Source organism: Molothrus ater, chromosome 1, assembly GCF_012460135.2.
Source record: "Molothrus ater isolate BHLD 08-10-18 breed brown headed cowbird chromosome 1, BPBGC_Mater_1.1, whole genome shotgun sequence".
NCBI classification, from domain to species: Eukaryota; Metazoa; Chordata; class Aves; order Passeriformes; family Icteridae; genus Molothrus; species Molothrus ater.
The window spans coordinates 132,385,894-132,457,982 of NC_050478.2; the positions used below are offsets into that span (position 1 = coordinate 132,385,894).

At 39.6% G+C, this 72,089-nt stretch overlaps 2 protein-coding genes across 4 annotated transcripts; one reads left to right on the top strand and one right to left on the bottom strand.

The window, feature by feature from the left end:
• Nucleotides 1–1,421: 1,421 nt before the first annotated feature.
• Nucleotides 1,422–7,740, top strand: RBM12B (RNA binding motif protein 12B). 3 transcript variants are annotated; one of them, XM_036379106.2, is made up of 3 exons: nt 1,422–1,496; nt 4,379–4,424; nt 5,107–7,740. In XM_036379106.2, the coding sequence occupies exon 3, from the start codon at nt 5,135–5,137 to the stop codon at nt 7,232–7,234; it is 2,100 nt and encodes a 699-aa protein (XP_036234999.1). In that variant the 5' UTR covers nt 1,422–1,496; nt 4,379–4,424; nt 5,107–5,134; the 3' UTR covers nt 7,235–7,740. The 3 variants fall into 3 exon arrangements, with proteins under 3 accessions (XP_036234999.1, XP_036235001.1, XP_036235000.1); XM_036379108.2 differs by lacking the exon at nt 1,422–1,496 and adding an exon at nt 1,529–1,544; XM_036379107.2 differs by lacking the exon at nt 1,422–1,496 and adding an exon at nt 1,553–3,246.
• Nucleotides 7,741–11,447: 3,707 nt separating this feature from the next.
• CIBAR1 (CBY1 interacting BAR domain containing 1) lies at nt 11,448–31,983 on the bottom strand. Its single transcript, XM_036379109.2, has 9 exons — nt 31,858–31,983; nt 29,823–30,057; nt 27,301–27,369; nt 22,045–22,146; nt 20,116–20,121; nt 18,395–18,499; nt 17,761–17,874; nt 16,114–16,233; nt 11,448–12,262 (listed from the first exon to the last, which is right to left on the bottom strand). Exons 1-9 carry the CDS (start codon nt 31,887–31,889, stop codon nt 12,152–12,154), a joined length of 894 nt encoding a protein of 297 aa, XP_036235002.1. The 5' UTR covers nt 31,890–31,983; the 3' UTR covers nt 11,448–12,151.
• Between the last annotated feature and the right edge of the window lie 40,106 nt (nt 31,984–72,089).

The window sequence follows — 72,089 nt, forward strand, 5'->3', positions numbered from 1 at the left end:
TACCTCGTCTCTAGAACTGATGCACAATGTATCATCCCAATGGAACACGTATTTGTAATTTCTCCCCAGACAGGGAAGGGGTAACAAGGCGAAAACACAAAATGTCTAGAGCAATGGATGCTCAGCCAGTGTTACTCCCCTTTACCTTTTACACCTTTGTCACACTCTTGTTCACAACCCACAGAAGCACAGAATGAGTCCGGTTGGAAAGGACCACAGTGGGTCATCTGGTGCAACCTCCCTGCTCAAGCAGGGCCATCCCAGAGCACACGGCACAGGATTATGACCAGAGAGCTCTTGAATATCTCCAGTGAGGGAGACTCCACAACCTCTCTGAGCAGCCTGTTCCAGTGCACCCGCACAGTCAAGTTCTTCATGTTCAGGTGGAACTTTCTGTGCCTGTTTCTGCCTGTTGCCTTTTGCCTCATTCCCTTACCAAAACTTTGCAATACACCATGTCCTGGATTTTAGTTATTTCTTATTGTCACTCTCCTGTGTGCTAATTGCCTAACTATTATGATTTTCGACATTACATGCTTTATTTGTCACTAGATTTATTTTGTTGGCTCGACAACTGTTAAAAGGTTGAGTTTATGTTTTGAAGTAGAATTACCTGTCCCCAGGCTCAGGTTCATGTAAATTTGACTGTGTAAAGACATAACTGTTTTACTGGTGTGCTTGATTTGTGAAAACCTCCACCTTGTACCCCGCACAGAATAAACAATATCTTTTTTCTAAACAAGACTCTATCTGTGTTGAGAGAGCTCCTAAAGCCGGCAACATTCCGAGGTGAATCTATCATAAATAGTACAGGGGTTTTTTTCCTACGTAAAATGGAACAGACATGTACAGGATATGCACAAAAAGACGGGAGAACGTAAAGTCAGGGAAGGCAGGTAGGATAAACATTAGGATAAATATACCTCGCTTGCACAACCAAGGGACTCTGCCTCTGCCTTTCCCTTTACTTAATCTTGAACCTTTCCTCCTTCTCCTCCATTCGTGCATCCTTGTCCTCCCCTCCTCTCAGAGCCCAGGCCGGAGCCAGCCCCGAGCCGCGTTCCAAACCGGGCCAAGGGGTCGGACCCGCGACCCTGAGCGGCGTCTGATCTCGGCACGGGCCGGCACCGACGGGAACGAGCCTGAGCGCAGCGCACAGAGCGGCAGCGGCGCTCGGTCACCGTGTGACGGATCTCTACATACAGATCTGTCACGGTGAAGGTCTATCTCTACGCATAGCTACAATCTAACCGCTCTGTTATTACACAGCTCCCTCAGATCTACTGAGGCAGGGAGCGCATGCGCACTGCCTGCGGCGCGGCTCGCGCCCGCGCACTGCAGCGGAGGGGGCGGGGTCGCCCCGCCCGGAGGGTGCGCGCGCAGGTCCGCGCTCGCGCTCGCGCAGCTTCCCCTCAGCGTTGGGGGGGGCAGTGGAGGCGGCGCCATCTTGGCGGAGCCGTGCCGGGAGCTGCGGCGCTCGCTGAGCGGCGTGTCCGGTGGGTGCGTGGATGGATGGCGTGAGGGACAGAGCACGTCTCCCCTGGGTGCGGAGTGTGGCCGAGGGCGGCGCGAAGTTTGCCGGTTCTCGGTTACCCGACCCTCGCGGAACCGCTGCGCGGCCGCTCCGTGTGCCCCGGCCCCGTGTGCCCCGGCCTTCTGGTGTCCCTGGGCTTCCCACCCCACTTCCCTGCTCCCGGTGCTTCCCCCAGCCCTGTCCCGGTGTCGGGAAGCAGATGGGCCTCTCCGCGGGGGAGCAACAGCGGTGGCTCTGGCGGTCCGCAGCGCGTGTGGCGCGGGGCGCCCTCCCCTCGCCCCGTGCCCCCCGGCCGTGCCCGGCCCTGCCGCCCGCCGCGGGTCTCTCCAGCAGCGCCGGGGCCGGCGGGCGGACTTGCTGGGAAGCGGTTCCGTGCTACCTTCCACTGTGTAGCGGAGCCAGCTGCAGAGCTCACTCATGTTTTCCTTCCGCACTGTGCAAACTGCTATTCGCAGCAGCCTGCTTCCTCTATTGAGGCTTATTTTGAAGAACAAAATAAGAAACCTTCCCCTGTTCCGCTGATTATTATGTACTGGTCCAGTTTCGTAGACGAGGTGTTTCTGGGGGTGTTCTTTCTAGCTTGCAGTCTGTGTGTAATCTTTCAGTGTTATGATAAAAATCCTAGTCTAGTGCAGACTTAGTTTCCTACCGCGTTTATAAATTGTGGATTACTTTAATGGCTTTAATGTTTGGAATTTCCTGAGACTGTGGAAGAATAGGTATTGTACTGTTTTCTAGCCAATTTTGCTCATATATAAAATTTCATAAAACTGTACACTTCTGTGCTTTTAAGCTGTGGCATGAAGTTATTTATTCTCCAAATCCTTGCTTTCTGAAGTCCTTGTTCAGTTAATGAATTGCTCTTACTTTCATGACAAGTCAAATCTTTTTGGTTATGCACTTTAAATTTGGATGGCTTGTCTGTGCTTTCTATCCATGTGTGATGATTTACTAGACAGTCAGTAAGAGCTATTATCTGAACTTGCATTTGTTTATGGACTTGTTAGAGATCCCATTGTGATCTGGAACCACTGGTCTGGTTTTCACCACTGAAGGTTGTGTATTGTATCCCTGGTTCATCGTGGAGAACTTGCTGTCTATCACCGAAGAATTATGGAGGAGAGCTGTTGTGAATGATGTTTAAAAATTGGGATAAGAAAACGGGAGTTGTGAATCCAGAAGTACTACAGATTAAATACATCATGAAGTAGCAGGGCAGCGGATTTGCTTTTTCAAGACATGAAGGTGCTGTATGAAAATTCTGCCCTTGAATTCTCCATGCTTTTTTGGCACTGTCATTGCATCTGTTGAGAAGACACGTTGTAAAGTGTTCTGGGTCTGGCTGGGACGGAGTTAACGTTCTTCACAGCAGCCCATACAGTTGTTTGGATTTGTGGCTAAAGGAATGTTGACAACACATCCGTGTTTTGGCTGTGGCTGAACAGCGCTTGCACAGTCTCAAGGCTTTATCGATGTTCCCTACTCTGTTCCTGCAGTGAGTGTGCTCAGAGTAGGTGAGAAGCTGGGAGGGAACATGGCTGGGACAGCTGACCCAAACTCACCAAAGGGATATCTGTGACATGTAACATCATGCCGGGCAACAAAAATGGAGGTAGAGGAAGAAGTATTTTAATGGTTTTGGTTTCTATCTTGGCTCTCAAGGCAGTTGTTATTTGGAGGAAGGCTGGACATCAGTCAGACTGTGGGAGGTGGTGAGTGATTTTCTTTGTTTTGTGTTTTTCTTTCCACCAATGAAACTGTCTTTACCTTGACCCACAAGTTTTCTCGACTTTGTTCTTTCCCATCCCACTGATGGGAGGAGGAGTGAACAATCAGCTGTGTGGGTGCTTGGCTGCTGGGGTCGACTCACCGCAAAAGCGCACAGAACAGATGGTCATCAGCGAAGTTTGTAAATGGGCAGTTGTTGTCGGTTTGTTGTGCTTATGGAGTATTGGTGCAGAAGTGACATGGAGTCTGTTAGTGACAGAATTTGGGCTTTGCTCTTGTTTTGCTATGTTCAGGTGGAGTGGCAGTAATGGTTATTGGTAGGTAACTCGTCATCAGGATCTAGTGCTTTATAGAGCAAGCTTTGTAGGAGTGTTTGCAAATGCTCAGAGCATTGAGCTGTTGTGTTTGTTTTAAAGGGATGCAGTCATTTGCTACAGAGACTTGTGTTTGTTCTGAGAATATTGTCCTATTTATTGCGTGATGTTGGAAAATGTTGAAAATCAGGGTATGTTAAGTCAGTGTATTCAAGGTTTTCTTGTTCTTATGTTTGAAAGGCAGTAGAGTAAGGATTTAGGGAAAATACTGAAGTTGGCTTTGTAAATTCAGGTACATTCTGAAGTTTCTCCTTGTTGGATATTTTTGCTTTCATTTGATGGGCTTCACTGCGTATGTTAAGTGCAGTGCTGGACTGGTGAGTAGCATACTCTTGTGAAGTTTGAATCCAGGTGGATTTCAGAAGAATGGACATGTCATGTAATCCTGAGATGGACCTAAGCACCTTCCAAGAACTCAGTTGAGAACTGTTCCCTCGATACACTGTCAGTCTGTTTCATTGCAACAGTTCAGTGTGGCACAATTGATGACCAAGTAATCTCATCGTATTTTCATCGTTTCCTGAAGTCAACTTAACTTATGAATTTCTTTTGCTTCTAAAATGGAAACAGAAAGATATGGTGCATGGCATCTTGGAACATGGAAGGAGTTCTTCACATGGGTTCATAACATGCTTGGCTTTAGTATTAGCCACTGCTATGGATGGGCTGCAGCAGTGTAGCACAGTGTGTAAAGCAAAGTACAGGTATCAGCCATTAATTATGTTTCGTTTTCTTTCCACAGTTAAGTTGATTTTACAGAATTTATCAGGTCTCCAAAGCAGAAACAGGTAAGCTGTCAAAAGCTTAACACTTCTCACTGAGTATTGTGACAAGATCATACACAGCCTTTTTTCCTCACAGACTTGTGGCTGGCAACTAGGATACGCTTGTGGCCACTGCAGTTAATACTCTGACTACACCAAAGAGACAACATTTTTGAATGCTGAGAAAACATACATTATTGAACAGAACTGATCACTGGGTAGAGCAACTTGTCAAAGCAGTAAAGTCATCACTGTTTGTGAGTTACTTCATTTTCCAGTGACATAGTTATTCTTTTTCTTTTCTCCTTTTATCAGTTAGTGTCCTGTTCAAAAGTAAACCGGATTTTTTTTTTGTTCCTTAGGAGTAGGCAGAGATCTCTGGCATATAGTAACCATGCCGTGAAAGACTTGAGGTGTTCTTTAGGTATTATGGATGGTGAGGAGTGGCTTAGGTGGATTTTGTTGCCCTCAGGGTAGGGAATATTGATAGATTTGTGCACGAGTGCCGGTGGAGTAGCTAATTGTTCTGACTAATCAACATTCAGTGAATTGTTTTAATCTTGTTCCAGTGAACTTGTGGGTTTTTTCATACCTTCTCTCTTGATGAGACAAGGGCATTCATTAAAAAGGCTCTAGCTTAAGTGATAAGATACTGTAATAGCTGAGTACTAAAGACGTGCTATCATGTGTACCTTTTTGTCTGCAGGTGATTTTTGCTGTGGGTTGAGCTCAGCATGGCTGTAGTCATCCGTTTACAGGGGCTTCCTGTTGTTGCGGGTCCTCCAGATATTCGTCGTTTCTTCTTGGGATTGAATATTCCCGATGGAGGTGTGCATATTATTGGAGGAGAGATTGGGGAGGCTTTTATTATATTTGCCACAGATGAAGATGCACGGCGTGCCATGAGCTGTTCGGGAGGGTTTATCAAGGACTCGCGCATAGAGCTCTTTCTCAGCAGCAAGGCAGAGATGCAGAGTACCATAGAAATGAGCCGGAAACGATTTGACCGTGGGGGACGCGAAACTATGTCTGGCTCTAGAAGAACAGGTACTAATGGTTCTAGTGCATCAAGTATTGGAGATATACCACACTTAGTTACAGCTTCCCCAAAAGGAATAAGAAAACCTAGTTACGGGCCACCAAATCGCCTGGAGGCTGGTTTCCATACCAACGGTACAAGATACGGTGATATGGGTATACCTAAGTCAAACTATCAGTTAAGAAAGGATTGCCACCCGTTTAACCCAGATGATCGTTACCTCTTTCTACGTGGTATACCTTACTCTGCAACAGAAGTGGAAGTACGTGCTTTCCTTTCGGGGATTCGTGTGGATGGAGTGATTCTGATAAAGCACCGCAATGGTTTAAACAATGGTGATTGCTTGGTAAGATGTGCTACACCCGGTGATGCCTTAGAAGGACTTAAACGTCACAGACAATACATGGGTCAGAGGTTTATAGAAATCAGTCCAACAACAGAGGAACGGTGGATGGAATGCGGTGGGCGGATAGACGTGCCAGATGAAATGGATGACTTTTTGTGTGAAGACCATTCTCCGAGAAGTTCGGGCTACATGCATTCAAGGAAGCATTCTCGTTCAAGATCACCAAGGAGACAAAGAACACATTCTCGTTCATCTCCTAGCCAGGAATATTACATACACTTAAGAAATCTATCTTTTAATGTGGAAAAGAGAGATTTGAGAGATTTTTTTCCTGAACTGGATATACACAGCAAACAGATTAAGATTCTAACAGATAAGCATCAGAAAAGGACTAGAGATGCCTTTGTGGTGTTCAGGAGTGAGAGAGAATATCAGGCTGCTTTGGAATGTCATAGAAAGGTTCTTCTCAATCGTCCTGTGTACATTTTTCCAATTTCAAGAAAGTCAATGTTGAAAATAATTGACTCTTGTGAGAGGAAAAGATCACCGGACAGAGATCATCTTGGACAGGCCATATCAGAAAAAAGTTACCGGGAAGGTCATTCCAGCCCTAAGAATTGTGTTTATGTAAGGAATTTTCCATTTGATGTGTCAAAAATTGAAGTGCAGAAGTTCTTTTCAAGATTTGATATTGACGAAGATGATATTTACTTGCTTTATGATGAAAAAGGAGTTGGACTGGGAGAAGCACTAGTGAAGTTTAAATCTGAAGAACAAGCTATGAAAGCAGAAAATTTAAACCGTCAAACATTTTTGGGAACAGAAGTGTTAATAAGACTTATATCTCAAGATCAGATGCAGAAGTTTGGTGTCGCTGCATCATTATCTGCACCAAATGAAATGCATGGTCATTCACATCTGTATGACAGAGGTGACCTCTCCCGTCCAGTTGGTTCACCATCTGGGCCACCACAAGGGCCACCCATGCATTCTTTTGGTCCCCCTGGGAACTTCAGGCATCATTCTGAATTTAGACATCCCCCTGAGGACTTCATGTGCCCTCCTAAGGATTTTAGGGGTCCACCACCCCTCATGGATTTTGGTGGTGACAGTGAACCTTTTGGCAGAATGGAGTTTGGGAATAATAAAATGGGAAATTTTCCTGAAGGAAGATTTATGCCAGATCCAAATTTCAGTGGTGGTTCTGAACGTGTTGTTCCTATTCTGTTGAAAAATTTACCTTTTAAGGCTACTCCTAATGAGATTCTGGATTTTTTCTATGGCTATAGAGTGATACCGGAGTCAGTTTCTGTGCAGTACAATGAACAAGGATTACCTTCTGGTGATGCCATTGTTGCTATGACAAACTATGAGGAAGCTATGGCTGCTATTAATGAACTGAATGATAGGCCCATTGGTCCACGGAAAGTTAAGTTGAGTTTGCTGTAAAGGAGGAAAAGATGCTCTAATAACACATTCTCGGTTTGACAGTATTGACAGTTATTTTAACTTTTAATTACTGGAAGATGCAAAACAGTTTCCATCAACGGTTGTAAATAATACCCAGTTCAGTTGTTTAGCTCTTGGTTGAAATACCTGTAGGACATTGAATGTCTTACATCAAGGTATAAAAGGATGGAGTTGTAATGCTTTGGGTTTTTTTTTTTAGATTAATTCCAGTCTTATGTCTTTGCATCAAATAAAAACGTAAGTGCTGGTTGACTGACCACACAAACGGTTCAAATAGAAGATTTTCAGTGCTACCTGCATTAGTAAATGACACTTCCTACTGAGGTTAGCATAATAAAATTAATTTTTTTTTTGTTTCTTTTTGTGTAAACTTTTCAGGTTTTATTTGGTTTCATATGTTTGCAGGCATTCCTGTTTAAGAGCTTGCTGTTCTCATTAGCTGGCTTTGCAGTTTTTTTTAAATAAAAAAGAAATTGCCATTTAAATGTGTGTCTTATATTTAAAACTTGTATAGTTAATGATCTCAGTTATTATGCTCAGCAGATCTGGGTCTTGGTGAGAATGGAGAACGATGCTGGCTGCTTTGTCTGGAAAGAGTGAACTGGTAGTTTGTCAACATAGCAAAGGATGGGTAGTTGACAGAGCTTGCAGAGGCTGTATTCATCAGTTAGGCTTTTTTCTCACTCACTGTAGTACCTTGAGGCAGAAAATGAGTGTTGGAATTAGATCAAGAATTCTGACTTGAGTGGTTTTGTTTTATCTTCACATGCTGCGTAATATGAATACTAACTGGCTAATGATGTCTGGATGCATTCCAGGTCAATCTGTGATTAGTTTTAACTAACATCTCTCACTGGCAACCTAGCTGACAAGCATTATTTTCTTATGTAATAAAATAAATGCTTATGTCAGCATTTAGAACGTGTTGTTTCCATTGGTTTGTTACCAGCAGGTTTAAATTTTAGGAAGAAATAAAAGCTTGGAAAAGCTGTGTCTTCAAAATTAAGGCTCAGTAGGAAACTTTGATTGCGTGGGCAAGGACTTTCATTGACATTAAAACTGTGCAAGATAGTATCTGTAGTACTAAAGGATTAAGTCTCAGTCCCCTCAAATTGAGACAACAAAGTTGCAACTTGGCAGTGAAAACTTCTAACCTTTGCTCGTTCAATAACCAGAATTCCTAAATTCCTGAGGTAGGGAGGTCTCTATTCCAATTCACTCCTCCGAGCAAGTTTTGGCTCAAATGGGCTACTCAAGGCCTTGTCTATTGCATTTTTAATAGCTTTAAAGACAGAGCTGTCCAGGCAGCCTTTCTAGTCAATGACCCCCCCCTCACTGGTGGTCAAACCTTTATTACTTTATGTGAAGTCATCCTTGTGATTGCAGTACTTCCATGCCAATTGTTTGGTACAAGAGAAGAAAAAGAATGGGATTTTTTGTTCTGTAATATTTAAAAGGTTAATGTAGCTTTATTTCTTCTGCATATTATTTATTCTGTGTTTTAAGTGCCAAGAAAAAAACTCTTAGAATGATAATGCAAGGTCTGTATATGTAGATTCCTCTGAGCAAAGAAACATAATGGCCAAGTTTTCAACTTCGAACACATACTGATTTTTGCTTTCTGCTAGGAATTAGCTTCAGAATCATACAGTTTTGAATCCTCCTCTGAACTTAAAAGGAATTAAAACTCAACAATTTTGTGCTTTATTTAATAGCTACTTTAAAAGAGATCAAGGAGCCAGAACATGTTGCAGGAAAAATAAAGACATGAGAATTCTCAAAATAAACTTCCCTGACCATCATGTTGAAAACTTCATTGTGACTATTTTTGTAAACTAGCATCTTTATGACTAAGCTCTGTTGAAAATGTGAATACAACTAACTTCTCCAGTTAATCAGTTTTAAATGATTTGTTGATTTTAAAGTGCTTCTAGTTACTACACAATAGGAGATTTTGAACTTGGAGGTTCGAAAGGTAAGAGTTTAGGAGATTGCTTTGCCAGTGAAGTGTGAGATTATCTTTTAGGAAAATACTGTCTGTTTTCAGAAAAGGTTAAGAGTAATTGCTGATAAGATACCATTAGTTTTTCAGATGGTAAACCTTTCTCCCCCCAGTGAACATATAACAAGTGTCATAAAGCTTGTAATGGCAGAGGTCATAATTAAGGCCTTACAAAATGGTCTTTTGTTTGCCCTGTGGCTGATTTGTATTTAATTTAAAGCCAGATTAGAGTTTATGACTACTTTAGGTTAATATGAAATGTCTGATTGATAGACCAAAAAAAATTACTTTCTCATAGTCTGTAAAGAGCTGCATCTCAAAGTACGTACAGATGCACCGAAGGAGAGGAAACTTGGGAAGGGATGCCAGTATATCAGCTAAATAACAAGGTTAGTCAGGGACGAGGACAGCTGGTGCTTAGTTTATAGCTGTTGTCTAGTTGGTGTTTTGGGTATGTGTGTGTCCATCTGCCTCTGTTCCCCCGCCTCTCCAGACTGGGCATTACATTCTGATTCTGCTGGAATAGATGGTTCAGGTGCATGGTGTGATGACAGCATTTCCTGATAACAGGGTTCTGTGACATCACACCTTTAGTGGTTTGGAGGCACTGTATTTCCAGTACAAAGGACAAATCAGAGACTGCCTATAATTACATGGCTTGGAATCCTCTGCTTCCTTTTTAAGTACCATCGATACAGTAAGGAGTAATAAATGAAATGCTACATTTGGTGGTGCTTATATAAAACATGGGAAGTTTCCTTACTTATGTCTTCTCTGAAGTTGCTTTTGCTACCATTGTCCAAAAATTCTGATGTAAAAGAGAACAGTTTCTGTTGTCAAAAACTAGAAATAGTGATCACCTACAAAAGCAGCTTGAGGCATTTAGGGAAGGTCTAACAGGACAGTCTGATGAGCACCCTTAATCCCTAAGGAATGTGCCAGTGTGTTCAACAGAGAGGCAAAACAGTCTAGGCAAGAATGGATACAAGTCTGCATCATCTAGGGCCAGTAATAAAAAATACAAATGAGGGAATGGAGTAACTGCAAGTCAGTCTTGCAGCATGCACTCGTACCATGAGAAAATTCTTTGCAGAAGGATCTTTAGGTAATATTTAATTCTTTACTAACATCCTAAATTGTTACTCTGGCTTCTACTTCTGGTGAAGTATTTTAGTCAGGGACTTTTCATCTGTAGTTTTGAGGTCTGTGCAACATGCCAAGTTAAGACATTACGCATGCAGGATAAAGTTGCCCAACACTGTACTTTTCTGGAAGTTTTTCTGGGATTCCTGGAGTTGACTTTTTTGTGATGTAGGGAGAATGAATTTTATGCTTGTGAACTGCATAATCTTTTAGAGGGCAATTTATCTAAACAAAACTGCCTTTTTTTCAGAATTGCTTTCTCAAGGCATAGTACATACAAATACTTGCTATTTGTATCTATGTATATTTTACAAAAACCTGAAACTGTTATGAAGATAGCTATCTGTTTTGGAGATGGACTACTTCATTGTGTATGAAATGGTAAAGCGGTGATCACCAGAATTCTGATGTGATACTACTATTTATTGAAGTGTCTTAGTTGCTGAAATAGATGGGAATTAATTACACCGATACTTTTAAAAATTTTGCTCATTGGTATTTACTCCTTGCCAGCAGTAGTTCAATATCAATGGTATGTAATGCTGGTGTAAAATTATTTTTTGGGTTTAAAATAATCCTATATTGTGAACTTCTCATTTATTTTCATCTCATTAATTTTTGGCAAAACCTGTTTTTTCACATGTCAAAACAGGTATGCATTGCATACATATGCATCAGTGGACAAAAAGTAGCAATATTATAAATGCACTTCCTGTTTTTTTTCTGTAACTGAAAGGAAGATTTTGTTATAATTTAAAATTGTTTTCCCAGTCACAAATTTAAATTCTTCTGCATTTGTTCTTTAGCAGATACTAAAGCTGGAGGTGAACAGTGTGGTAAACTTTCTGGCAGACAACCATGCACTATTAAAAAATGAACACATGTAACCTCTATCCCCAAACAGGATAAGAAATTACACTCAAAATGTGTAATTTCTTGTCTGTTTGATGGAACCAATAACGAAATCGCATAGCTAAACACATGAAATTTGAACTATGTATAGCGTGTCAACTAATATAACAAACATCAACTACATAAAACATCCACTAGTTTTATCATGAAGGCACTTTTATTTAAAAGCAAAGCAGCATTGAACATAAGATACTGGGCCAGGTCCTTATTTGTGACTGTTCATTCTGTATATGTAAAGGAATCAAAAGTCATCTGTACCTGATGAAAGCCTGAGAAAAATGAAAATAAGAAAAAAAGTACACCTCACCATGCCTTCTGCCATCCAGGGTGGATAGCAAAATGAAATCTTAACAGGTGGTTGCTGCAAACAGTTTCATAATTACCACGGTTACTTCAGGATGTATAAACCCAATTATAACAGTTACAGCTAGAGTACTTAAAAAATTCAAGAGGTGTATAGCTAGAGAGGTAATATATTGGCAAAATAAGGACAAAACAATGTTCATAACTGCTTGAAAGCTTAGTGCAGTTTTTGGACACTGTTCATCACGTACGTTTAAGCACATGTGATTACAATATAACATCTATGCAAATATAATACAGGCATCTATTTAAATATTTAATTTTCTATCTACTGAAATTGCCCACTTTCAGTGGATTTTTTTCCATTCTTTGAAACCAGTCATTTGTTGTCTGGCACTCTAGAATCAGCACTGATTCTTGCTCCTGCTGGAATTCTAAATATATAGCCCCAGTGAAATTTTAGATCCAACATACAAAAAAAAACCTTTTGGGGTTTTTTTCCCCCTTAATAAAAAACCCCTCTTAGAACAGCTTTGTTATCTCACTTCCTTAGTAGCATCAAATTCATCCTCCTCATCATCCTCTTCATCATCTTCATCCTCCTCCTCCTCCTCTTCTTCATCTTTTCTTAGCATTCTGCGGGAAATCTGATAAAAATCCAACAAAAGGATATCAACTGTTTGTTTTCTGCAAACAAAAAATAATCCTCCATTGGCATTTTCAGCCTAAATGTTTGCATGGTTTTCATCTGGGGGAGGGGGTAAGTTGTTTATTTATTAACTGTTCATAATATGCACACCAATGGAAAGACACATGACACAGAATAAAAATACTGTAATGGTTTTAAAAAGCTAAAAATATCCATGTAGTCCTTCAGAACTATTATAGGTCAGGGAAAATGATATTTTTTACCAAATTAATGCTAAAAATCAAATTAACAAGATGCAAATCAGTTTTTTCCTGGGTTGGCTGCTGAAGCAGCAGGCTGAAGAGGAGTATTAGGGCCTAATCTTATCTTGAAGACATCAGACCTCGTCAGTTAAAAGCTCAAAAGGATGCTGCTCTAAGCTTTTTACCTTTTTTCCCAAGAATTAATTAGACAAACTTAAAGAGTCTTGATTCATAGATGAACTTCTTTCACTGCCCATCAGTGCTTGCCTTTAGAGTGACTCCTCCTTTTGGTTCATCAAACATTAAAAACAAGTGCCAGCTGCCACACTTTCATCTCATTTGACAGATTCTGCAGTCTGTACTTTTTTTTAATGAGGGCTCAATCTAATTCCTATTGAAGATAGATTCTTCACAGACAATGCAAAATTTAAAATTTAAAGAAGGATACATGTTTTTTTTCCTTTCCCCATAAGAAAGAGCATTGAAGACAGTTATCCAAGTCATCTGGAATGCTTTTGAAAAATTTCAGGTTCAGTAGTTCTCTAAGGGAATCTGCAACTCTAATTTTGGTTATATTTTCTGTGTCTTCTCACATACAGTGATATAATAAAAACTTCTGCACTGAAGACAGAGCTTGTCTTTTCTTTTAAGCAGCCCCCTATTTTAAAGGTCCTTAAATGCTCATTATTAAATTGACTTCTGACGTGCTATAATTCATTCACCCATGTATGTAATGTAAGTTTTTTGTGTGTGCATAAAGCAAACTGTAGTCATTGAACTTTTGAAAGAAGAAAAATACTTAAGTCTTGTTCATGCTCACCAAGTATGTAATTTAGCTCGAAGCAAATAGTTGCTTACAAATTCCTGAACACAACAGAAAATGGAGTTAATCATTGGGTGAAGCTGGGTTAACTTGAACTGAATTGTCTAAAGCAACAGTTTCTCATTCCATGAAAAAAGAAAAAGACAATGGCAGTGATTTGTAATTGGAGTTTAAGGAATGCTGCAGATTGAGCCTGTTAAGGTGAAATGAATTTCACTGGGACAGACTGATTTTTTAAGTTATTTTCCTAGTTCAGAGCATCTGAAATTCTTCAGCAGAACTTGCATCATATTTCTGAATAAAAGCTCCCCCCTTTCCTGAAACTGTTTCAGCTTTATGGCTTTTTTCTGCTCACTACTCAAATACCTCTGACCATGCAGCAATTAACTAAATAGTATATTAAATATTATCATTGGTGGTGGTAAGATGGCTATCCCTAAGAACCAAACTGTATCAGGGAAGGAAGTTGAGAAAAGAAATTATGCAGTTTAAATCCAAGTTATTGTGCCAAAGAACTAAAACATACCAGTATTGAAATTTAATTTTTCAGAACTTAATGCAAAAAAAGAATATGATAATTTTTTGACCATAAATAATTTTAAGTTAAAATTAATTCTATGAGTTGCATGCAGGTGATGATAGTCCTTGCTCAAGCAGTTCAGCTCCATCTTTCACTGCAGATGCTACTGCAGAAACATGGCAATTCTGTCCATGTCTTGGTGCTGGAACATTTGGATGCAGACATTTTCAATAATGGTTAAAATGATACTTTGCTGTCCTACAGAGTGTCAGTGCAAAAGTTTGTTATATTTAATGCATGTAGATAAAACTTGTGTAGTTAAATTTGATTTAAAATACCTGGAAAACGTCCTTCTGTTTTGCTACAGTTCTAAAATATAAGCTATACCAAGCTGTATTGGTAAACCAAAATGTTGAGGATGAATTGCCACGTGAAGCGTTGTAAAATGAAGGACATAGCTCTTTGTGAGAAAATGAATCAAGCTCAAGGAGTACTTTAGATTTTTAACATACTGATAATACAGAAAGTTAGTCCACAGAGGCAGAAATAAATTCAAGGATGGTATGTGTTAAATCCTCTGAAAAGACCTGAATTGTGTTACTGGCACACTTAATTCCATCTGGTATGCAGTGACTTCCTACACTGTCCCCCACCTACAGGTTAGTGTTTGTGTGTGTGTCTGTCCTCCCCTGCCCCACAGACTTGGGCCGTGTGTTTCTGTGAACTGCTTCCTACATCATTTATACTGCTTTACACTGGAAATTGCAAAGTACTACATTACAGACAGTGAAGGATTACTGTGCAGCAGGAAACTAGATGTGTCAAAAATTTCAGAGTGAAAGATCCACAGAAAAGATAAAACAAGTCACCTGCAGGTTTTTCTGAATACAGTTGGTTTGTTTTTTTTTTCTCAAGACTTGTTTGGTGGTTCCAAAGATTAGCCCTTAGTGTAATTCAGCGCCATGCTATTTACAGAATCAGAAGGGGCTGCCCTTTCTTCACTGACCTATGGTGACTGCATTAGTTGGGTGTTCCACCCCTTTTTTCTGCCATATGATCCTCTTTTGCAGACACACTGCACAGCCTATAAGGTAAGATGACCTTATTTTGAATTGCATTCAGTTTCCTCTAGGTGTAGATGACTTCCTGTTGTTTTCAGGTAAGTTAGAAGTTATGAGAACACTAACACCCAAAGTTATAATTAAGAGCAGTCTAGGAAATGAGAAAAGTTAACCTGCAAGTTAGAATGGAATTCCACTCCACCTCTGGGAGAAATCACAGTGTACATACTCAGTTTTCTTGTGTTTTTTCTCATATTTTCTGAAGTAGCTTGAATTTGAAATTTGCTTGAGTGATAGAGAGGACTGGCAAGTTACTCAGTCAAGGTAGTACTTCATGCACTGAATCACGAGGTTGTATCTCTTCAGATGACAAAATTCATACTTTGAACAGAACAGCTCAACTGTAATAATTGCTCTGATCTGTGTTGAGAGCAGAGAAGGGGTAAAGTGTGTACGAAGTCAAGAGAAGTTTTCCTTACTACAGTATCAATGCATGAGTCTATTCAAAGAAGAAAGGTAAGATACATGCATTTTAAACGTGGCTTTGTCTGTAACTGAAACACTGGTAAGAATCATTGCAGTTTCAGAATTACAGTTGCAATGAATTAAAAATAATTTAGCCATTTTGCAGTGTCTGCAAGTTGACTGCTGTAAACAAGTGGCAAAGATATTTGCAAGGTAGCTGGTGCAAAAACTGTCTTCAACTGTTTCACTTATTTTTACCATCCTTTTCCTCACCTGCTGTGAATTTTCAAGAGTATAAAAGGAGAGGACTGTAGGTCATGAGTTTGCTCTGCTGCTAGAAGGTATCACTAGTCTGGATTAGGATCTGGTAGAGAGGCCACACTCTAGAATCTGAATACTAGAAGTATGCAAATATTTAAAGAATGTCACTACTCTTTCACATAAACTCCTAGATCTCTTCTCTGCAAGATGCCACAGTTTGTTGATGGAAGACCAAGTATTTCTGGAAATAGCATTTGTCCAAATTAAGCAACGCAACTTTAAAAGCTGAGGGGTTTTTCCCTTCAATGATAAAGCTGCATTATCAAGAGTCTATTATGATATTTATGCCATCAAAAGTTTCTTTACATTTCCAATGGTCCTGAACTGAGGGAAGACAGTGGATCGATGTACATTAACTAAAACATTATTTAAAGTAGGTCTTTAATATACTGATTTAGTATGTAATTTTTTTCTTACCTGTGCTGTTCTCAGTGAAGATTTTGAGGAGCCAGTTCTTTGCAAGGGGGACTTGGAATTTGCACGAACTATGTCTAAGCGAGACTGATAGTCTGGTGGATAAAGTGAGCTCCGAAAAACCTAATTAAATGGAAAAAGCTGTGACTTAGGTGCTTGCAAGCCAAGAATTACCAAGATTGAAGCTTGCAGAAATGCAGCATTGGAGAATGAAACTTGATCTAGAGATGTGCATCGACTGTAGTTTGGACTGATCAGTTTTAGGTGAAAAAATGGCCTTGCTTAACCTGAGACACATCAACATACTGATGTGGTCAAGGTAAACATTCTTCAGAGCTTTGGGGGCATTTATACAGGGAAAACTGCAATGGTTTCCCACCAACATATGTAGCTGAGTTTCAGGCTAAGCCAGAAGTGTGAACCCCAGCAACTCCTTCAGGCACAAAGATGAACTCAATCCCTACTGTCAGACACAACTGCATCAAAAAATGTTATTGAATTGTACAGAAGATGTACAACTTAAGAAAAATTTGGGAAATCTCTTAGAATATAGGGGAGACCATGACATCCATTATATTTTGAAGTTATTTCAATAACCAATACAGCTATTTGTGCAAGACTTTAAGTCAAGAAGACAGTATATTATGGTCAGTATTTTTATGAAAAGTAAATAATTGTCCAATTAACAGAAAATTTAAAATGAAATTAAAAATTTGGTTGTGAAAGACAAAGTACTGACTGAAAGCAGATTTTGAATTGGTCTCATGTGACATTATAATTGTGAAACTAAAATAGTACAAAACTGCCATGGCATAGTTTAAATGAAGTAAAATTACCAAGTTGTCTCAAATATGACTGTCACTGAAGACTCATGGTTTTTTAAGTCTTGTCCTAACTTGGTTCTGAGCTATGTCATAGACAGAATAAAATTATGACTGGTAGGATTTACAAAAAAAGACTGAAAATGATCCAACTTTTTTGACAAACCAAACATACACAACACATACTTCCAAGGTATTAAGTTTAAAGACCCAACATCCAGAAGAACTGCAAGAATGAATAAAGGACTGTAAAGCCTATCTTGGGAAAGAGAGACTTTTCAGAAAGAAAGGAAAGGGTGACTTAAAGCTGTTTACCACCACAAGGCAAAAAACCCACTGTAGTAAGTAACAAATGTCTCTTAATTCTAGAACAGCCTAATAAAAATGATTAAAAGATGAAAACAAACAAACAAAGTTCAGGTTAGATGGAGATCTTTAATATAGTAGTTAGTCTTTACATCATCTTATCACATCAGTATAAGATTTTTTTCTATGTGCATCTTTAGAGCAAGACTCACTGCAGAAGTGTTCTTTAAAAACTGTTTTATGTTTACCTGAGGTTGAAGTGGCAGGTAATTTTGTGAGTCTCTTTTCTGTGTTTTGTGGGAAAGATTAGATTGCTACTGCAGTTGCTCTCTGTGTTCTCTGAGATTACAAACCTGCATGTTCTTGCTGAAGAAGTGCAAAAAAAAAATCTTGATATACATGAGTTTCTTCTGGGATCCTGAAATATTTGTTGGATTTTTCTGTGTGGGACATGTCTAGCCCGATTGTGAAAACTGTTTTTATATAGGAAGTAAACAGAATAGCAAATCTCAATCACTCTTACCTCCAAATCTTCATTTTCATCAATATTTTGGATATTTTGATAGGCAGCAGTATATATCTCTAAAGCTTTCCCATGGAACAACATTTCAATAGTTATAAATTCAGAAAATATGTTCTGAAAGCAAATGAAAAGAAAGGTTTTCTTAATGCAGTATATTTGCACTTCAAAAAATTACTGTATTCTGTGTTTGGTATTTATATAAATAACTGCATGATACTTAGCACATTTAAATAGTCAGATTTAATGAATCTAAATGAACTTTAGACATTAAACATAAATTCTGGCTGGGCTATCACTTATGCAGTTATTATTTAATAATAAATTCTGAATAAGTACTTCAAAAGTAAAGAGGAAGTGTATTAGGATAACATGTCTTACTGAAAAGCCACTTGATAATCTCCAATATGTATTCCCAAGATACTGTCAGTCAGAAGTTTTGCTGTTTTGAAGACTGTCTCTTATAGCAGGTTGAGGATAAGTTATCTGTAGATCCTATATCTATAATTTACAAATCTGTGAAATATTCATGAATACCACAAGATTTGCATTTCAGTGAATACTAGAATGTTGCTAATTTTGCCCCCAACTAACTATAGTGATTTTATTATGCAAGATGAAATGTGAGCACACATACTTTGATGTCCCTTATCTTCTGTTTCTCAAAATTATCAATGGTTTCCTCTAAGTGCCGAGTTGTTCGAGTAGCATCCATTGTTGCTCTCTGCAGTTCATTTTCAGCCTGGTAAAGTAAGAAAAAGGTGAAATTAGTCGTGCATTTGATACAAGGCTATTTGCTGTAATTGCCTTTATTTAAGTCTAAGTTTGCAAAACAATACATATCTGTGTTACAGTATTTAAATCTGTAGCTTAATGAACATATAAAGATGCCTTCTACACTGTTGTGACTTGGATGTGAAACATGAAGAATGACCAGCTGCAGCCAGTCAGGGAAGTCCCTCTGCCTTGATTCATTTTCTGTAATAATCATGGGACAGTTTTATTGAGCCAGTCCTGACATCCCACTGACAACAGAGTGACTGGGTTTAGGTACTTAACCCAGAGTGGTGGGAGAGCAGGAAAGATCACCCCTTGTTTTCTACTGAAGATCAACCTGGAGGGTCCAGAAAGATTCTTTTCCAGTATAGTGTGCTGAACCTCATCTTAGTACATTTTTACAAATTATTTAAATACACAATTATAGCTGCAGCTGGAACTAATGTACTTACCCTGTAAATATCTCAATCTTGCAGGCTAGAGTTGTTGTAGTTTTTAGATTCAAATGCATTTCAGGTATTTTATGCTTTTAATATTTTTGTATTATTAAAATATCTGATAAAAAACATCTTCAATGGGGCACTGGGAAGGGGACACATCAACCATTTTTTAATACATAAATACACAGTTTTTCTTATTTTGTTACTACAAAAAACATTTTAAATAGCTATTTTAATTACATATAATTAAAAATTTTATAGAAAGTTCACTACCATTTAATGAAAGATACTGAAACTATTCTGATTAAGTCAAGTCTGAGAACTGTGTAGTATTACAAATTAACAATGTAAGATCTTGCACTTGAAATCTATAAGATTTGGCTCTAAACTTCTGTTATTTTCCATACATGACTGGTCAAACATCATACACTAGTGATACTTACAGGCCCAGTTGGTAAGTATCATCACAAATCTATTTTGTCATGAGTTTTGAAAGTAGTATATGGATCAAGTACTGTATCCTGTGATCAAGTTGTAAGGTTCTTCCCATTTCTACAAAACTGCAACTTGAGACGATTTTTTTTTTTAATGGAAAAAGACATCACAGGTCCAGTTCCTGTGATCTAGCTTTTAGTGTTACATATATGGAAACCTAATGAATAAGGCATGCTCTATTCACTTATTTGATTGTAATCTGCTAACCTTATTTTACAGGATTAGCAATTTGAAACAATCTCCTTTCAAAAACAGCCTAAAATCATAGACACAATTCTACCATTATGGGGCAAACAAAATTGATAATCATCTTTAGTAGTACATAAGGTCACATGTTCATCTCTCTTTCTTGATTTTGCCCAAACCACAGGAGGGAAGAAAAGACATTTTGTGTATTTTCAATTACTTCAATCAGTCAGTCGGTAAGTGATGGCAGCTATTATGCATATGCAGTCTTTACACATACAAATACAGTCTATTATTTCTATGGTAATCAAATACACCTCCTCAATAAATCTTAGATTGGACATAATTTGTGCACATATGCTTTGGCAGAGGAATTCTGGTTGTTTTAGAGTGAAGTGTCCGAAGTCGCAGAGCCTGCATAGTTTGGACAACAGCAGTTTGGTATTTTCTGAACACTCACCTGTGACTGGAAATATTAGTAAAGGAAAAAATGGCAATGTAACAATCAATATTCATGGACATGTTCATTTTCACTTCTACTTTTAATATACTGTGAACTATTTATCTTAGTTATTTCAAAACATCTGTATATTTAGTACTATTATTATGTTGTCTGAAGCCTCTGGCTGTAAGATGTAAAATTTGTTAGAGCTTTGCTAGAATTCAAAACATTTCAGGACAGCTGTCTGTTTTGGACTGAGAGCTTGGTTATTTATTTTTAAAAGAATAAAATAAAAAGCAGACAATCTATAGTTTAGCAGACTTCTTCAGGAAAAAAAAAAAATTTGATTTACGGAAGTGTATTTTTAAAAATCTGGTAATGATTTCCTTTCACAGCTGTGCTAACACACCATTTGTAAGATGGGAGTACAGATTCTTTGCTCTCTGTGGCCAAAGTTGTTCACTGCTGCAACATCACAGTTGCTCAAGAATAAGAGAACCCCTGCAGGAGCCCAGCTGCTTTGTCCTAATGTGGTAAAGCCTCTCTCAGACCTGAAAGCTGACCTGCACACATCCTCAAAAGCAAATGAACACATTCCTGCTCCTAATACGTTTTAATGTGTTTTAAGTGTCAATCTGACCTTTTTAAATGTCAATCACTTTAATATGCTAATAGGCAGCATTTGGTGCTTTTGCCATGTGCAGAATCAGACTGTACTGAGATTTCGTAACTCTTCAGGCAAAGCCTTAAGTGCAGAAAACAGGTGTTACAAGAAGCTAAGTCACAGAAGAGTATTTGGGAGAAGCTTAGAAAAGAAACTAGAAGAGATTAACTAGGTGCCAGTGACATACCCATGAAATGAAATGAAATGGGAATTAGCTCGAGAGAGAAAAATGGGACCAGTCTCCCTTTGGGAAAAAAACAGCTTATTGTTATAAGTTACTCCCTTAATTCCAACAGAAGATAACTTTGCAACACAACTCAATTCTAACCCTGTGGCTGACAAATGTCTGTCGTTATTACAGGAGGAATTCTAATTAGTCATGACTTAGTTTAACTGATTTGATTAATATTAAATGAAAATTCTCTGGCAAAGACAAAAATAAAATGTAGTTCTCCTGTGTTCAGTTTGACCAACACTGTCATTTTCACTCTTTCTACAGTCTCATGCCCCAGTCACTACAAAGATCCTGAACATTCTGAAATACAGTTGATAAAATCCAACAATGAATAGGAATCCTTAACTCCCAAATCCAACACTCAGATGTAATAAAAAGTAAACAGCACATCATGAACCTAGATCCTGTATCATAATATGTAAGCATAAAGGGACTGAAGTAGGATTGCCTTGATCCCATTTATTTTGGCATTCCCTAGATTCTGATTGCTTCAAAATTTAAAACTTCAGTGAGATTTTAATGGAAATTCTAATTCAGTTTGACAGAGGCTTAATTTTTCTCATTGTGATATAGAATAGTATACTGGGGAGGGTGACTGATCTTTGGAAAGGAAGAGTAGTCTAGATGAGTATTCTACTAGCAGAATAACAACTTATCCTTTCATGCAGCTGGAGGAAACTCATATCCCATCTAGATACCAGGAAGCACAATAACCAAAATGGCAGGGAGAAAAACAGTAAATCCACAGAAATAAAAAATAAATTGTCTGATTACACTTACTTTCAAAAGCTTCCAAATTCCTGGATGTAATCTATGCCTACCTCTCTTGCATAAACATATCAAATAATTTATAGTTTCTTTTCAATTCAAAAGTGAGTAACTACTGCTCTGTAGCAGCTGTAACTCTTCATTAAGTTTAAGAAAAGATTCAACATTGGAAACAGTTTCTCTAAGCAGCATTAGTGTTATTACTACTTCCCAAGCATAACAGTTTAATTCCAAAGAAATTCTAAAAATATTTCTCATAGTGACTAGAAACGCAGGATACAATAATGTGTAGATCTGATGGATTCCGCTGACGTGTCTTTTCCAGTTGAGATAATTGCTTGGCTTCTCGGCTCTTTGCTGTTAAAGTTGCTCTAAGATCATCCTGGAAATAAAATGTTTTAGACATGTTTGAAATACATCTAGGATAATACAAAATATGCTTTCCTTCATACATGCATTGCCTAGAAAACATGGACAAAACTTTTGCTTCAAATAAAACTAGATTTTAGTGACCTGTTAATTGATCCTATGAAAGAGAAGTTTAGTGGGGATTGAGAGAGTTTAGCACCTTGTGCAACTCCCTATAGCACATGTTATGATTGAAAATGTGGGGAAGGAAAGAAAGATTTTCACAGCTTTACATGAAAAGTATAGCAGATGGTCACAAGCTGAGATCCCCAGAGCGTTAAGAAGGCAGACTCATTCCTGACTTAGCAATAGAATAAATGTGGTACTTAGAAATAAAAAGAAGCATCAAATAAAGTGGCATCATAAAAAAAAAAAAAAAACAAAACAACAAAGCAGGCAGTAGTCAGTACCAAGGATAAGTTATCAAGAAAATATAACTGCTGTCACTGCTGACAGTGGAGCTGCTGAAGGGGCTGGAGCAGAAGTCTGATGAGGAGTGGCTGAGGGAGCTGGGAGTGTTTAGCCTGGAGGAGGCTCAGTGGGAACCTGAGCTCTCTACAGCTCTCTGAAAGGAGGCTGTAGCCAGGTGCAGGTCAGTCTCTTCTTCCACGCAACCAGTGACAGGATGAGGACATATAAGCTACACCATTTATTTTTAAATGAAATATTAGGAATTTTTTTTCCACGGGAGGGGTGGTCAGGCATTGGAATAGGCTGCCCAGGGAACCGATAGAATCACCATTCTGGAAGTGTTAGAAAAGGTGTCCCTGGCACTCAGGGACATAGTTTACCGGTGAACATGGGGGTGCCGGGCTAATGGTTGGACTCAATGATTACAGAAGTCCTTTTCAACCTAAACAATTCTGTGCTACAAGGTACCATAGGAATTCTATGACTGAAAGGGTTAAACTGCGTATTTATATATATGCATTTACTAAAGTGTTTAAAACCATTTGAAACAAAATACATCCAAGTAATGGTGGAGCTGGAGAAGATAAAACTTAACCAATACAGAAAAGGCAGAAACTGTTGACAAACTGGTTTTGCTCCATTTCCAAAGGAGAAGTAGTATGTACTTCTAGGAAGACCTGTGACAATTTAAGAATGTTCATCTACCAGTTTTCTCAATTTTTCATGCTATAAAACTGTTTTGCAAACTGTTTGACATTCATGGAATGTAAGATTATCAGTCAAGTATTTATCACTCCACTGATGCTGGTACGGAAAAGCTCATTAATTTTGATGGTTCCAGTTTAAAGGAGCAGTAGTTTAGAACAAGCAGAAATATAGTCTAAAGTCTAACAAAATCTGATGTAGGATTTGGCATGCATTTCAAATGACCTTTTACTCTAAAATACCACTTCCACTCTTATTTACTACTCTAAAATGGAGTTAGAGCTATAAGAAACTATCATATTGGGAAGTTGTCTGTGCTCCTTCCTTGGATTTCAATTTTAATGCTTGTATATGTCACCATGACAGAAGGATATGCAACTAAGAATATGTCTTTCAGTAAGTTTTGTGATCCTGTGACCAGATCACTACTCAGTGACAAGCACAAGATTGCCAAGTTTCACAGTGCCGTGTGTTCCTTCAATAATGAGGCTGTACATGAGGACAGGGTCAAAACATGCAGTTTCTTACTTGTTTCTATCCTTACTGTCTGTATGTCCTTGTATATAACTGTCATTTTGCTTCATCTCCAGGGACACAGAGCTGGCTTCTGATAATAAAAACTACTTCATCTTCAGCCCATGAATGCTGGTTTTACTGCTGTTCTTTCAGAAGGGAATTTACACAACTTCTAAGGTCAAAGACTACTGAAAAGGCCTATTGCTTTTATGAGAGCAATGTGGCTACAAGAAAAGCAATAATAGAAATTTTTAAATTGTTTTTTCCAGTTTTAAATTTTAAAGATAGAGAAAGAGAAAAGAATGTATTTATTTTTGAAAAAACAAAGTTTTCCACCTAATGGTCACAGCTGCATGTTTAATGCTATTTAATGACTGAGCCCCATTAATAGCACTGACTTTCTAGGCACATTTAAAACAGTCAATCAGATTTAACACTGTGGCTTGAAAGGGTGCTGACTTTCACACAAAGTGTACTTGAGGATGCAAAGTTCTAGAGTTACCATTATTAAATTCAGTGTTTTCTTTCTAGCATGTAGTGACTTTGGAAATACGTACAGAGACTGAACTGTTCCCTCCTCTACCTCTGCTTTCTGTAGCAACAGCCACCATGAAACATACTTCTCTTCTAGCCAAAATGTGACAAAGAATTAGTGCTACTATGGCCACAATGGTGAAGCTGTGTACAAGCTCTGGATGTACAAAAGTAGGCGCAGTCACATACATATTTTGTCCAAGAAAAGGGTGCAGAAAAAAACCCAATAAAAATATTAAAAAGCTGGGGAAAATGTAATTTATGGTGAAAGAATCAAGTTATACATTACCTAACAGAAAAAAAAAAGGAAAATTTGTTTTACTAGCATCTAAATACCTTCATCCAGAAAAAAACCCAGAACATTACAGAGCTCTTTCATCTCAGTGGAGCATGTAACAAGAACCAAAGATTAGGTGAAGTCTTTCATTTAAAACAAAGCACCACAAACATCAACTAACCACAAAGCACCACTACCACCAACAGTCCTACATTCACAGTGTCTTTAGACCAAGCTTTGACATGTTTTTGGAAAATATGCTTTAGTTATACTCAAGGAAAAGTGGAATGGAATAGGCAATGAGATAAAAGGTACAAAGAATATAAAATTATTCATAGTCCCTCTAGGTTTTCACTATGAATTCAAGTCACACACAGGAACTCTGGTCACCCATCTATTTTCAAATCATACAAGGTACAGCTATAGTTCATCCACCAGACAATGAGCTGGCAGAGCCTCATCACTGTACTGTTACCTGCTTTAGTCACTGAAGTTATTAAAGAAAATCAATCCTTTCTTCTGCATGTGGATCACCTTGGTTTTATGATGTCCTGTTTTACAGGAAGAAAAGGAACCAGGAACAGAGTTGCCAAAAAGCAGAAAAGTGAAGATTGGTAAATAGAACAATGAAACAGAAAGAAATCCTCATAGCCACATTTAAGCTGTGTTACAGGACAAGAAGATTGTTTTAGCTTCCACTGAAGCTATTCAGCATCGTAAACCAGAACAAGTGAATGAAACAATTTTACTGCATTAGCAGATTAAGGACAACACTACTCTGATTGACCCAGGCCTCTTTAAAGCATTTAGTAGCACAGGACATTGATGTCTTACACCACAGACAAAGCAATAGTTATTTTTAGATAAAGCACAGAAAAACTGCTGTGTACTTATAGGAACAGATCCAGTAAGTAAGCAGCAGTGAGAACATCCTCTTTATAGAAAGTAGCTATAATGACATACTCTGCCTGATTTTACTTAGCTAATGTAGTTACAGCTAAAGCAGTCCTAGAACTAGCAGCTTGTGCTAGATTTATGTGAGTGACAAAATTTCCTTTGTCACTAAATATGTCCCAGTGATTACAGATGATAACTGAAGACCAGGTAGTTGAAGTTTTAACCAAGGTTTATGGTCAACGTGCAAAGGGAAAAAATAACCATTTTTGGCCTACATCTTTAGTGAACTCTGTCTTAGTTCAAAGGTAAACTGGTAAAATTAATGATCTCATCTATGGTTTAAAAATGCTTTTGCACTCCTCACTGTAGCCAAAATCAACATTATGCAATGCTTTCTGACATCCTGAAAGGCAAAGACCACAGGAAATGCAATTCCCTGCGGCAAGCAGTGACTTGATTTCAGCTGCTTCTGTCCTCAGCATTACTGGCTATCAGTGGCAGTGCACCTCAAGACAGTCTCTTCAATGCTTTGGCAGCCCCAGGCATTGCTGTAATGTTTTGTGTTTCCACAGCAACCCTACTGCCACAAACACATGAAACTTGTCTTGCACCCCCAGCACTTATACCCTACAAAGCACCCAGTTCTAGATCTCACAAACTGGTGACCATTAAGAAAACAGGTTTTAGGCACTACAGCCTACAGCTCAGGTTTTAGGCACTACAGTCTTAGCTCTCAGCTAAGGACTACTGGGGGTAGTCCCACTCAAGTGTAGAATGCTTTTCCTTGACAATCGTTTCTCTAACCACCAAGTGAGGTAACTGTGCACTAAGTCCCAAACACTGCTTGGTTCTTCACCATATGGAAAAAAAACAAAACAAAAAAACCATAGGAAAACTGCTTGCTTCAGATGCACTGCCACCATCTACTCAAATTAATCCTGATGAACACATTGCAAGGTTTTTGTTTTGGTATTTTTGTCAAATACCATCAGAAAATAATAATAATAATTTAAGCTTTTGATTTATATAGATTATGATACAGACATCTACATCAATTACAGATTTGAGTTTGCAGGATTGAGGTATTCTCTGTATAAGATACAAGTATTATGAAGATCTACTTTTAGTATCTGCTTATTAAATTCCTTGCTCAAGCTTATCTTTCCTGGAGGAAAGAAACTTACAGGTATTTTAAGGGACTATTTCAAACCCCTAAAAACATTATTTCAAAAATACAGTGAATGAAGAGACCTCAGATTTTTGTCTATCTTCAGGTCAACGTGAGGATTTAATGGAGAGGGATCTAAGCACTACCTACTTATCAGCTTCAACTGTGTTTTCTAAGTTATGAACTTTAATGTAGAACATAATTCTGAGTTAGAAAAGCTGTTAAAGGCAGCATATTGATGACTAAGAGCCAAAGCAGTAATAGAAATAATAATAGTAATAATAATAATATCATCACCATCATAATCAAAATCACACAATAATAAGTGATATTATTTATAAACAAAAAGTCCTGAATTTACATTATCCAGGGAATTTCATACTAATGCCTTTTCTGAGCATTTGTTTGTGCTCGAAGAGCCTGAATATCCTTGTCTTCACATCAAAGCTCTTTCCTCTAACATATATACAACTTCAGTTAAGATGTCTAATTATATAATTAAGTTAAACTGATTACTGAAATATGAAAAATCAGAACCATTTTCCCCATAAACAAAAAGTTTTCAACTGAGTGGCCAGGACACTGAAATGTACCTTGTGAGAAACACATGTTTAACCTACCCTTTTAAGTTTCACTATGGTCCCATAACATTTCAGAGGTTCAACAACCTTGGCTTCCAGCCTGTCAACCTACAAAAAGAAATCACAAGTTGCTAAAATCATCCATATCCATGGGGTACAAAAATGGGAAACAATTACTTTAATAGTGACTCATCTTATTATGAATTAAATCCATATATGCTGAAAAAATATTAGGCTAAGGGTTTTTAAAAATTTTGTAAAAACTACAGTCAAGTATATTAACCAAAAAGGAATTTATTTTCTGAAGAGCTCAAGCTGATTTCTTGTGGAGTTCCTTTTTTCTTAATTAGATCAGGATAAATGAAACATGGAAAATTATGAATACATCAAACTGACTACTTAATACATCCAGCATTGCATCTTGGAGTTCTGTAGCTTTCTATCTAAAGATCAGTGTATTTGCTCTACACTTACTAATAAGGTTACAGACTAAGCAACCTTTGCTATCAAATACACTGTACAAAATGGAACACCTCTTAAAAACAATGGAAACAGCAACACTGGTGCTGAGAGCACTAAAAAAAACAATAAAAGGCTATCTAAAATGCATAAATGCTCTCACAGATGAGTGGTTCTGAATTTTTGTTTCAGTTCTCCTAGTCAGAAAAACAGCTACATATGGTCAGACAGGCAGTAGGATAAGACCCGCTTGTCAAATCTGACAAAACTGTCTGAGTGGCCCCAGCGTAATCTGCCAATGACTTATGGACCATGACTGAGTCCTGTGGCCCTTTGCTGCTACATCCAGATTAGGACAAGGTGCATACCTCTACTGGGAAGGGACAGCTCCCCCTATACTGGTAGCCACCAGTCAGCCAAAATCTAGGCCAGCTGAGCAAACACTTCTCCTTGATCCATCTACCACTGCACTGTCAAACAATTTCACTTGAATTGCCCATAGAATAGAAAGGAATAGGCCAGTAAGGCTCTAAACAACACACTTATTAGAGACAAACCAAATAACCTGCCCATCTTACTTACCCTACCATGTGCTGTGGTACCTCACACCTCAGTATTTATATATCTAGCACTGCACCTAAAGACCAGAAATTGTTAATAACCCTTGCAAGCTAGTTTTCTCTTGCCCACTTTGCCAGCATACAGGAAAACTGTTAAGTGACTTGACGCCCAGGAGAAATAAAGAAATATTTTGTTTTCAGGAGGAAAGGAGAACTTGATTTAAAGACTAAAAGCTTCTCTTTTCCTTTGCTGCTTCTGCCTTTTTTCTTTCACAGGGCAATGTTGGTTTACAGACAGGCATGGCAGGAGGATGAAGCCGAATGTCAGTTTTTAAAAACACATTTAAAATCAACAGAAGCAAAACTCAAGTTGTTATATATGTATCTCAAAATTACAGGTTCAAAGTTTAATGATGAAAACAGAGAGATCATGCAGTCTGAGTTTACATTCACCTTTGGCCACAATATAAATATAATAGCAGAGGATAATTTGCTATTACATCAATTGAAGCATAAAGACCTACATGTGGCTCAGCTGGAGCCAGACATATAAGAACCTATGGAAAAATAAAAATTGCACACACTCTAAGGTTTCTTATTACTTCTTAAAAATCCCTTCCTCAATAGACTGTTAAAGATACACAATATTCCTTGTATTTCAAACTCCCTGCTTCCCATATTAACTACTTTTCAAAGGTTTTCTTTTTCCACTTTGTTATTATGAAGAGGTCACTTGCAGTGCTCTCCAAAATAAAAAAGTCCTATCTGAAGACATAAAGAATGCCAACTACTTCAGTCTCTTTTTTGAATTATAGTGGATCTTAACTGTTCAAAACTATAAATGGGAATTTTCTATGTTCTACTTAAAGAATAGATACTACTCCAAAAACTAGTTTGAGTACATGTGAATGAATTTTTTTAAATCTCAGTATTTGGAATTCTGCATCGTAAGTTACAGTTTGACTGGCACTACACATAAACATGTAAGTGGAATAAACACCTTTCTTTGCACCCTCACTCATCTAGCAAAAGTGTGACTATATAGTCACATATGGTCCAAATTAACTTTGTACTTTTAATGTTGAACTACAAACTTACGAAATCTACAGTGGTGCCTGACAGTACCTCTTCAATACTATTTCTGATAATGCTCAGCCAAAGGAAAATGACTGATTTTGCCTCAGCTGTTGCTAGACAATTCAAGTCACACAACTAAAAAAGAACACTTTATTAACCATAAATCATTATCTAAAGTCTAACACCAATTAAAAAAAACTTGCTCTTTCCCAAATACATCAAGTGTTCATATGGATAGTCTTCCTGACTTCAACAGTACTAATTTTAGGCAGTTTTCCCTGAAGTGATTAGGAGTGTAAATGATGAATGCTTTGGCAGCCTACCCTGCTCAGACATTAATATATTTAGACGTGTTTTCTTCTGTTTCTCTTCTGATTGCAGAGTATATGATTTCCCTTTTAATCACAGATAAGTAACTGAAAAGTTCAGATGGCAAACACAACATGTACAGCTTTAATTTTGTACCTCTGCCTGGCGATAATCTTGAAGTCTGGAGAATTCATCTGCAAAGTTTTTCAGTCCAACTTTTAAGTTCGGTGTCTCTGTAGCTGCATATGCATATATTTCATTTACTAGAAGATCTGCTTTGTCTCGTAGTCTGGCAGTTTTACGTACATATCCAGCAAATATTTGGCACAATTCACCAAAATGTTTTTCCACATTTGAAACAGCATCTTGCATTTGTCTTGTCTGATTGTCCCTGGATACCAAAGAAAAATAAGAAAGGCAGAAATGTTTACAACACATACAGAAGAAAAACTATATAATAATACTTCTAATAATTTGGATATCTCATTTCAGTGCAGAAATTTTTTCTGAAAAAAAAGAATGTTGTAACTGATGTAATATGTGCTTATTTATGAATGAATAACAAATAAACAAAAAAGCAGATTTACACTTAAAGATCCAATAGATGAAAATCCAAATCACAGAAATCTGCTTGGAAGTTTTTCTCCTGAATTTAAACAAAAGCTCACTATTACTAATGTTATTAGTTACTAACACAGTGGTAACACCTGCTGTCTCAAACAAGACTTCTGCAGGACCACCCGCCTTCCTGCTATGGCCTGCAATCTAAACAAGCAAGGCAATGGCTGGAGAAATTAGGTAGTAGAAGACAAACTGCTAAAGGTATTAAATGTTCTTTAAATTGCAAACAATTACCAAGCGGCACTACAGAAGATTAAAACCACTGAGAATTAAAGAAGAAAGGTGAATGGACACAAGAGGTGAAAACTGTACTACCACTGAAAGCACATTCGTGACACTAGTAAATTACTTTTTAAATGACCTAAATCTAATTACTTTATTTGATCCAATGCCTGTATGTTTCATTATTAAGGATTTAGATAAGTCATTCCAGTAACTCACAGATTTCACTTTGTATTTTGCTTTCATATTCCTATATTATTTGATGATCATGTGAACTCATGCCCATTGTTGATCTGAGTGAATGGCTGTAAGACAATTAGCTAACAGTACCTGCCAGATACTGGGTCCTAAGGAGTCTCTACGGTCCAACACAAGGTTATTGATGTGAAGTGATAGAATTCTCTGCAAGAGAATTCACTCCTACCACTATCTCGGCAAGGGACAGAAACAAAACCTTCCCTCATATCTGTAAGGTATCCCAATACTGCTGACCAACATTTAAACACTGACTTTGTATCAGGATACATGATGATTAGAAAAATTTGAAGAAATGTGGTACTTTGAGACTAAACAACAATACAATCAATTCAAATGAGCAACACCTTTCCTTCAGGAAAAGTATTTAATGCCAAATTTCTGCCTTAGGCAAAAACCTAGTTGGGTTGATTCATGGCAATCTGTCTGGAAGACTGTTCAAAAGAGATTCCGTTAAGGTTAAAAAACCCCAAGGAAGTAATTCAGTCCTCCAGGACATGCTGGAGCACAGAACCGCTTGCATAAGGACGGTTTCACCTGGTGAGAAGGCAAGTAAACATTTCATTATGTACTAATAAAGCTGTTTTTCAAATTTATATTACCTGACCAGATCTTCAGTAAAAGGTTTTTAAAAAAATATTTCCTATTTTCTTGAAAGATCTTCATGTCAGGAAGTTTCCCTCCAGGAGAAAGATTTAATCACCCTTTACAATTCAGATCTTACAGTACACCCATGCAACTAGTATTTAATTGTGGGACGCGAAACACTACGGTTTCTTATGTGGGGATGTATGAGTTTTTATTCCCCCCTCATTATGGCGACCGCTTAGAACTATCCACAGAATTATTCGCGAGAGGTCCAAATAAATATCGGCAGCACAGCTTTACTTCATCTCTGCATAGCACGCTAGGCCTGGAAAAGTTTTGCGGCCTTTACCGGAGGAAGGCAGAGGCGGCCCCATCTCCTAGGGAGGCAGATGCGCTAAGAAGGACCGGGCCCGCATCGCTCCCCGACCCCGCGCCTCCCCCGGGCACGCTGCTGGAAGCGGGGCCTCTCCCCGGCAGCAGCCCGGGGCTCCCCGCGCCCCCGTACCTGGCGTCCAGCCCGCGGCCCAGCAGCATCATGGTGGCGATGGGGCCGGCGGGAAGCAGGGAAGGGGGGCGGCGCTCCGCGTGCGCTCCGTTTCCATGGACACCCGGCCTGGCCCCGCCCCTCGGCCTGCGGGACGGGCCGGGCCGGGAGGCGCCGCGGGGAGAGCGCAGTGCCCGAGAGGCGGAATCGGTGCGGTTGGAAAGGAGCGCTGAGGTTATCGAGCCCAACCTCTGACCGAACACCGCCGTGTCAGCCGGAACATGGCACTGAGTGCCGCGTCCGGCCTTTCCTTAAACACCTCCAGGGACGGTGACCCTACCACCTCCCTGGGCAGCCCGTTCCAGGGTATAATCACCCTTTATGTGAAGAAATTCCTCCTTATGTCCAACATAAACCTCCTCTGGCGCAGCTTAAGGCTATGCCTTCTTGTCCTATCACTTGTTACCCGGTATAAGAGGCCGAGCCTTGCCTGGCTACAGCCTCCTGTCAGGGAGCTGTCCAGAGCCGTAAGGTCCCCGTGAGCTCCTGTTCTCCGGGCCAAACGCCTCCGGCTCCCTCTGCCGCCCCTCACAGGACTTGTGCTCCAGCCCCTCCACCAGCTCCGCTGCCCTTCTCTGGACACGCTCCAGCCCCTCAATGTCCTTCTTGTGGTATGGGGCCCAGAACTGGACACAGCACTCGAGGTGTGGCCTCAGCAGTGCCGAGTACAGAGGGACAATCCCCGCCCTGGTCCTGCTGGCCGCACTATTGCTGATAAAGGCCAGGATGCTATTGGCCTTCTTGGCCACCTGGGCACACGCTTGCTCATGTTCAGCCACTGGCAACCAGCCCCCAGGTCCATTGCCACGGGGCAGCTTTTCAGCCCCTCTTCCCCCAGCCTGTAGCACTGCAGGGCATTGTTGTGACCCAATGCAGGACCTGGCATTTCACCTTCTTGAACCTCACACAGTCAGTCTTGCCCCATTGATCCAGCCTGTCTAGGTCCCTCTGCAGATCCTTTTGACACTCCTGCTCAACTTGGTGTCACCCACAAATTTATTAAGGGTGCATTTGATTCCCCCATCAATAATCAATATGGATTCTGACTAGGATCAGGATCAATACTGATCCCTGGGGGACACAAGCAGTGACTGGTGCTCCCTACACATGAGCCCATCCAAAGGCAGGGGCAGGGTCTGTTCAAGGACAAGTGCAGTGTCAAGGCCTGTAGAAAGCCAGAAAGCTCAAGCCTCTCCCATTAAAAAAAAAACCAAAAACAAAAAAACAAAAGCCAACTTGTCTTCACCTAAGGGAGAGTTGTTGAGGTTAGGCAGCCCTGGGAAAAATCCCATGGAGCACCAGAAAAGATCCTAAAAAAAAAAGAAGAACAAAACAAAACCAAATGGAAAACATAAAAAAAAAACCCTAACCCCCTCTCTGTAGTGGTAATGTATTGGGAATGTGGCTTCAGGATTGTGTGGCCATGATCCTATCAGAGTCCCTGCACATGCTGTATGAGACTAATGCAGAAAAGACTCATAAAGGAGGAGAGTGGGAATTGTGCTGTGTCCAGCACAAACCCATCTGATATTACAGTGGTCCATGAGAGCTAAGGACTCGGACAACTGGCAGCATGCTGGCACAGAGGTACATGGCAACAACTTCATGCAGATAAACTTCAATTTCCAACTAAAACCAATGGCCAAAAGTAATGAACAAGGTGGGTAACGGTGATGCTCCCAGGCATTTAGCAGGTTACAGGTTTGTTGTACCCCTTGGGACTATGTTACTACACAAAATTGTATATGTGCACACACATACACACACACACAAAGAGGCCTCTCGCTCAAGGGTACCCAGAAGATCTAAGGGTCAAAGGATCACTCAGGGATATCCAGTATGAAAATAGTCACGGCTGTGGGAGAGAGTGGTGAGGGGCACTCAGACCAGGGAAGTCTCTTTGGATGGAGGTCATGGTGCAGAAATGGCTTGCCCTGTTGGCTGGGGACCCTGTTCATGGACCAAGGGGTTCTGCCTCTTCCTATTCCCACCTTGGGTCGTGCAAGGCTGGTAGTCCCAATGTATCAGCCAGGGAGAAGGTGAGTGCTACTACCACACATGTATGAAAAAAACTTTATAGGCTTGCATGAGCATGTGAATAGAAATTGATTTACTTAAAATTTGGTTTTTAACTTTTCATATTGGTTTCTCTTGAAAGCAGATAATTCAGATCACTTCAATGAAAACTTCAATTCTATACAGCAAAATAGTCTTCAAATAATGAGTCACTAATTAGTGGTTTGGACCAACTTAAGCTAAAACAAAATGTTGCCAATTTTTCTTAAGGCAAGTTTGTGAAACCAGTGGTAAAACTCACTCCAAAGGTTTGCAGCCTTTAAGGACTTGGTAGGCTAATATGTCTAAATGGAAGATGTCTTTCAGAGGATGCAAGGGTGAGAGGGCAGCTATTACCTGGAAGTCTTAATTTCTCAACTGCAGGCCTGAGAGGAGAGGCTTCAATGTTTATTGTTGAATCTACCCCCTGTTGATCTAATAGTAATAAAAATCTAATAAATCAGCTAAATGACCTAGCAAATGATGATGTCACTATTATTACTGTGCAATCCTGTAGTTCCCCACACTGTAGCAAGATCCAAGTTTATTGCTCTTGATAAATGAATAACCTATCCAAGTTTATCTTGTTCATTACACACAACTACCACTGAATTACAAATCTGTCACCCCTCTCTTGACTGTGCCACACTTGTTATCAAGGTGCAGTACAATTTGTCTCTGGATGGATTCCCAAATTCTCCTTCAGTTATGTAGTTTTTACTGTCTGTGTGCTGTTTATGTGGCACACTTTCTGAGACATACCATTCCATTTTATTCCTTCTTTCACTTAACTCCATTTACATCTAAGCACTTTATCCTATATGCAGACAATTGACATACCAGAACAAGGCTTATCCTCTTAATTTATTTTTTTCCTCACTATTTTTGTCCTCAGAAAGCATCCTGCTCTCAAGTGCCTAATTACAAGTCATTGCCCTTGTCTTTGGACAATCTCCTGGTCTCCTGAGGTATTCCTGTCTCTTCACAAGGACCTGTTCTCCAGCAGAACCTCCCACTCACAAATTTGAAGAGCTCTGAAAGTTGAAAACATCTATTCTACTACTGAGCGCATGTTTGGACTTCATCACCCAGGAGTGGTCATGCAAAGCAAGTTCCAGAATACCCAGAAATTCTTAATAAACAGCAGAATGGTGCTAAATGAGGTACTGTACAAACGGTAAAAAGAAGTACAAGTCTATTTGCTTCAAATTATGGGTCAATGAGAAACAGAAACTGCCACTTAATGAGAGGCTAAAAGATTGAAAATAAGGAAAAGTTACTTGTGATTGAAGTTCAAGAAGTACTTGTCATTGGAGTGAGACATGAAAGAGGAATCGCAGCTCATCTTCAGTTATTGCAAACAAATTCTGCTTCAGTCCTGAAGTATGGTACTTGGCATAGACATTAAAAAAATTAATTTATATATGCTGATTTCACACATGGTTTGAGTTAATAGTTCTTAATACTATGCTGTAGATAGTCCTGGAATATATGGCCCACCAGCTCCAGCTGCACATAGAAAGTTGAAAATAATGTCATGAGGGCCTGTTGAAATTTTGAGTCATCAGAGTGTACAAGAGCACAAGCTGCATAAATCATGGAGTGGAAAAATATTTTTGTACGATGATTTAGAAATAATTACAGAGAATTATGTTGAAAGTAATGCCAAATTTCCTGCTCATTACCTCTAAGTAAGTTTCCAGAATAACATACTAAAGATGATGACATCTTATAAATGACAAATTCTGCAGATAAGAAAGCTCTGAAATATCCAGTTGACAGTGTTTTCCAATATTTCTCCAGAGGATAAGCAATAGACTCCTCCTGACTTAAATCAGCTTGAGTAAATTCTCTGTACTGGTTTATTGAACAACAATATGTAACTCCAGCAGTGTTCAGCAGCAGTGAAGAATTGCCTGTCATTACTGCGTAGAAAAAACAGGATATGCGTAAGTCTGTGGAAACTTCAGAAACATTAATTGGGATAGAATTTCTTCCATCATATTTAGGGAATGCCTTAACCATTAGTAAGGTAAAGCCATATTTCTGGTTTGGAATTTAATCAATGAATGTGTACTAGGTATATGTAAAATACCTACAGAATGCTCAGTCAACTTTTGTTTCTGCTAACTGATGTTAATTTCTATGGTGTAGTAATTACAGAGGGATCCATAGAGGTCTGGAGGTTCATCTGTGCACTGTGGTTGATTAAGTCTGTATGTATTGATGAGCTGCCTGTATATTCATGTTACTACTTCTTTTCTCACAGTGTGTTCATAACTTTAGAATATTTTTTTGCAATCTTTAAACTCTTTATATAATGTTCCATTTTCCTGTTCACCTATGATATCAATTTGCGTTATATGTATGGAAAGGCAATCACTGTAGACCTTAAATGTCAAACAACATTATTTTAGCAGAGAAGTTTAGCTTCTGGTGGATTTGGCATTATATAGATTTAATAATTTCAAGTGTTTTCTCCTTCTGAAACTGTTTTCCTCTTCGTGCTATTTCACTTCTTTGAACCTGCAGCTCCCTTACTTGATGCAGGAACTGGACCACCTCTTATTCCTAGCTCTGTGTTTTCTCAGGAACAAGAGGCAGCTTCTGCGAAACATCCTTCTCTGATGCACAAGCTTCCAATACCAAGTTTCAGATATCTTAATTAAAAATCAGTTAGTTTGTTAGAGAAAAAGTTGTCAACATAATTAGAAAAGCAGTAAAACATTGTTTCCTCAGGCTAATACCCGCAGGCCGGTGTAACCTTCTGTCATCCATTTTGTCAGTGTTGGTGAAAGCATAGCAACCTCTTGATGATTTATGCATTTGCCTGTTGTTTTCTTACTTCTGCAATAGAGCTTTAGCTGCTGTCAGAGGCAGGATGCTGGGCTAGCAGGGTCTTTGTTCAGCACAGGCACATGTTTTGAAGGTGCTATTTTTTATAAACAAAGAGGAGTCCTTTTGTTTGCTTGAGTTCCTTGTTTACTTCTGTGTAAGTATTTCTGCTCCTGTGCTTCTCTTTATGCAAACTAAGTTCAAAGGTGAAATGCAAAATATGTCTGGAACATGCTGCTGTACAAGTTTTTGTTTGTGTCTCCCTTTCAGTGATTTGTCAGGCAGTAAGGTTTTGTTCAGTGCTACTGACACTTTTTTCTACCATGTAAACTTTCAAACTTGCTTCTCCCAAACTCTTATTCATGTAGTAGGATCCTGAGTCCTTGGCTTGCTTCCCCAGCCTGACTAATCCATGTTGTTTCTGGTTTATCATAAAACCTACTGCTCAAATATGGACAGATGAAGATGTTTTTGTTGACATGGGTTTATGATGTTTGATATCTATTTCAGCTAATTATATTTGTTATGATGCAGACCATGATCTCAGTAATGTTTGGTGAGTGCTGATTCATATTCCAGGGAAGGAATTGGAAAACATCTGTTTCTTGGATGCAGTGTCTCTGTGATTCTGAGTGTTCTAATTCATTAGTATCAGTAAATGGTGCTCTGATTTTTGTTAGTTGCACTGTAGAAATCCAAGATTAGGCTGTCAGATACTTCACCTGAAGCCTGCTCATGGTTCCTGAGCTGTGTGGGCACATTGTGAACATTGCCGAGGACAAAGGGCCTGTGCCAATCTACTTCTGTTCTTGGAAAGACAGGGCAGAGGGGATTTTTGGAAAGAAACTCTTACTACACAACTCCATGGAAATCTTTAGTAAAAAGCAAAGTATTTATTTGAACTTAGTGTATAGATGGTGAGGAGAAGCAGTTTTGGATAGCAGGTCTGTTAGTCTTTCTGCAGTAGTGTCTCTCCTTTCTTCAGTGGCAGGAGCACTGTCACAGCCTGCTCAGCTTTCCAGGGCTCTGATTGATGAAGGTGGGCAGTGGAGCCAGGCTGCTTTGCCATTCCCCTCAGTCTAGTGCCAGAAGCAATCTAATGTGCCTTTTGTTTTCAGATAACTGTGTTAATAAACACAATAATTAAATAGACACTGTTATTATTAACATAGTACATAATTTTAATTAGTAAATAGGTTTTTTTCCAGACATACTTTATTATTGAAATGAGTATGAGTCATCAAGAACAAGCAAGTCAGAGTTATTCACTTTCAATTTGGTATTTATTAAACTATTAAACTGGTGGCAAGTCACTTGGCTGCCTGAAAAGTAAAGCAGAGAGTACAGAGTTCTTTGATTGCCCCATTCAGCAGCAAGTAATTTCTCCTAGGTCCTTTACAACTGAAGTGAGTGAGATTGGAAGAGTGATGATATGGATGGAGCTCGTGTATTTGAACCAGGAATCTCCAACATGTACCAGGTGCAATGGCTTTGATGGAAGGTTCTTCATGTCTTCTATGCAGACTTATGCTGGTACTCATGGCAGAATTCCTGAAGGATGTCTATAATGCTCTTCAAGAATGAGATCATAGACAGAGCATGTTTCTAAATTGCTTCTCACATAAGAAACTTCTTCCCAGAAATTCCAACAAGTGGCAGGGGTTGTCTTACACTCTTGCTGTAATTCCTGGCTCAGTAGGGGTAGAGGCTGCCCACCTCTGTGCTGTGTGCCTGGATGGATCTTGTGTGCCTTTAGCTGAGCCACTGTGGCTGAAATAATGCAAAGGAAAGAAATGGCCCTCATGAGTGCTCTTATGGCATGGAATTGAGGCTATATATGTCCTGAGATGTGGTTTATGAGATATTTGCAAACTTTGCTGCAATTATGTTGAAGGATGGTAGAGAATGCAGGGGGTTAATTGCAGAGCAAATGGGCATGGCAAACCCAGAGCAGTTTCAGCCAACTGGCTTTTGTGATCATTCCCTGGAGGAAATTATTCCCAGCACTATGCTTATACTTTGTCTGAGAGAGAACAATTTGCAACTGACCAAAATAGAGTAGTGATAAGACAATTAAGCAGCACTAGGATTTGTCTCATGGTGCTATGACATTTAACAGTACCAAAGAACCATACACCCAAAGAATCAGTTGCACACAGGGTCTCTTCAAGATACACCTGGGATCTCTCTCCAGGTCTGAACTGCAGATCTGGTCTTTTGATCAACCTTGAATTTGCTGTCAGAAGATTATAAGTATTTTATAAGATGTCAAAAGGAAGTTGGTACTGGTTTCATTTCAGTCCGAGACAGTTCTGTCATTAGTAGTAGGAATCAATTTTTTTCTTAGAGAATTATTTTCCTCTTTTTGCAGTAGCAATATTCCATTCCTGGCAAATGCCTGTACCAGGAATATTTTCTGCAACAGAAGTGTTAGCCTAGAGTGAGGCCATGCTGAAGACACTGGCATGTGATAACAGCTACCACTTGGTGGCATCCACACCATACTTTGTTTAGCTGAAAACTCCACAGCCAGCAATCTGAGAAAACTTTGGGAGTACCTGGCTTGACATTCACTTCTTAAAGGTGTTTAAAATAGTTAACCTTACACTGGTCTGGATTGATCAGGGCCTGGCATGCATGACCCAGTTTCTGTTTTTATTTTAGTGTGGGAGTATACACATTTATTAACTTTGCAGTTGACTCAAATAATTAAAGTGATTAAACTCTATCTCGCCGCCCTTCTTTGGAAGACTGTTCAACTATTTTTTATTCACAGGAAACATGCTTTAGCTCTTGGATCCTTGGTCTTGACCTTGCTGCTTACCTTGCCTGAGTTTAAAATAATGTTTGATTTTAGACAAGTCATTTAGAAGCAAAAATTGCATTAATTGGTTAAGGGAAGAGTGTACTTAGAAAGCCTTCTTGAATCTTTGATTTACACTTCAAAGGAAAAATGTTCAGACTCATTCTGGAAAGCATGAAACATTGGCATTGCTAAAGAATGTTTATTAGCAGATATAAGCAACTACAGAGTCACTTTACCTAAATTTTGACATTTAAATGAGACATCGGAAATGTATTTCACCTGCCAAAATCTTAATTTGAAGCTCTTTGTCTGTTTCTGAAAGGGCATATAGCACAACAGTCACATTCAGTTTGAATCTTACAAGTACCTAACTTCAGATTTAACGTTGCAAGCCTGTCCTGCTTGTATTTGTTGTCTGAGAAGAGAAGCAAACACAGGGTAAAAGGTTGGACTTGACAGGTTGGAAAAGTCTTTTCCAATCTAAACAGTTTGGTGATTCTAAGATAATTTTTTTTAAATGGCTGTTAATTATAAATTGATTTTTGGTTAGATAGTGCATATATCCTTACATGGGCAATTTTTCTGATAGTCAGGTGTAAGGAGAATCAAGAAGTTTTCAGCTACTCAAGACTTGGTCTGCAAGTCCTTTGTCACTTCAGGGAATACAGTATAGCAATGAGCAAGGTGTGAGATGTAACTTAATGGCATTTGGCTGTTTGTGAACTGGTACTAGAACAATATTTCTACTTTTACAGTTTTCACACGTAAAATCCACTTGTGATGGAAATGAAGTAATAAATAAAAATCTAAGAAAACCATCTATTTGTAACTTGTAATCTAATTGCATTACACAATTATAATTGAATGGTATCTTGACATTTGAGTGCTATTCATTAATTGCTTTCATGCTTAGGTTCTTTAACCTCTTGGAGCTGAAGTTAGAAGGTTTGGGGGTTATCTCTCTTTTTTTTTTTAATTTAAAATTAATTTAATTCCTAATTGTCATTCATTGGGGAATTTGTGGAAATCAGGCACTTCCGAGTGGTTTTTAGCCTTTTTTCCCCTCCACTAATAAAACCAAAATAAAATTGAAAAAAAAATTATAAACACTTGATAAGTAATCATTATTAATAGATTAGATTGCTACTACTTTTGGAGGCAATAAAAGATTTAGCTATCAATTGAAACTCACTGAATTATTTTGTAGTTCTCCCATCCTAACCTGATGAAGCTCCCATTTCTCTCAGTGTCCTGTGTTAGTGTGGTGAGGGTTGGGCTTTAAATAAAGCACTAATGATTCTATTCTGTTAATTTTCAGTTTTATTAAGCAGAATAAAGCAATAATCTGAATTAATTTCTTCTTGAAAGTTTGATAATCCAGGAGGAATACATGACACTGTTCCATGTTTCAAGCAGAATAACCGGTGATGTTATCAAATGACTGAATTTAGAGAACACTTCAAAATCTCAATACCTTCTAGTTCCTCACATCCCTCTAGTCTTTTGCTCTTCATTGTTGTTAGGTGCATTTTTAAAATTACAGCAAGAAGGCCTGTATGGAAGTAAACTAAAGTGTATGTGTCAGTCTGCTTCTAGAGGGCAGCAAATGACTGTGTTTTAGCCACAAGAGAAACAAAAAGTCACACACAGTTCTGCCAGCAAAATCAAAGGCAGAATCCAGCATCTTGTAGTCAATAGGAAAACTTCCCACTGTCTTTGATGGGAGTAGGGTCAGGCCCCTGGAGCTTTCCTTGCTTTCTTCCCACCCCCACTTTTTCAGTGGATAAATAGTGTGCTTAAAATGCATAGGACCCCTGTTATCAATTGTAAGTTTTTTAAACTATGAACTATGGATGCAAACATTATGGTTTTTATTAACATTCTGAAGCTACAGATCATGGGGTATAAAAAGTACATGACAAAAATGTAATAGTATTTATATAAATATGAGCTCACTGGGGTTTTTTATCTGTTTTGTTTTGTGGTATTTAAAGGAATGTGAATGAATTCTTTGCTCTGTCCACACATGGTAGAGAACAGTGGGGGAGTGCCCCTTCTTTTGGAAAAGACTCACCACTGGTAAATTCACAAGTATTGCTTAATACAATCAAAAGAAAGAAAGAAATATTGTAAGTAAAAGATTTATTTTAAATGCATTTCACTTTTATTTACATAGGTCTACATGGTATAGGTTTTTCTATAGCCCTCCTTATCACTGCCCTGGTATGTTCACAAAAGCTTATACCAGTGTACTGTAATCTAAATGGTGATGAATTGACTAAACATCTCATAACTACTATATTTTTCTCAGTTGGTGATCTATCTGCACAGAAGCTGTTCTAACTTTGTAGCCCCCAGGATCTCTTCCTCTTCCTTTTTTTTTTTTTTCCCCAGAAAAAATATACAGTTCCTTTTCAAAGTTTCATTAGTTGAATTTGTGTAGAGCTAGAAGAATGGGAACAGGTCAGATAGCAACTTCTTTAGAGAGCCTGTTTTGGCTCTTTGGCTCTTTGCTTAGAATGAGCTGAAGTTTTGTGCTCCCCATACCTAGGGGACAACCTGGCTCCAGATATAAGCTGATGAAATTGCTGAGCTTCTCTAAGGTGTGGTTTATTCCTCATGGATACCTATGATTGTAGAAGACTGAAGGCAGCCCCAGTTCAGTACATTCTGCTAATGCAAACTCTGTGTTGTTGGCTGGGAACATGGGTTGTATATCCTCTAGCCTAGAGGGCATTTTTACCAAGTATCAAATATCAGAAAGAGCAGTGGAGAAGCTCTCTTTCAGGTGTGCAACATCCTAGAGCATTAGATCGGATGACTCTGGTTGAGGGAGAGCCACTGTGGATTGTGCTTGCTCCACTCCTGCCACTGGTGACCTTTCTGGGGAGAGCTGGTTCCCTTGAGGGTGCTCAGAGTCCAGTGCTGTGGCAGGAGGATGAGTGTGGTAAAACACTTTTTTCTGGAGTCCAGTGAAGCCTGCAGCTATTATTTTTTGTCTCAGAGATAGCCCTAACTTCTTTCACTAGTGAATGATTCTGGTGGCAATCCTGGTGCAAATCAGGTCTCTTTTCAGTTGCATTTTAAAACATTGCACTGGAACTGCCTTTTCCAGGTCTGCATTAGTTTTTGCTCTGTTTCTGTACTGGTCCTGGGTATCTGTGTCTGAAACCATTTACAGTTCTGATTCAATTTTCTAATAGAAAAATCTAAAGAGTGACTCACAACAGAGTTTCGATTTTTCTTTTCAATGGTTATGAATAAAACATAGCATAAAGGAAAAAAAAGCTTTTGTTGTCTACCTCTGAGGGTACAAAGGAAACATAGAATATTCTGTGTGACTTAGTGCCTGAAAAAATCACAGCAAGGCTTCTAGAAGAGTCAAGAGGTGAAATACTTTAGCTAGATATGATATCTTTGAGATGCCTCAAACAGGGCACTATAGAATTTTGCACCCATAAAAAGAGAGGGTTTTTTTCTCCAAAGTTTGGGTTTAGTTTTTGGCAGTTTGCATATCTAGAAATGATGATGTTATCAGTCACATACTTGTTTCTCAGAATAGAATAGTTATTCATTACTCATTTCTGAAATATTTGCACAGATACTGGCCCACAGCATCCTGTAGTCAAGGCTACTAAGTGTATTACTTCTTGCTTGCTGACTTCTCCAGCATATGGTACTTTATTTTGCTGGCCACAGAAATGCTCTATAGCCTTGCAGTAGCTTTGAGTGTGGTTCGTGGCTTTCAACTTTAATTATGCTTAATAACATAATACATATACAGCAAATAACATTTCCCGTATTTAAAGTGTGGTTCTACTCTGAAATGTGATGATTTAAAGATAATTCAACAAATAAGTTCCTTGTGCTAGTCAAATCATAACTTACTACTAAACCCAATAAATTTCCATATCTGCCTTTCCCTTATGTAGTGGGTTGATGCTGGCCAGACTCCAGACACCCACCAAAGCCTCTCTATCCCTCCTCTCCACAGATGGACAGGGGAGAGAAAATATAATGAAGGATTCATGAGCTGAGATAAGGACTGGAAGAGATCACACACCAAATACCAACATAGGCAAAACAGGCTTGAATTAGAGATATTAATTGAATTTATTACTAAAAAAATCAGAAAAGTATAATGGGAAGTAAAATAAGACCTTAAAAACACCTTCCCCTCTTCTCCTCCCTCTTTACCAGCTCTGTTTCCTCCCCACAGCAGTGCATGGAGGCAGGGAATGAGGCTTATGGTCAGTTCATCATGGTTTCTCCTGCTGCTCAGGTAAAGGAGCCCTTCCCCTGCTCTACTGTGGGGTCCTTCCCATGGGAGACAGTTCTCCATGAACTTCTCTGATGTGGCTCCATCTCAGGAACAACAGGTCTCTGCAAGCTGCTGCAATGTGAGTCCATCCCATGGGGAACAGTCCCCCTCAAACTTCTGCAGTGTGGGTCCCTCTCCTACAGGGTGCAGTCCTTCAAGGAGAGGCTGCTCCAGTGTAGGGCTTCTCTCTCCACACACCCACAGGGTCACAGCCTCCTCCAGGCATCCACCCTCTCTGGCATGGGTCTTCTCCATGGATTGCAGGTGGATGTCTGCACCCCCATAGACCTCCATGGGCTGCAGGGGCACAGTTTCACCATGGTCTTCCCCATGGTCTGCAGGGGAACCCCAGCTCCAGTGCCTGGAGCATCTCCTCCCCCTCCTTCTTCACTGACCTTGGTGTCTGCAGAGTTGTTCCTGTCACGTTCTCATTCCACTCTTCTCTGGCCTCAATTACAACTGTGCAATAATTTTGGGGTGTTTTCTCTTCTTAAACATGTTATTGCAGAGGTGTTACCCCCATTTCTAATTGGCCCAGCCTTGGCCAGTGGCACGTGAGCCTTTGGAGCTACCAGGGCTTGGCTCTGATGGACGAAGAGGAAGCATTTAGGAGCTTCTCATAGAAGCTGCCCCTGTAGGTCCCTGGCTACCAAAGCTTGGCAAACCAAATACACTGTAGCAGGGCAGAACCAGGAGAGTCGATGCCCGTGCTGGTACTCCACCCTTCAACCTCTGTGCAGAAATGCATCTGGTGCATTCAAGGGTGAGTCTACTGCCCTGTGGCAGCTCTGTGAACTCTTCCCTTATTATAAAGATACCCTTTAGGATCTCTGCCTCCACCCAGCTGAGTTTTTTATACAGTTATTATTGGTTAAGCTATCAGAAAAATCTTGACTAGACCTCAGTAAATGACTCAATCTTTTGTTCACATTTCAGCGAGGACATCAATGAGAATCAATAAAAATAATTTAAAAATCTGTGGATTGCTGTCACTTTTTTCTTTCTCATGTTGTAGAGAGATGATTATGCTGAGGTAGGGTTTTTGTTTTGTTTTGCTTTCTTTCATTTAGACTAGAGGATTTTGTTGTCAGCCCTTTTAACTAGCCATGCTTTCATTTTGATACAGAAGATGACAAGTAAGCCAGCTTGACAGGCACAAGTTCAAACACAAAGCGATCAGGAAGTTAAGGACTGAGATAATAAAAGAAAAATTGAGACTTAGCTTAGGGCTGTCAATACCTTCTTAGTATATATCTTACCTTATATCAGGGCATAACTATGCTGTGAGCACAAGAGGCAGCAGGGCTGTGTGCTGCCCGTGTTGCTGGAGGTGCAGCAAGGGATGGGGAGGTTGGTGCTGGCTCTGAAAGCCATGCAGGCGCAGCGTGTGCTGGCTGAGGGCTGATGGATGTGAGCTGCTGCCTCCGCACAACAGTGAGCTGTGCACAGGGCAGCTCACCTGGAGCTCCAGCAACAGGCTCCCTTCTTTGCACATGAGATGGCTTAATTTTCCTACAGAGAAATGGTTATGAACAGTTCCCAGCTTTTTGCACAAAACTGACAAAAAGCAGGAATTTGGTTCTTTTACTTTAATAAGCATGACCACCTTTACAAGCCAATAAAAAACTCCAAACCACCTCAGACTGACAGCAGTGAAATAAGCAAAATAAGCCTTTGTTGCTGCTTTGAATTTCCTAAAAAATCCATCCAATATCTCACTGTGGAGGCAGTCTGTACAGTAACATGAACTGTAATAAACTCATCCCAGTACATGCTGAAGGTTCACATACACACACACACACACACATACACACACATAAAAGTAAACCCTTTAACTTAATCAGAAAGTAATTGAAAATGGAGATTTTTTTTGCTTAACTACATTGAAAATAACTTTATTTTAAATGGCCTATCAGTTTTCATTTCAAATTCTCCTAGAGATGGTGATATTGGATGAAGTATTCATGCTATGCTTTTTTCTACATCTTCCTCAGTATAACAGTCTCTGGTCTGTTATATGAGTAAGGTAAAAGTTGTTTTGAAAAGTAGCACTAAGCAAGGCAACTGTTGCTTAGACTTTGTTTCAGAGATCAAGGCAGGCCTAAGAAAACAAAATCTTTTGGCAAAACTTAAACTCAAAGCTAAGAAGAAAATGCCATACCCTAAAAATAATTTCATAAAAGATTTTCCTTGTGTCTCTAGCCAAGGTTGCAGTAAAGTTCACACAGAAAAAAAGATAAATCATTGTCCTTTAAAAAATTGCATTAACCCTGGCCTCTCTGAAGTTTTAAACTTAGATCAGGCACTGGCACTCAAGAATACCCCTGGAAAGCTGTGCTAATGGCTTTGTGAATAGGGATGTTCTCTGCAGAGGTTCAGCTAGTGCTTGCCACAATGCTTGGAAATGTAGTGCCAAGGGCTGTTTTGACTGGGACTGGCCACCCCGAGGCCATGTTCTTCCCATGGAGTTTGTCATCCTGGCTGCACAGCTGCCAGCTAGGGAGCACTTTGGCAAGTCACCTTCTTGCTGTGACACCGAATGTTCAACCCTTAACACGTTCCAGGTGGAGAGGAGAAATGGGAGGCTTGGTTCAGTGAAGACAATAATGGAATGTGCCTCTTCAGACTAGCTGTAGCTTATGCAGAAATTTTGCAGTTAATCATAGTGGATTGCCAGCTACAAGGCAAAAGCAGATCTGAAAAGTTTCAGCTTTCAGGCTGCAAATAAAACGCACGGAAATTTTTTCTAACATCTATAAAAATAAAATTCCTTAATAGTGAACAAAAAAAGCACAATAGAATTTATGCTCACCTCCAAAACTTGAGAAATGACAATGACAAATTAGTGCTGGTTTCTAAGGTTCTCTTTGATAAAATGACAGAAGACATTATGTCAATATAATAATATATTATATCCTTTTTTCGTTTGAGAAAATGACGACTTTTGAAATGGGCATGTGTTTATTTTGGACTCAAATAATGGAAATATTAAAATGTTTCCCATAATTGTTTTTAGCTATGCAGTTTAAAGCAGAATCATCTCCACCATATGCATGATTATTTTCAAGACATTAATAATAGCCCATTACAAGTGTCTCCAGCTCTAAGAGACTCCAGCTTTGAACTTTGATAATGCATCATCATGATATTCTATCATTTGTAACAGATAATGCTGAAGGAGAGTGTATACAGCTTAATGAAAAATGGAAAAGTTATTTGTTTTCAACTAATTGTATAGTTCCTCTACTACATAATACATGAATAAGTGTAACAGCTATGTTATTATTTCTTCTTGAGGTTGTGTGTAGACACTGCATCCTGTCTGTCAAAGAGTTTAAAAATTACAAGGGAGATTTAATGTTGTCAGCGTTGAAGATGAGAAAATAATGAAGCATGTCCCCACAAGGTGGTTAATTCTATATTATTCATTTGAAAGAACCTTAAAATGTTCTTTATCTCATATAAATTACTGTTAGGTATGAATTGCACAACTGCAATTTTATATTCTACCAGGAAAATGAAAATATAGAAAACACAGAAATATTTCCAGTGACAGTTTACAATGTGCTACAAGATTTCTATGGATACACTTTTAAAATGAAAACAGTTTGGGTTTGTGTGTACTGAAGCTTAAAACATAATTTGTTAATTGAATGGTGAATTACCACAAAAAGCTTGTGACAAATTTTGGCCATAGGCATTTGTACATAAAGCATGCTTCATGGAAAAAGAGGAGAAAAATGGAAAGTGATGGTGAAAAAAATGCTGGTAATTTAGAAAATTAGAAGCATGGTTGGACAACTAGCATATCTGAGGGATTCAGTTGAGTGTTTGGTCTTGTTTTGGAAGTTAGAAAGTCCCTTCTTATCTCTAGTATGGCAGCAGGAGGATACATTCTTGGTGCAAATATTCTTGGGAGAGTTTGCAGAAATTTGCTGAAGACTGATTGTGCTAAAGGTGAACTTCAATTAAATTTATTTTGGTTTTATATGCAAAGAGGTCTAAGAAATGATTAGAAAACCAAAACAGAGTGAACAGTATTACAAATGATAATATAATTTAAATAATGACATTTTATAATTTATTGTTAATTTAACCTTTTATTTCATAGTAATAGGAATGCATACTTAACAAGAAAGTGAATGATGTGCTAAAAATAACTGTATTTTTATAATATTTTCTTAAAAGTGAAGTATTATTCCTTATATTTTAAAAGAGCTAATGCTGGTTTAATCGGTTGGGTGGGGTTTTTTTACGCATCTCTGTTCACAAGTTCTTGTTTTTCCTTCTAAAAATTCAATATCTTATTTCAGGGTAACAGCCAATAAAATTAGAGAGGACACTTACCTGAACAATTAAATTATACTAAATTACACTTGTTGCACTGGTTCTACAGTTCTGCTGGAGAAAATGCAAACAGAACTAAACAGGATTTTCTCTTCTGTCAATCTTGTGCTCTCTGAGTAGGCACTTGATATTTTTGCTCTGGTTTTACGTTAAACTAACTGCCTGTTTCATCACCTCACTTGGTTTGTTGAGGCACATTTTTTTAAATTTTATTTTGAAATTGCAGCTGTATGACCACTTACAGATATCTGTCCTTGTGGATGGAAAGTAACTTCAATGAGAAGGTTCAGTGAAGTGCTTGTGAGTTGGGCTGTAATGGAGCAAGGGGCTTGGATAGGAAAGAGAGGTTAAAGTCTTAGCTGGACGTAGAGGTCTGGAGGCATTGGAGAGTTCCAGTAAGCAGCTTGGTCCTTGGTGAGCCGTGTACTGTGCAAGGCTGGGAAACTTCTACCAGTTCCATTCAGTCAAGGAGTCACCTTTTTGTCTTCTGCTCCATACACAATCAGTCGCCACCTTCCTGAGAAGGTTCATTAAGTTCTTAGGCTGCAGCCCCAGCTGGCCAGGGATGCAGCAGGAGACTGTGTCCAGCTGTGTCCAGCTGTGTCCAGCTGTGTCCAGCTGTGTCCGGCAGCTTGTGGGGGTTCTCTTGGTTCCTTCAAGGCCCCTGGCTCAGCCAAGTTTTGCACCTCCTGGGCACTGGCTTTGTGCACAGATGACCTTCCAGAGGAGTGGCACAGCTGTGAATGTCCTTCTCACTGGTTACAAGTTGCCTCTGCTGGCACAAATTGAAGTCAAGACCTCATGGGCAGCTGCTGGCTTTGCATCACCTGAGTGAAGTACAGGGCAGGCATGCTCGGTAGCAAAAGAGGGCTGTTGGTTGAAATTAAGTGGAAAGCATGCAGGGAAATACATCCAGCTCCTGGGAACTCCTTTGGAGGCAACAGGGTGAAGGATAATTTCGAAATTGAAAGTTGACGTTTTGCTTTTCGTTGAGTTTCTGGTGTATCACTGGTGTCGGTCACAGTTTTGCAGCAGTGAGAAGGTGTGACCAGAGACCCCACTCCTGAGCTTGTCTCCCTGGAGACTGGGCATCCTACTGAGGCACACAGGTCCTGTGAGATGTGGTGTCTGTAGCAGGCTTTCAAGTTTGCAGGAAACCCCCACGGCTTTTATGAGATGCAGGTAGAGCAGCAAGCCTGGTTGCTACTAGTGACAGAATCAGGCCTTTATGTGGTTAATAATATGCTCTGTGCAGCTTTAGTAATCAGTTGAGAGAAATTTTGGCTTCTTTTGAAAAATCAAAGTGATCATTAACTTACACTGAGCTGACACCAGAAATGAGTCAGAAAGGATCTTGATCTGAAAGCTTCCCTGTAGGGCACGTACATGCATCCTCAAGCTTTTCTCTACTTTCCCTGGGAGGGCTTGCCCTCATCCAGTTCATAACTCTTTGACTTTCTGCCTGATATTGGTAACTTTTGAAAAGTTGCCAAGGGGCAGAATTATCTGATTCACAGGAACATTTGCACGGTCTCCAAAAACCCATTTTATTTCTCAATAAGAAAGAGTTTTGTGAAATCTCATAGGAGAATGATCATCATTTCCTGCTCAGACCATGGGGAAAGAGGCAATTGAAGCACTTAGCCTGTCTATAATCATGATTTGTCATACTGTCTGGAATCTTTTGTTGAAGTGGATGAATGGAGCAATACTGAATAAACAAAAATTTGAGGATAGGGCTATCGAATCTGGATTGATCTATTTATGTTCACACTTCATAGGCTTTAACTAGTATGCTAGGCTAATATTTGCTTCCCCACATTTCTGTAGGATTGCTGTGTCTAGTAATAACCCAGGCTGAGTGCCGAAAAAATTATGAGGCCTTTTTGCAGTGGAAATTATTTTGCTGCAATGATTGTTAACAAGAAGGAGAGCAAAATGGATCAAATTAATTACTGGTTTCTCCCATAAATGCCAGAGTGTTACTTCTTCTAACATCGTCAGGAGCTGTAAGGAACAAAAGTTACATTTGAAGACCCTCCTTGGTTCCCAGAAAAAGCTCTGGGGCAAGAGGGGAGGGATAGTTCATGCTTTGTGCTCCTCTCCATATTTGACCTGTGAAATATTTGAGTGAAAAATGAACTTTGCAGGCAATATGAAAATAAATCACAGGAAGGCAGGACTTCACCTTTTATTTTAGTTTGTGAGCTGCCAGAACCAGATCTTCAATTCTTCCTGTGTAAATGGCCTCTCAACTTCCTGAGAAGGGAGAGTCTACAGTTCACTGTCTCATTTCCTTGGAAGGAAGAGCCTGAGTCGTGTCACCACGTGAGAGCTTCTCTCTTCATGGCCTCCTGGCTGTCAGCATCTGTGAGCAGATGTCAGAGGCTCTCCCCAGGGTGGGCAGGCTTAGTGCTCCTGTCCTTTCACAAGAGGATACTTCCTGACACTGTGTTTCTGCATGTGTGTGCACATGCCTTCTCTCTAAACCCTCTCAAGAGCTATTAAAAAGCAGTTAAACAAAGTTCTCCAGCTGAGACCAAATGGATCTGTTGCTGAATAGAATTCCATTGCATTGCTTTCACAGACAGAAAGAGAGGAACAAGTTCAGGGCAGATACAGACAACAGCAACTTTGCAGATTGAATAGCTCTATAGCCCTAAAGCTAAAAATGTCCATCTTGTTTTGAATCTTTTGTATCTTTGTGTAATCTTTTATGGGAGTGATTTTCTACTCACTATCTAGTTTCTGGGATTTTAGAGGTTTATTAAAATAAACCAGTTGAGAGCAGTTCCTCCAGCAGAAACCTGTTTGGCTGCTAAAGAGTGTAAAGTTTTGGTTATGATAAAGGGACAAGGTGCTAGGCTGTCCCCAGCTGGAAAAGGTGGTTGCTCTTGGGAACCATTCAAGTAAGTCTGCATGATCTAGGAGAGATTGAGCAATTTTTAATAACTGACTGAACATTAAATCCTCCTGTAGCAACCCACTGCCCTCATTCTTCTGGTTCTGGTCTTCAATTTCTGATGTAAATTTATTCATGGCCATTTGTGTTGGTGTTTTGCTTTGATTTATACAGCTCTTTCCAGCCCTGATGTTGCTCCTTTTATATTCCTAGAAAGAAATTGTATCTCATCTGAGACTTTCTTTTGCTGGGTTAATAACCTGAGCTCTTTGACTCTGCCTTCTCCCCCCAGCCCCACCACCCCCTGCAATAGTTCTTTTAGATCATTCCAGCATTCCCCCCCGCCTTTTTTTTTTTTTTTTTTTGTGGAAATTGGTCACCAGGCAGACGAACAGCATTCCAAATTAGAATTTACTGTTGACAGTAATGGCAGTAATGACAATCCTCTTTTTGCATTACCCAGTTAATCCTAAATTGCATGATTTGTCATGCCAAAATCACCTCCAGTGTTGATACCTTTGCTTGGGATCAACCATATAATCAGTTAAAAATTTTTTTTTTAAATCTCTGGGTATTAGTAAACCAACTGGTAACAAAATTTGTTGATATTAGCCCCAAAGTACAGCAATTCAGATTTAGTACTATACCTGCTATTCTTATTCCTGCCTATCAGGCCTGCAGGATGCTCAAGAGTATTATGGGCACATCATAATAAAATAGACATCCTCATTGTTATGAGAAACCTGTAAACTTATTCAAAACGTGACACTATGTAATGGTATCAAAATTGAAAGAGAGTAGTCTTATAGTAGATATTAGGAAGAAATTCTTTACTGTGAGGGTGGCCAGGCACTGGAACAAGTTGCCCAGAAAAGTTGTGGATGCCCCATCCCTGGAGGTCCAAGGCCAGGCTGGATGGAGCTCTGAGCAACCTGGTCTAGTGGAAGGTGTCCCTGCCTGTGGCAGAAGGGTTGGAACTAGGAGACCTTTAAGGTCCTTTCCAATCCAAACCATCCTATGAATTTGTGACTGAGGCTGAGGTAAATAAATGAGCTCGCAGTGTAGCTCAGAAAGACTAATGCATGGCATGATGGGATTAATAATTTTTAATTTCATCACTAAACCAAACATAATTTTTATTGATGTGAAGCAGCAAACATAGCTGACAGAATGTTGGAAATCATCAGAAGGGGTATCCAGAACAAGGCAGGGGATCCTGAATGCCATTTTGGTCTCTGCATATCAGTGTGGAGAAGGTACAAAGACAGCTAAGATAGTTAAGAGGGTGGAGCAGTTTCCTTATGAGGAGAAACTATAAAGGTTGATACACTTCAAACAGGAGACAAGAAGGTTGGGGTTGCAGTTGATTAAACTTTTGGAAATTGTGGAGATATTGGATAAGCTGAACACAGAATGGCTTTTTAACAAATTTCTTGATATTAGTTATAGAAGGAGCTTGGTGAAGCCAGAGGGGACTGGTTTAAAACATGAAACAATATTTTTTTACTTCAAAGACAGGGAATTGCTGGATTTAGCTACTACAGAAGTCTGTACACAGTGTACACAGTGTCAGCAGGCTCAAAATATATCAGTTTGTGGACATCAGGTCCAATTAGATCAAATTACTTAGAGCCATATACACTCAAATTGTGAACAGCTCCAAATACAGAGGATCCATAAATTCTCAGGGCTCCCTGGTCCACTGCTTGACCACCCTTGCAGTGAAAGAGATTTTTCTAATCTTTAATGGAAATTTTGCACGTTTCAGCCTGTGTCTGTTGCCTCTGCTTGCATCGCTGTGCACTTCTGAGAAGAGAGTGATTCCATCTTCTCAGTACTCTTCCATCAGGTAGCTGAAGACAGCAGTATGATTCTCCACTGAGCCTTCTTCCTGCAGGTAGAACAAATTCAGGTTTCTCATCCTGTCTTTGTACCAGCTCCCAATCATACTGGTGGCTCTTCACTGGTCTTGCTGCAGCGTGTCCATGTTTTTCCATTGTTTATTTCAAGGAAATGTGTTAATTTGAAGCAATAGCATTTTGAACTGATAACTTCCTTTTTAAATCTTTTATAAAACTCATCTCAAGGAGTTTTTAAATCTGGAGAGACACTAATATCATACTCAGCCCCAGCACTGAAGTATATGACATCTGGTCACTGATATTGCTGATCCTACAATTTGGGTTTTCAACTTGAGAGTGCTATAAACCTCCAAATATTCAAAGTGACATTTACAAAAATATTCTTCTTCCACCTTCTAGAAATAATATCATAAACATTGTCAAAATTCATTAAGTTTAAAGGGCAGGAAGGTCTAATCTCTGCATAAGGGACAGGATGAAAGCCACATACTCCAGAATTTCGATGAGAATTCCTTAGTTGACTTAAGCTGGATGTTCCAGTAATGGTAAAGTTCCAGGTATTATCTGCATCTCCTGTAGAGACTTTTCTCCTTTTACTTCTGAGGTAGAAATCCATTTTGTAACTTGAACAATGAAGTGAGTGATACCTCTGGCATTAAGGCTGCAATAATGATGGTGCAGTCATTCCACTGAAGAAGAAAACATTTAATTGTCCTATGAAATCTAAGGGCCAAATGTTGTTCCTAAGGTGCATATCTGTATTGTACATACCTTAAAGAATGTAGCAACTTACAGGTCTCCCTCCCTGCAAACCAGCAATAGAAGTCAGATATCTGCTATGTGTTGATTTACTCCACTGCTCCTGGACTGAATTGGGTAATAGCTTGCCATTAGCTCGCAGTTCATCATCTTGTGGCATCTAATCAATAGATCAAGTAGTAGCTGCAGTTAATCTTATTTCTACATATCAATGTACAGATCAGCACAGACTTTTGTTTGTTTCTCTTCAAGACTGATCCGGGAATTCCCATTCTTGATGGCAGGATGGATCAAAAAACCTACTGCATTCCCACCTTCCCCTTTGTAATTTCCCCATAACCAGACTTGAGCAATTCACACTTGAGCAATCTAAATTCAAATTAAATCTTAATCTAAATTTAGACACTCAATCTTCCTTTTCTTCCATCCTTTCCATCTTTACACATTTCAGGCATATCATCAGCTCTTTCTGTACGTGACTGGCGGTTGGTTTCCTCTGCCCAGCTCTTTCCTGGAGCCCACTTTGCAGTACTCTCTTTTACAGTTTCCCACAAATGTTTACTTGGGCACTTTGTTTGTCCTTTCTTTCATGAAAACAGCAGGCTTTCTCTTATAATAATTTTTGTTCTGTACTGATTTTTGATGTTCCTTTCTGGTTGAGATACCTGTACTAGACTTAATCCACAGAATCACAGAATCATTGAATGGCTTGGGTTAGAAGGGACCTTAAAAATCATCTAGTTGCAACCCTCCTGACATGGGCAGGGCCACCTTCCTCTAGACCAGGTTGCTCAGAGCTCCCAAACATAGCCTTCAAAACTTTCAGGGATAGCACATCCGCAGCTTCTCTGGTCAGTCTTACCACACTCACAGTAATGAATTTTCATGGAACAGATCCTCCTAGAAGCTGTGCTAAGGCACACGGAGAAGAAGGAGGTGACTTGAGGCATCCAGCAAAGCTTCACCAAGGGCAAGTCCTGCCCAAGCAAACTACTGGCCTTCTATGATGGGATGGCTACATCAGTGCACAGGGGGAGGGTTACAGATGTCATTTATCTGGACTTCTGTAAAATCATTGACACAGCATCCCACAACATCCTTCTCTCTAAATTGCAGAGGGGTGGCTTTGGTGGGTGGACTGTATGGTGAATGAGGGAGTGGTCAAAGAGTCACGTACAAAGGGTAGTGATCAACAGCTCAAAGTCCAGTGGATATCAGTGACAAGTGGTGATCCTCAGGAGACCATAGTAGGAAAAGTGTTATTTAATATCATTAATAATGACATAGACAAAGGGATTGACTGATTGTAGCTTCAGCAAATTTGCAGATGACACCAAGCTGAGAAGTGCAGTTGACACACCTGAAGGAGGGGATACTGTCCAGACATGGAAGCCTCAGTGGAAAGCACTGACCCTCCTCTAGAGGAGGAACCGATTTACCAACCATGGTTTGGCAAGCACTCTGCACCACAAACCCAGTCCTCTTCTTTTTAAACAAAACCAGGGGGAGATGTTGCAGTGTGATGCCATTTCCTGTTTCACCTATCCCAGTCCCCCAGGTGTGCCAACCTCTCCTTTCCCCTCCCCCTTGCCCCCTTGCTAAGTGCTGTCAGTCAGTCTTATCATTCCAGCAGGGGTGTTGTGTGATTGGCAAAAGTTCAAAAGATGCCCCTCAGCCCTGGGGTCATTGGCTCATCCAAGTGTCATTGTCCCCTGGGACTCCACCCCTCCCACCTGGTTGGTGGCTCACCTGTCCCTTCCCTCCCCCTGCCCCGGAGCTTAAAAGAAACGGAGGCCATGCGGTCGGGATTCTGTTGGGAGCTGTTACAAGATTCAGACATACGTGACTCTGGAATAAACTCTGGATTAAACCCTCTGCAGAATCCGTCTTGTTTTCCTCTTCACCTAGCCTGGAGCCTTTCCATCAGAGGTAAACTGAGTTTCTACCATGCCTGGACTTGTTCTGAGTGCCCAACTACAACTTCTAGCCAGCCAAAGGTGTCTCTGAGGTGGAATACCACAGCTGCTGCCTTTGGTCCAGCAGCAAGGGTCAGATGGGCCTTGCTGCTGGACCAGGCACGTTCCACCTGGTAATATTGGGATAATATTCCTATAGACTTGGACAAGCTCTAGAAAGGAGCCTATGGGAATCTCATGAAAGTTTAACAAGACTAGGAGCAAGGTTCTGGGGAAGAACAGATGGAGAGCAGCCCTGCTGAGAAGGATTTGGAGTTGCTGGTGGGTGAGAGGCTGTTTGAACTTGGCAATGTGCTCTTGCAGCCTAGAAAGGCAAATGTGTCCTGGGCTGCAGCAGAAGAGGTGGGTGTGTGAGGCCACTGAGGGAGGGGATGATGCCCCTCTTCCCTCTGCTGTGAGACCTCACCTGGAGTGCTGCATCCACCTCTGGGTCCCAGCACAGGAAAGACATTGATTTGTTGGAGCAAGTCCAGAGGAGGCCACCGAGATGATTGGAGGGATGGAGCACCTCTCCTATGAGGAAAGGTTGATAGAATTTGGATATTTCAGCCTGGATAAGTGACAGCTTCAAGTTGACCTAATCCCAGCCTTCTAGTACTTGAAAGTAGCCTACGAGAAAGACAGAGAGGGATTTCTAACAAGAGCATGTAGTGTAGGACAAGGGGGAATATCTCATATGGTCCAATAATTTTGTTTATTTTTCTAATGTCGTGTGTAAATGAGTTGGTGCGTGTGGTACAGCAGCATCCCTGCAGTCACAGTAGCCTGAAGGTTCAGGTCGTGGGTAGCTCTGACTCATGTGGTCTGGCTTTCACTCCAGGGAAAACAGACTCCTTCAGGGTGAAGGAGCTGGTATGTCTGCCTGCATTTTGCCCAAGTCCAAATTTCTGGAGTGCATATTACAGCTCAAGGAGATTGGATGTGCTCCAAGGTGCCCCAGCTTGGACACAGCCTAAAAGACAAGAACAGTCAGAGATTTTGTTATTTTATTTTCATTACTTATCTATATTTGGACCTATTCATACAAAAATAGAATGAAAACACAAGCCTGCATTTGTGTTACCTGCTTTACAAGTCACTGCTTTTAGTAAAAATACATTCAGATGTCTTACACAAAGCAAAGAAATAATGTTCCTAGAAATAACTGTAAGGCCTTTTTTTTGAGGATATCAATAAAAATAGAAACAAATCAAAATTAAAACAAAGACATATCTGATCTAAATTTGACATTTCTGAGCCATTGGCTTTAGATGCGCATTTGACAGGTCTGTATGTATCCATCAGAAAAAAAAAAGCTCCTTTACTCTAGATGAATAGAGATGAAAAAGTATTATAAGAGAGTGGTGAGTCACATGAAATGGCACTTGGACCCACAAATGAGTAGTGTAGGCAAATTAATTGAGGACGTGTGGCACAAGGTATGAAATGACAGCAACAAAAAAAGGATGAGATGAGAGGGATGCGGTGAAAAGAAGGAACTGAACAGCAATGGTTGTGCTTGCTTTGGATGGGCTGCTAGCTGGTGGGAAAAATAATGGATACAGCTGGATAAATTATTGAGTTTTGGATGAATTTTGCAGCTGGGGTGGTGACATAAACTACTTGTCTCACAGCTATTTTCCTTCATTTATAACCTGGTCACCCATCCATCTCCAAACATCACTCTCTTTATAGTGTACACTTCTGAAATTGTACGCCTCAAAACTGGGGAAGTCATTGGAACAATAAAGAAAAATATAGAGTTCTTTCAAGAACTAATAGTTTTGTTATCATGTGTGAGTCAGCTTGTGTGGGAGTTGAAGAGCTTTGTAGCACATTTGTTAACTCTGTGCAGCTAGTGAAGTTTAGTGTTTAAGTGAATGCCTGTGAAAGTTGTCTCATCCAACTAAATCAATTTATTTTAAGTCTTTGCAACAAATCTGTTTTTACAATCTCTTTGGTATTGGGTTAAATTCCTCAGTGTAAAATGAATTGCATATCAGATTTTGTATATTATGAAAGCTGTACCCACAGTGTTTCCTGGCTTGAGAATATTAATTGGTGGAATTTAAAGATGAATACAGATGGCAAGCCTATTAATAAATGATGGGTAGGGAAGTACACACCAATTCTTAGAAAAATATTGTATGTGGAGTGTATGGTGTAGTTTAAGATAAGCACGATTTTCATCCCTAAAGAATTTTTATATGTATTTGCAAATTAGATCTAATATATGTATGTAATGGAAAAGGATAACTCTGCAGCAGGTTGAAATTGCTCACTTTTAGTGAAAAATAGAAATATTCTCATTAAGACAGAATATTTAACAACTGGCAGAGTGAACATCTCTTGGCTGAGTATAAGGAAAAAAAAAATACACAGCATCTCTCTGTGCAGTGTAACACTGCGGAGAGGCAGTCCTGTGACATCCAAGCATGTACTCTCAGAGCTCAGTGTAGATGTGCACGGGCTTTGCAAGGATTTACAGGCTGTGACAGAGACAGTGCAACATTTTATGAGAATATCATGAGTGCCAGGACCACTGACCAACCAAATGCTGCTGCTGCAGTCCTGCCTGGTGGTAACCTTGGTCATGGTTGGGGTGCATGGGGATGAGAAGCTGATGGCAAAATAGCACTCAGTGAAGTCTACTTTGGAGTACAATATGAATGTGTAGTCCAGGGAAAGTAAAAAGCTGCTGTGTCACTGAGGTGGTGTAAGTATGTGCAGAGCCTCCTGGCACAGTCTCAAGAGAAGAGCACCCTGTGGGTAACTTGGTGTTGACCCACATTGCTCTGCTGGCAGTACTGGGAACTCTTGAGAGTCACACAGTGACTTTTGCTTTTGTGACACAGACAACAGTAAGGACTTGAGTTTAGCTGCTTAAAAAGAAGCCTTTCCTTACTGAAATATCCTGCAGAAGTTAATCTGGGAAATGAAATTAATAAATTCAAACTAGTCAAATAGCAGTTTTATAAAAGTAGTTCTTAATTTTTCATCAATAACTTGGATCAAGGGGCAGAGGCCTCCTCAGCAAGTTCACTGACAACACAAAGCTGGGAGGACTGACCAATACCCCAGAGTGCTGTGCAGCCCTTCAGAAGGATCTCAAAAGGGTGCAGAGATGGGCAGAGAAAACCATCTGAAATTCAACAAAGGTGAATGCAGGGTCCTGCACCTGGGGAGCAACAACCCCAGGCACCAGTACAGGCTGGGAACAAACCTACTGGAAGCAGCTCTGCAGAGAAGGACCTGGAGGGCAACAAGCCAGCAGTGCCCTTGTGGCCAATAAAGCCAAAGGTATCCTGGGGTGCACTAGGAAGAGCATTGCCAGCAGGTCCCAGGAGGTGACCCTGCCCCTCTGCTTAGCCCAAGAGGAGACACCTGAGAGGGGACCTCATCAATGTCTATCAGTCTCTGAAGGGATGGTGTCAAGAGGATGGAGCCAGGCTCTTCATGGTGATGCTGAGCACTAGGACAAGAGGCAGTGGGAAGAAAATGATGCACAGGAAATTCCACCTGGATATGAGAAAGAACTTTACTGGGCAGGTAACTGAGTACTAGAACAGTTTGCCCAGAGAGGTGGTGGAGTCTCCCTCACTGGAGATATTCAAGAACCATCTGGACACAATCCTGTGCCATGTGCTCTGGGATGGCCCTGCTTGAGCAGGGAGGCTGGAGCAGATGACCCACTGTGCTCCCTTTCCATCTGACCATTCTGTGATTTTGTGAAATTTTGGTATTGACCAAAATACCAAAATACTTGAGGGAAAGGAGCTGATGGATAGAAGGAAGGTTGGAGAGAAAACACCCTTCATGCTATGAAATTACAGAAAAACAGATAAAAATAAGTTAGATTTGATATATACTTCTTTCATCCTGAATGCCAGTGTGAAAATTTCCCTTTATATTATAAATGTAGAACATTTCTTACAACACTTAAATTACCAAGCTCCCATTGGCATAACTTCAGCCTAAATTTTACTCATTTTCTTCACGGGTTTAAAATCTCTTGATCAAATCCAAATCACCTTTATAAGACTCTGGGATAATCCTTCAGGAATACTTTCAGTAGTTCAGGGCTTCAGTTTGTGCTGCTTTATGATCAGTCTTTTGTATTTCCTGTACCTAATTATGCATTTTAATGAAGCTTGCCTCTATAACTTTCATCTCCCATAGAGATGATAATTTTCACTTAGAATAATTTTAGAATTCTTTCAGATGATTAGTACTCTTTAGAATATATAATTTTTTTACTCTGGCAGTTGGAAAGATCATACTAGTAATTTATGCCTGTTCTAGGTTCAAAACCTACCTGAATTTAACCAAGCCAGTTTTAAGTCACACTTGGAAATCTACCTGCAAATATCCTTTCACATTGACTGAATCTTGGTTGGATTGATAGATATCAGTACAAACAAAGAGATGCAGCCTGGGTTTAAGTGGATCTGACAGAGTACATATTTGCAGTGATTCCACTGTATTGGTTTGTACATCAGTTTTACTACTGGAATGGGCTTCAGGACCTTCAGCTTTTTCCATTTTACATGGAGAAGAAGCTGACCTTCCAGCAGCAGTAAGCCTGGCTCATGGATGTCACTCCCCACAGTCCCCAGTTATGAAGGTTGATGGTCCCGCGGCACCAGCGACAAAAAGTTGGGGCAGAAAGCAGGGGTGGGGAAGATGTGGGGGTGGCTGGGTGTGATGGGCTGCTTCTTTGCACAGGCACAGAGGTTGGAAATTACTGAGTGAAAACACAGCCAGCTTAAGAAACCTCCCGTGAATTTCTGACTTCGAGCTGTCAGTGTTTCCAGCTATTTTTAATACTTGCCTTGCAGGCAGAGATAGAAGTATGAGTTTGATAGCAGACACAGGTGGTGCCATGGCCTATCCTTTATTGTCCTAGGTCATGGAGGGAGAGGAGATATTACTACCTGAAGTCCTCTTCAGCTAGGTGGGGAGCTGCAAGTGGGGGTGATTGTAAGGAACATGCCTTAATTGAGACTCTATGTGTTTGTTGGGGAGGGCTGGAACAGCTGGAAGTGTTGACACAGACCCTTTGTAATCCTGCTGGGATCATCATCCCTGAAATGGATTTTCATAATTGGAAGAGTATGAATAACATAAATAAAAGGTGGCTATTTGCCTTGGTTTTCTTCTTTTTTTTTTCCTACTGGAGTTTTAAACTATAGTTGTGAGCTACCTCTGTTGGTAGTTGGTTGGTAGACTGCTCTAATGAATTATTGATGATTGTTCTTTAATTATTGCTTGAAAAAAACTTTGATAATAAAAGTACTGAGGATGAGTGTTATTCTTGGGGCTTTTTTTGCATTTTTCTGTGAAGATATCTTTATTTTGCTCACTTAAGGAAATAAGACAATGTAGTAATGGGAATACACGTGTATGTGAATTATGTTTGTGAAGGTGTATGAAGGCACTACCTTAGTGCCTTAATGTTTATCTGACCAATTTCACCAAAATTTAATGAAGGGATAGAAGTCTTACAGTCACTGTGTTCTTAAGCATTCTGTGAAAAAAATACAAATTCTTGTAGAGGAAAGAAGCCCTTTTAAGGACGTTGCCAAAGGGAAGTCTGCTGTCTTTAAAAGACATCAAAGAATCCCAGTGGATGGCTTCCCTCTTGAGATGTAAACCAGCAGGGTGTTTTTGGCTCCACTGCAGAGAAAGCTACTTGTTTACTCTATTTGGATAACTCCTGTCCCTTCTTCAAGTCAGGAGGCAATTTTTTAGTTAATTGTAATGTTACCTTAAAGGAGACTTGAGGATTTTTTTTTTTGTTTTGTTTCAGGCAATGCAGAAGTCTAAGTATAAATGGAAAATCTACTTCTTTTCCTTCAAAAGTGTAGCTGAATTAACAGGTGTTGTGTTAATATAATTTATTCTGGAGAAACAAAACCAGCCTAACTTGTGTAAATAATAGGGGCTATGTAGTGTTGCTGTCTCCTCTCATAAAAGCACAGGGAGAATGGATGGAACACAACAGTCAATGTTCTCAGTTACCAAAGTGGAAATCCAGTCACTCAGCAGTCATGCTGGGCTGCCTGAGAGAAAAATTTGAAATGTCAAGAGGAGATCTGAATGTGATCTGATCTGTGGGAAGGAGAACCCCTAAAACTGTGTCACTATCTCACTACCTTGAGAAGGAATTATCTCTACTAATCCTTCCACTGATTACTAATAATGGGAGAGAATGGAGGTTAAGCTCAAATATCAGCTATGAAATGTGATTGTTTTAGAGAAGACATACCTGAACCATCTTTACCTTAGGTACCATATATATAGGTGCTATATATACCAGCCAGCTGCTGAGAAGTGCCCAGCTTCTGACTCAGAGAAATCATCTGATTCACAGAAGCTCTTGATTCCTGTTAATGGGGTGCACCCTCTCAGCCCTTCCAGTTTTTTTCAAGCAGGGCTGTCAATGCAAAAAAAATCATGTTGCATGAATAGGAGTCATTTGGGAACTTTTTGATTGCAAAGAAAATTCTCAGAGCAAGTGGAAGCAACCTGGGACTCACCAGGGTGGATGTATGATATTTACAGAAGGAGGTTGGAATGAAGTCTGGAAGGAGGACCAAACAGATCAACTTATTTAGCAATGTCTCATTAAGTTCTGAACATCTCCAAAGATGGGGGATCCATAAACCCTTAGTGTCCAGTGTTTCACAGCCCTTGTAGTAGAAGAGGTTATTCTAATATTTAATGGGAATTTTGTATGTTCCAACTTGTGTCTTCTGTCTTTGCTCACCTCTCTGTTCAGCTCTGGGAAGCATTTCTGCATCTCCTTTGTACTCTCCCATCAGGCAGCTGAAGATAGCAGTAAAATGCTCGTGTGCCTTTGTCCAGGCAGATGGAAGTCAGGTTTCTCATCCTGTCCTCATGCCTCTTGTGCTCCAGCCCTGACTATACTGACTGCCCTTTACTGGCCTTGTTCACTATGTCTATGTTTTTCTGGGACTGGCAACACCTCCTGGACATAGTCCTCCAGGGCTTATTAGTACCAATCAAAGGAAGAACCACTTGATCCAGCCTGCTGGCTACACTCCTGTTAGAACAGACTAACGTGTTGGTGGTGTTCATTGTACTGCTTATCAAACCACCAAAGTCCTTTTTGGCAAAGCTTCAGGTTTTTTACCGCTTTCTTTATTTACCCAGATTGTACTATTGCTTAGTATTGTTATATGAGCATTGAAGGATTTGGCATTTGGCTTCTACACACTTCATAAGATTCCTGCCAGCCCTTTTCTCAAAGCTGTTGAAGTCTCTGCATAGCAGCTCTGCCGGCAAGATATTGACTGCTCCACTCAGTTTGATCATCTCTGTGTTTACTGAGAATCTTCTGGGTCTGTCATGAGCAGTATTGGTCCCAGTATCAATCTCTAAGGGCTGACACTGGTAATGAGCTGCTGGCTGGGCTTTGTACCACCAATTACAACACTTTTAGCCTGGCGATCCAGGCTATTTTCTCTTCATGATCTGCTTTTCCAGATGATATGTCACCAACTTGGCCACAGATGACCATAAGAGGAAGATTTTGGTCAAGTCTTGTTGTGTAAATTATCCTACTGCTTTCTTCTTGCCCATTGTGCCAATCATTTAACCATACAAAGCTATCATGTTAGGCAGAATTTGCCTTTGGTAAATCCATGCCAACTGTTTCTAATCATGTGCCTTTTTTCCATCTTTTTTCACATGTGTTTACATATTTGAATTGTTTCCTTGTGTTGTCTGGAGTACATACTAATTAAAGTCTCATTTTTTTCTCCTAATTAAATGGGATATAGTGAATCACTCTATGGACACATTAGCACAAACAACACGAAACTTTTACTATATCAAGAACATCAAACCCATAAAGGAAGTGATGGTTTTTGCAAGCTTTTGAAGAATAACAAATGGTTGTGACAAGATGCACAGTCTGCCAAAAACCTGAATAATTTCTTTGTATAGGTCCCCTCTTCAGAAGATGTCAAGGGGTTCACCATGTTGATCTTACTTGTGTCAGGTAAAGATGGAATGATGAGAAGGAACAATTTTTTAAAGGCAATGGCAAAATACCTCCAGGACTCTGGGGGAGCACCCAGGAAATGTCAAGACACCCAGTAATGAGGATATGGTTAAAGCTTCCTGCAATAACACATGACCTGAATTGGAACTGCAAGTGATTAAAACCACCACACACTGAAAGATAATAGTAGCAAATTTGAGGATGATCCCAAAAAAGTCAATAAAACTTATAGTAGTTAAACTGGATGAAATAGCTAGAAAGTTATAAAGCTGAATAGTTATAATAGCAGAATAGTTATAAAGCATCCAGATGACATGATATGGCACAGCATGAATGACAGTTATATAAAGGAAAATCTTGCATCAGTAAGATGAGGGCAAGAATATTTTAAATACTTCAACAGAAAAACAGATAAGCAGAATTCATAGCCAGCATTTGCTTGGATTTTAAAAAGCATTGATATCTGTTGAAATACCAAAGAAGTAAAGAATTACTAGTGATGAGTTAGTGCGACTAGATTTAAACAATAAAAATCTAAATTTAAATTAATCTATAATTTATTTTAAGTCAGTAGAGTGCAGGCCAAGTAGCCAGCACAAGTAACAGCTGACATAATCATTCCATGATTGAACCCTCCCTCCTGCCTCTCTCTCTCCTCAGGAACAAGAGTAGCTGTTGCCTTTGTGTTATCTAAGACTCCATAAGCAAAACAGGAGATAAGGAAAGCAAAAAAAAGCCTCTTTGGAAAGATAAAGAAAGGAATGCAATAGCTCAGGGAGAAGAAGTGACTGCTGAGGTAAGATGAGGAATTACCAGCTTTAAAGAAAGAACTGGAAAAAAATTGTGAAAGGTGAACAGAACAGAGGAGTTGTGGATGCTTTGAACTTGTGAATGCTTTGAACTTTAAGGAGTTGAATCTGCGTGATCTCTGCTGTAGAGCATCTCCAGACTCATGACTCGCAGGACATCTGGCCAACAGACTGGTGAGAGTTTATTAACAGAGGCTACATGTCAGTGCTTAGCTCTGCATACTTGTGCATGTTCCAGTAAAGCTTGTCTGTTGGAGGATGGACTTTTTTTTCTCAGCTCTTGATTACTCACTACCCACATTTATCACTCTGGCATCAGATTTGGCTTTTCTGGGTGGGCTTGTAAGTTAAGTGAAGTGAGAAAGATAGGCTCCCAGGCAGGACTAGGGGTTTGAAGGATCACAGGTTCCTTCTCTGAATGCAAGGAAGGTGGAAGTGCCAAGATAACTTTGTTTTGAAACAGGAGCAGTTATCTCCTCATTACTACAAAATAGATTAGAAATAACTGGAAGTTAGCAATTCACACTTCAATGTATGTGCCTCCCACCCAGTCAGCTACGGCATGCAAAGAGGCACCTGTGACACACCTGGTGATGCATCTGCTGTCAGGAAAGGCTTGTAAGAGTCACATCAGACCCTGGGATAAACAAGTGGCCACTGCCTCAGCTAAACAAAGTGGAGGAGGTCAGGCTCTGTCTCCATCACTGTCTCTGTCTTTGATCTGTTAATAGATGAAGAAAAAGCAATGTAAGGCTATGAGGGCTTCCTGCCCAAACCAAAACCACAGAAACCAGTCTTTTGGATGGTACTGTAAAATTGACAAAGCCAAGAAATTGAGTATTTTGGTTGGTTTGTAGGTGGCCCAAATTACGATGGAGGGGAAACACCTCACATGGGGTGTGTGATAGGGACTGTAAGTATTAGCAAAATGATCCAGGAAAAGTTGCTGTTACTTTATGTTCAGGTTGACAGATGGCATCCTTAAGACACCTTGGTGGATCAGGCTCTGCTGGAATCCCATTTCAGATTGTGCAGTGAGGCACCAGCTCTTGCTCTGCAGGAACGGGGGCATGCAGTCAGCAAACAGTGCCCCTCCTTCAGCTTCAGCATTCATGGCTGTAAGCCTTTCAGAGATGACCTGCTCTATCATCTCAAGGAAGGACAGAGAGTTTTGGCAAGATAGTATTGCAAACACCAGATCTAACCCTCTCCAGTTTGGTGGGATAGTTTGGGATGGAAAGTGGTATCGTGTCACAAGCATTTCGACTTAGATAAAAACTTGACGGTGTCTAAACACACAGATCAGGTTGTTAACATGTGCTAACCCTCAGGGAAATTCAGGAATGAATAAAACCTTGAGGAAATTATGAAGTGGTGCCTGATGTTCTAAGATAAGTGAAGATGTAGTGATGTGTGTTAGGAATATAACATTTATGACCACCAGTTCCATGTAAAAGTAATAAACTCACAAGAGGGTGTCTAGACTATAGAGCAGGTTGTGAAATGGACCCTTCTTATCCCAAACTTATAACATTTTCACCAATTGACTGAAGTATTTCCAACTTACAGGAAGAGAGCCAGCACAGCTGCTCAGACAACGAAAGGACAGATGTTTCTCTGACAGAAGCTGGCTATGACTTGGGCCTGTATGTCACAGGAAAAATTATAAATGATTGTGTCTGGCATTAGGGTTTGCACAAAGGCTTTGCATTGCTGGACATCCCCAGGGAGAACTGCTGAACGCCGAGGATGGCTCTGAAAGAGGTTGTAAAGCAGCAAGGGAAGGTCTGAGAAATGAATTTCCCAATAATCCTAATGCTGGAATGAGGAACTACTGCTTCTCCTGGAATAGAAGAGACTTGAGGATGCTCCATTTGTGATTAGGAGCATAGCTGCCAAATAAATTACAACCATATGGTCCAACAGACAGATGGATTCAAGGCATGTTAAAGACAGTGTCAGCTATACACCACCAGGTAGCCCAGCATACATTAGAAGCAAATGTTCAAAAGATGGATAAAGTAGCATGCTTGTTGCACCTGGCAGAATGAAATATTGGAGACTGAGTAACAGAGAGTCAAAGGGAAAAAACACATGCTGACACTTCAGGGGATGAGACTTCTTAGAAGTGTCAAGTAGGCCAGCCCCACCAGCTAAATCTAAAAAAGGGAAGAAAGGCCAGAAAAACATGTTCTATTTTTCCAATTCAAATGCATGGAAAAGATCATGAAGCTGAAGATTTGACTTTCACTTTGCAGAAAAATCAAAATGTAGCCTGACTGGGACAGAAAAATGATAAATATCACAGCATCTCTTGCCTTGTTTGAGTGTAAGTACCTTCAAATTTGTGATTTCAGATTTCCCCTGGTTGCTGGTACATGTATACCTGACAAAACTAACACATGTATGAGAAGTTTGGCAGGAAAGGTAATCATTCCCAGATGAAAAGACACTCTAACAAAGGAGCTGGAATCCAGAACATATTTAAATAAAAGACATATTGGTCAAGATATAAAGGCTACATGAAAAGATACTAGAAATATGAAAATAAAATTTTAAAAAGTGTGCTTAAACTTGTCCAGTATTTAACACAGGCTACATGACACATCTTTTTTTGTCTACCCTGAGCACAGCTGCTTCATATATGGAGTCTGGCTGATCCTACTTCTTGGCCATGGCACTGAGAAGAGCAGGAAACAGGGAACTCAGGCAGATCAGTAGCATGAATGCTGGGGCCCCTACAGTGTTGTACAAGATCTCTAAGTCCTCCTAATTGAACAGAAGCCAAGCCACAGTACTGCAACAGCGATTCAGAGGAGATGTGTTGCCTGTCTGGAAGAAAAAAAAAATCAATCCACAAATGAAAAGATCTAATGTTATTGAAAGTACTGAAAGGATGGAAAGTAAAAACAAAAACACAAACCAAAGTCTCTTGTTCTTGGTTGCAAACAGCACTTGCAGCAGATGCACTGAGATGGAGACTGTCCTTCCCACTGAGATCAGAAGGATTGTGTTGGATTCAGCTATGGATAAAGAGTGGCAAGCACAGATTTGATGGAAACGATTCACTTTTATCCAGGATCAAGTTCTCAGTTTAATGATTGCCTGGTGTGTCATTTTAAGATCACTCTGCAGAAGTATAAGAAAACAGCATTAGCTTATGTATGAAAAGGATGTGTGTGAAAAAGACGTGTGTGTCAGAACAACGTGTGAATCTGATTTAATTAATGACATCTCCAATCAAACTGTGTTTACTGACTCAAATGTAGCAGTTATTGGATGCTTTTTTTGTATAAACCACCTGTGTTTTCTGGTGGATTAGTCATTAAATACTGTACCCAGCATCAAAATATAACCCCAAAGGCAACTAATAAGAAATTGTCTGATGTAAAAGAAGTATTTAAACACACAGATTTTCAGTAACTACCAGAAATGCTATGGAAGCAGACAGAATGGTCTTGATAGTTGTGTACCTCAGTGGTAGATACTGGAATGAATTGGAAGAAGGAAGAATATCATAGGTATGGTTTTCTTTGGCTGGTGTGTCACTCACAGTTGCTGGAGTCTTGAATGCCTCTGTCTTGGCCACCAAGAAGTATCAGCTGCATTACTGGGCACCTCCCAGTAAGCTTGAAATGCCACAGACACCTGCCATGCCAGGCCTTGGTGCTGATAATAGCCTCGTTTATTTAAGGAGGGCTGTCAAGGAAGGTGGGACAGATGGTAGCTGACATGGGTTGTAGTAAGTGTAGTAACATTTTTCTTGAGATTTTTTCCCTTGCAAAGTCAAGCATAGGTGCTGCCATGTGCTGCATATGTGACACAAGGAACAAAACAGGAAATTTGGGGAAAATGTCCCTAGAAAGGCAAAGAAAGTAGTATAACAGCTGATAGAGGAAAAGCAACACTAAAGTGAGCCTCAAAAACAAACATGGGAACAAAGTCAAAAGATCCAGAGAAAAGAAGCAGTGAACACTTTGAACTCAAAGGAGCTGAATCCACTTAGATCCCTGCAGGTGACCACTGCCAGGCCCCCAATCCTCCCAGGATGTTTGAGTAAGAGATTAGATTAGTGAGATCTGCTACAAAACAGTGCTTGGGTTATTACAGTTGTGGAGGAGTTTTGTGAAATTAATCCGTCTCTGTCTCAGGTGTGTAGTGGCCTGCTATGCATATTTACCATTTTAGAAACAAAGGCTGATTCTATTTTCAAAGCCACTTGAGTCTGGAATAATACAAAGACAAAGGGGAGTAATTAATATCAGAACCTGTGCTGCATCAGTTCTTCTAACTTTTGTGAAATAAGGAGAATATTGAAAGTGTCATGAGTTTTCAGCACAGAATGTGTTCATTTAAACTGATGTACTGTGAATGAACTACTTATTAATTATTGAATGCAAAAATTACCTATTGTATTGTGTTGTATTTAATTGTCTTCTGTCTGCTATCAGTTTCAAAGTCTCTGAATAACTCTTGGGGTTATGCCTCTTCTCAAATACCTTTGATATTATATCCATGACTATGTATTTTTCTCTTTGTTTACCTCATTAACTTTCTGTTTTGCCTTTTTTTTTTTCCTGAGATGGCTTTTTTTTTTTTTCCAGTGTGGCTTTTCTGCAGGTTTTGTCTTTGGAAGATAATTTAGGGTTTTCAGAATGAAAATTCAGTTTTATTGCTTAAAGAAGCCTTGTTATATAAGAAAAAAAAAAAGAAAAGAAAAGACTGATATACTAACCCGATTTTCATCCTCTTTGGTTATTAAACAAGTCTTCTGGGGATTATAAAAATTCAGAGATTCTTGAACTTCTGCCAGAACCATGGTACACTTCCAGTGGGTATATATAACTCTTTAATGCCTAGAATGCAGCTGGATGTGTTGGGTTTACAGATACCCAGAGTCTAATGCACATTGTCTGCTCCAACACCGATTTGTTCTTTTGCCATAACTCTTACTATACTGTTATACAATAAAGAGCCAGGTGCCAACAATCTTAGCAATGATGCCCCAGCTAAATCTGCTTTAGATGAAAGTGCACCTGCTAGAAGTATTTCCCAGGACATGCAATCATTTAGCCTATAAATTCAAATAATGCTTATTCTCTTGGTTAAATTACACCTAGCAGTTTAGTCAGATACATAAAGAAAAGTTGGTACGTATGCCAAAAATTAATAAATTTGGGTCTCTGATCACTGATACAGATTTTACAGCCCTGGAACTTCATGAATTCCAGTGGAGTTACTTCAGATTTATACCATTTAAGCATGAAAAGGCTTGGAATCACTTGTAAGGATTTTCTATTATTATCTGGAAAAATATTTACAAAGATGTGTTCTCCTGCTGTTTTATTGAATTGTATGCAGTAGTAATGGATATGTGGCTTCTGTCTCGAGTCCTAGTTTTCACATTTTAGGTCTGGATAACTTTCTAACCATGAACTGTTTCAGAGGCAACCAAGTGAAAGGCTCTTGGTGCTGTAGGGAAATTTTATTGCCTTTAATGGATGCAGAATTTCCACACTGACTTCACTGAGCAACAACACAGGGTACAAACCACCAAAGGTAGTCTGTCTACCTTTTGTAAGAGCTTTTGTTGAATAGTTACAACTTAGGTCTGGAGTACAGCATTTAAAGTCTAAATACTTCTTCTTGTGACCTGGTGTAATTCATATGCTGTTCTTTAGAAATCACCCCTTGAAGAGCTTGTTTCTTTTCACTGCATATACAGTGCTAAATTAAATTTATGTGGTGAAAGTACACACTTGTGTTAAAAATGGCTAGGGGTGTAGGTGCCTTAGAGAATTTAAGGATTACAAAGGACTTTGTTTGCAGATCTGTTCAAATCCTTATTCTGGATGACTGAAACTTATTGTTGTCACATACCCATGAACATATCATCTTATGTCATTGCCTGCAAAGTCTTATGCTAACCGGGGTTGCCTAACTAGTATTCCTGCTGAGATGTCCAGGAGAAAAGAGGAGCTGGATGGCTGACAGACTGGTTTATTGTCTCAAGTCTTATTGCCATCATAATGTCTGTGATTAAAAGTAGTCCCACTCTCACAGGCAGTCTTTTTCTATCTGAATTTGATCGTTTTGTTTTTAAGCTGAAATCCAGTTTTATGCTGTGTGCACAGTAGGTAATAATAGGTCTTCTGGAATAATCTTAAATTATCTAATGGAATAATTAGAATTTTAAATACAAAGGTTCCTTTTTCAAACCATTACAGAGTCTTCAAAAATCTCTCCTTGCTTTATTACATTATGAGTAAAACTTCTGTGTGAGGATGAAATAACAGCACATTTTCAGAAGCTGTGAACAGAGTTTCTGAATAAAAGAGAATATAATAGTATTTTTTTGATGATACAGAACTAATTAAAAATTAATAAATGGTTTTATTCACATAATTTTAAGTAAGTTTAGCATGCCTTGCTCTGTTAGTCAGCAGGGACTGTGCTCTAGAGACATACAACTTCTTCTGCTGTGGAGTTGGACCAGTCTGGCTTCTAACTAGTTTTACCATGCTCTTTGTTTCCAATGTCTGCAGGATTATGGGGGTCTGCTATGCCTAAAGAGGCTTTTCTGTGCAGGGGTTGTCCTTTAAGAGCAGATGGTCCTTTAGATTTTAGGCCAGCAAATATAAAATCTGAGTGGCCCAAAGTGTCGTTTTAACAGTACTGGAACTAGAAGTGGAGAAGGAGTAGATCCAGAGTCAGGGAGTCAAACATGATTCTGTGCAGCAGCTTTTCCTTAGCTACATCCAGCAGATCCTGGGCAGAGTTCAGAATAAAATAAAAAAAAAAGCTATAAACATGTTAATACTGGTATTATTGCCTGTTCTTTTGGCACTTAGCTTTCCTCTTGGAGAAAAGCCAGCTCTTCTGTTTTTTTCAGTGTTATTGATTCTCTTGAGATGCTACATACTTAGGTCAGGCTTTGTGATTTGTGTTAAAGTGGTGGAGCTGAGAGTAAATCTATTAATTTATTTCAGTGTAGGAAGTAAGAATCTGAACACTTACTGCTGTGGCTGAATCAGTAAACAGAGGTTAATAAATGGTGCCACTCTGCAGATCTTTTTTTGCAGACAGCCCCTGGAATAACCTTACAGTATTTGTATGACATTAAGTATGAGTGAATTCAATGTAATTTTAAGCTAGCAGACTTTCAGGTAACAGTGTGGAAGAAAACATATATTACAGGGGTTTTTATTGTAGTTCTGAAGCTGGAGACTTGAAACCATTTTGGAGTGACTAAGTTTTGCTGTGAAAATAAACATGTTTCAATTGCAGATCAGGGTGATTTTGAGAAACAAGTTTAGCTGCTGCACAAAGGTTATATCTGCAAAAGTTATAAAAAAAATACATCATATACAGGAGACCAGAAGTGAAGTGTTACAAAGGCAAGAAATAAAATAAGTAAGCCAGCAATGAAAAGGTTATAGTCTGGCTGGAAGGGAAGTGTTGAGTGGTCTAGGCATCTGCACAGTGCAGGTGGGACTGATGTATTGTAAGCTTT

What these genes read in the sequence shown, in the direction of transcription:
- RBM12B (XM_036379106.2), top strand. Translation starts at nt 5,135, where the DNA reads ATGGCTGTAGTCATCCGTTTACAGGGGCTTCCTGTTGTTGCGGGTCCT.
- CIBAR1 (XM_036379109.2), bottom strand. Translation starts at nt 31,889, where the DNA reads ATGATGCTGCTGGGCCGCGGGCTGGACGCCAG. An exon ending in ATGAAAATGAAGATTTGGAG is followed by an intron (nt 16,234 to 17,760) that starts GTAAGAGTGATT and finishes CCATTTAATTAG; the next exon opens with GTTTTTCGGAGCTCACTTTA. An exon ending in CTTCACTGAGAACAGCACAG is followed by an intron (nt 12,263 to 16,113) that starts GTAAGAAAAAAA and finishes GATTTTTATCAG; the next exon opens with ATTTCCCGCAGAATGCTAAG.